We start from the raw sequence: 72,089 nt of genomic DNA, 5'->3' as shown, positions 1-72,089 counted from the left end.
AGAATATTTAACCCGGAGCGCAACCTGTCAAATTCGTTCTTGTGTTTATGTTGCAGGATCAGTTTAACATGGATAAATCCAAATTAAACTGGGGGCTAATGTCGGGGATATACCCCGCGGTATAAACCGCCGGATGTATGACCCGGCTGGAGTTTGGCGATTCACTGGCGACCCGCTTGGACCTGGCGGTTTACGATTCATTGGTAATCCGGCAGGCGGGTCAGAGGAGCGACAAGACCCGGTGGCCCAACGGGCGGTTCATGAAAGGCCGGTTTATGTTAATGGTGGGCCGGTTTAAGAGGAAAGCACAAGAATATTCTCCTACAAAGGAAGCAAGACTAGGACTCCACTTGTAATAGAGTAATCCTAATCCAACTAGGACTAGTCATGTAAACCGCCCCTTCAACATATATAAGGAGGGGCAGGGCTCCCCAAAGAGGGACAAGCAAGAAGAAACAATCTCTAGGGCTAGACACAATTAGAGGAGAGCCGGTTTACGGCGACTCCCTCATGAGCACAATGAGACCTAGCCTCAAATAGCATGTAGGGCTATTACCGGATGATGTTTCCCGGGGCCCGAAGCTGTCTAAACCCTTGTCTTGTGTTGCGTTTCTCGATTTCGCTCAACCCCTCTCAAGCTACCACATAGATGTGTTGGCCTCACGACTAAGTCCTCTCACTAGGACATCTGCCGTGACAAATCCATGACAGGGACCAAAAGGCATCCACGCGTCAGCAGCTGGCTGTGTTTTTTTTTGAAAGGGGCTGGTTTAGGGGTTTTGGGAGTTAATTTAGGTTGTTATTAGCTAGCTAATAGAGAGAAGTGTCCTCTCTTATATCTCCGTGCTTGGTTTACCAATGCTACTGCTATGCCTAAACATGGCTTAGATTGAAGTGAAGGCAACATGTGGTGCATGTCGAAAGTAATACTAATCCTAACTTTGATCAAGTTTGGATTGTACTACTTTCGACATGCAGCACATGCATGTTGCCTTCACTTCAATCCAATCCATGTTCATTTCACCCGCTGATATATAATAACTCTTCATGCTCGCATCATGAATCATCATATATAATAACAAGTCCTACTAATCACCATCATACAACTTCTACTCGTTATTAATAACAAGTCATACGATCATCATCCTCATAGTCATCGAACCAACCCTATTTAATTGTTCTTAGCACATGATCATCAGTATTAGGTAGGACCTAAATACCCTATTTAAGGTAAAATAGCATAAAACAATATAGACCCTGACTCTCCATTATGGAGAATGGAGATCATCATGTCTCCAATTCTTGCGCTTCGCTTCCTTTTGCTTCCAAAAACCTCCTTACGACTGTCCATACATTTTTTTCCATTTTTTTATTAGCATGTCTCCGCTTCTTTGAGAAATCCGGTGTGGAAAGTTGAGATTCGTAGGATGACCTGGATATATGTTCAAAACACGAAGGCTGCCATTCTGATACATCAAATGAGGCACACAATCCTCTGGGATTCACTGTTGAAAAACATAGTAATTGTTGGGGAACGTAGCAATAATTCAAAATTTTCCTACGTGTCACCAAGATCAATCTAGGAGATGCTAGCAACGAGAGAGAGGGAGTGCATCTTCATACCCTTGAAGATCGCTAAGCGGAAGTGTTACAAGAACGCGGTTGATGGAGTCGTACTCGCGGCGATTCAAATCGCGGAAGATCCGATCTAGCGCCGAACGGACGGCGCCTCCGCGTTCAACACACGTACAGCCCGGGGACGTCTCCTCCTTCTTGATCCAGCAAGGGGAGAGGAGAAGTTGAGGGAGAACTCCAGCAGCACGACGGCGTGGTGGCAATGGAGCTCGTGGTTCTCCGGTGGAGCTTCGCTAAGCACTACGGAGGAGGAGGAGTTGGAGGAGGAGAGGGCTGCACCAGGCCAGGGGTGCGGCTGCCCTCCCACCCCTCCACTATATATAGGGGCAAGGGAGAGGGGGGCCGGCCCCTTAGATCCCATCTGGTGGGAGGGGCGGCGGCCAGGGAGGGTGGCTTGCCCCCCAAGTCAAGGGGGGCGCCCCCTCCAGGGTTTCCCCCAACCCTAGGCGCATGGGCCCTAGGGGAAGGTTGGTGCCCAGCCCACTTAGGGGCTGGTTCCCTTCCACCTACAGCCCATAAGGCCCTCCGGGGCAGGTGGACCCTCCCGGTGGACCCCCGGAACCCCTTCGGTGGTCCCGGTACAATTCCGGTATACCCCCGAATATTCCCGGTGACCGTATGGTGACTTCCCATATATAAATCTTTACCTCCGGACCATTCCGGAACTCCTCGTGACGTCCGGGATCTCATCCGGGACTCCAAACAACCTTCGGTAACCACATACTATTTCCCATAACAACTCTAGCGTCACCGAACCTTAAGTGTGTAGACCCTACAGGTTCGGGAACCATGCAGACATGACCGAGACACCTCTCCGGCCAATAACCAATAGCGGGATCTGGATACCCATATTGGCTCCCACATGTTCCACGATGATCTCATCAGATGAACCACGATGTCGGGGATTCAATCAATCCCGTATACAATTCCCTTTGTCTATCGGCATGTTACTTGCCCGAGATTCGATCGTCGGTATCCCAATACCTCGTTCAATCTTGTTACCGGCAAGTCTCTTTACTCGTTCCGTAACGCATGATCCCGTGGCTAACTCCTTAGTCACATTGAGCTCATTATGACGATGCATTACCGAGTGGGCCCAGAGATACCTCTCCGTCATACGGAGTGACAAATCCCAGTCTCGATTCGTGCCAACCCAACAGACACTTTCGGAGATACCTGTAGTGCACCTTTATAGCCACCCAGTTACGTTTTGACATTTGGTACACCCAAAGCATTCTTACGGTATCCGGGAGTTGCACAATCTCATGGTCTAAGGAAACGATACTTGACATTAGAAAAGCTCTTAGCAAACGAACTACACGATCTTGTGCTATGCTTAGGATTGGGTCTTGTCCATCACATCATTCTCCTAATGATGTGATCCCGTTATCAATGACATCCAATGTCCATGGTCAGGAAACCATAACCATCTATTGATCAACGAGCTAGTCAACTAGAGGCTTACTAGGGACATGTTGTGGTCTATGTATTCACACATGTATTACGGTTTCCAGTTAATACAATTATAGCATGAACAATAGACAATTATCATGAACAAGGAAATACAATAATAACCATTTTATTATTGCCTCTAGGGCATATTTCCAACAGTCTCCCACTTGCACTAGAGTCAATAATCTAGTTCACATCACTATGTGATTGTAATGAATCCAACACCCATGGGGTTTGTTCATATCTCGCTTGTGAGAGAGGTTTTTTAGTCAACGGGTCTGAACCTTCCAGATCCGTGTGTGCTTTACAAATCTCTATGTCATCTTGTAGATGCAGCTACCACGCGCTACTTGGAGCTATTCCAAATAACTGCTCTACTATACGAATCCGGTTTACAACTCAGAGTCATCCGGATTAGTGTCAAAGTTTGCATCGACGTAACCCTTTACAATGAACTCTTTTACCACCTCCATAATCGAGAAAATTCCTTAGTCCACTAGTTACTAAGGATAAGTTCGACCGCTGTCATGTGATCCATTCCTGGATCACTCTTGTACACCTTGACTGACTCATGGCAAGGCACACTTCAGGTGCGGTACACAACATAGCATACTGTAGAGCCTACGTCTAAAGCATAGGGGACGACCTTCGTCCTTTCTCTCTCTTCTGCCGTGGTCAGGTCTTGAGTCTTACTCAATACTCACACCTTGTAACACAGCCAAGAACTCCCTCTTTGCTGATCTATTTTGAACTCCTCCAAAATCTTGTCACGGTATGTATTCATTTGAAAGTACTATTAAGCGTTTTTTATCTATCCTTATAGATCTTGATGCTCAATGTTCAAGTAGCTTAATCCAGGTTTTCCATTGAAAAACACTTTTCAAATAACCTTGTATGCTTTCCAGAAATTCTACATCATTTCTGATCAACAATATGTTAACAACATATACTCATCAAAAATTCTATAGTGCTCCCACTCACTTCTTTGGAAATACAAGTTTCTCATAAACCCAAAATCTTTGATCATCTCATCAAAGCGTACATTCCAACTCCGAGATGCTTACTCCAGTCCTTAGAAGGATTGCTGGATCTATGCATACTTGTTAGCATCTTTCAGGATTGACAAAACCTTCTGGTTGTATCACATACAACCTTTCCTCAAGAAAATCGTCGAGGAAACAATGTTTTTTTTGACATCCTATCTACAAGATTTCATAAATAATGCAGTAACTGCTAATATAATTCCAACAGACTCTTAGCATCGCTACGAGTGAGAAAATCTCATCGTAGTCAACTCCTTGAACTTGTCGGAAAACATCTTAACGACAAGTCGAGCTTTCTTAATGGTGACACTTACCATCATTGTCCGTCTTCCTTTTAAAATCCATCTGCCCCCAACAGCCTTACGACCATCAAGTAGTTCTTCCAAAGTCTATACTTTGTTTTATACATGGATCCTCTCTTGAATTTTATGGCCTTGAGCCATTCATCGGAATCCAGGCCCATCATCGCTTCTCCATAGCTCGTAGGTTCATTGTTGTCTAGCAACATGACTTCCAAGACAGGATTACGTACCACTCTGAAGTAGCATGCATCCTTGTCGTCCTACGAGGTTTGGTAGTGACTTGATCCGAAGTTTCATGATCACTATCATAAGCTTCCACTTCAATTGGTGTAGGTGCCACAGGAACAACTTCATGTGCCCTGCTACACACTAGTTGAAGTCATGGTTCAATAACCTCATCAAGTCTCCACCATCCTCCCACTCAATTCTTTTGAGAGAAACTTTTCCTCGAGAAAGGACCCGTTTCTAGAAACAATCGCTTTTGCTTCCAGATCTGAAATAGGAGGTATACCCAACTGTTTTGGGTATTCTATGAAGATGCATTTATCCGCTTTGGGTTCGAGCTTATCAGCCTGAAACTTTTTCACATAAGCGTCGCAGCCCCAAACTTTTAAGAAACGACAGCTTAGGTTTCTCTAAACCATAGTTCATACGGTGTCGTCTCAACGGAATTGCGTGGTGCCCTATTTAAAGTGAATGCGGTTGTCTCTAATGCCTAACCCATAAACGATAGTGTAATTCCATAAGAGACATCATGGTATGCACCATAACCAATAGGGTGCAGTTATGATGTTCGGACACACCATCACACTATGGTGTTCCAGGCGGTATTAGTCGTGAAACAATTTCCACAATTTCTTAATTGTGTGCCAAACTCGTAACTCAGATATTCATCTCTATGATCATATCATAGACATTTTATCCTCTTGTCACGACGATCTTCAACTTCACTCTGAAATTACTTGAACCTTTCAATAATTCAGACTTGTGTTTCATCAAGTAAATATACTCAGCATCTACTCAAATCATCTGTGAAGCAAGAACATAACGATATCCACTGCATGCCTCAGCACTCATTGGACTGCACACATCAAAATGTATTACTTCCAACAAGTTGCTTTCTTGTTCCATCTTACTGAAAACGAGGCCTTTCAGTCATCTTGCCCATGTGGTATGATTTGCATGTCTCAAGTGATTCAAAATCAAGTGAGTCCAAACGATCCATCTATATGGACTTTCTTCATGCATATATACTAATAGACATGGTTCGCATGTCTCAATCTTTTCAAAAACGAGTGAGTCCAAAGATCCATCAACATGGAGCTTCTTCATGCGTTTTATACCAATATGACTCAAGTGGCAGTGCCACAAGTATGTGGTACTATCATTACTATCTTATATCTTTTGGCATGAACATGTGTATCACTACGATCGAGATTCAATAAACCATTCATTTTAGGTGCAAGACCATTGAAGGTATTATTCAAATAGACAGAGTAACCATTATTCTCCTTAAATGAATAACCGTATTGCGATAAACATAATCCAATCATGTCTATGCTCAACGCAAACACCAAATAACAATTATTTAGGTTTAACACCAATCTCGATGGTAGAGGTAGCATGCGATGCTTGATCACATCAACCTTGGAAACACTTCCAACACATATCGTCATCTCACCTTTATGTGACACCCCAAAATTTTGACGTTGTTTTATTTGTTAAAATGTTGCCAGGAAATAAAACTTTTCCATTTGCCAAGATTTACCCTTGTGATTTTGGATTTTTGCCTCTAGTGGAAAACTTTCAAAAGGTATTGTTGGACTTGAATACTCTCTATAATAAAACAATTCTTTATCAGTGGATTTAAATTGCAAGATTTGTTTTTCTCAGAGCTTCATTCTTTTAAAATGATTTCTTTTGAATTTGGAGCCTGTTTTGCACTGTAACCATTTGATAAATGCATTTAAAATTTCCACCAAAATTTGGGGATGTCATGTGATGTTTCCACATCCCTTTTATGCAAAAATACCTTTTGGCCATTGGAGATTTTGAGCTCTACACCAACTTTTCCAGTCTGGTCCAGTAGGCACTTTTGCACTACAACCCATTTAAATATTTTTTCAAAAATTCTTCCAAGTGTTTGGAGATGTCAGTGGATGCATACAATTCAACTCTATGCAAAAACCCAGTGATGTTCTTTGAAAGATTTGAGTGAATCACCCTCTTTAGCGTTCTGGTCCAATTTGGTGATTTGTACTGCAACCTTATTTTATTTTGCTCTAGTGACCCTGAGCTTTTTCCTACTTGTAGCCCTCCCTTCAAAACCCTTAAGTCCAGAAGAGTGGACTCATTGGAGGTTCTTAAGTGCATGCAATAAACCCTTTTTCTTTCTGTCCAAAACTGGAGTTTTGCAAAACTTGCACTAACAAGTTTCTGGTTTTGCCCATATGATCTTGACATCATCTTCTGCACCTAAAGAGACCCTGATCTAGAGATTTTGGCCACTCCAAGAGTTGCCTAAGTGCACTTGGCATTCTGTCGAACAGCTGGTGTGCACAGTCTGTGTTGGCATGAGTTCTTTGTTTGCACTGTGAACTTGCTCCAATGACCCAGCAACCATGTCCACTGAGCTCCTAGCCACCCCTACCCCTGTCCTGTTCATTGCCAGCTCCACCCTCGCGCTCTAGACCGCCCCGGCATTTCGTCGAGCAGGTTCCGTGCGTGCTCTGGGCGCGCCCAGAGCGCACGTTTTGCACGCGCGCGCACTGAGCCACCGCGCCGCACTGCCGCACTCGACGCGACCCGTCCCTGGCCCCTGCTCCACCGCTGAACCGCGCACTAGCTCGCCCCCTCTCCACGCCATCTCTGGCGCCCTGCAGCGCCGCTGGCAGAGCCCTTGGCGGCACGCCGGCGTCGGCAGCGACCTCTGCCATGTTCGGCACCGCCCAAACCACACCAGCGCACCAGCTGCCCCTTTAAACAGCTCGGTCTTATCCCGAAGCTCGTCGGCACGCGCTCGTCGCCGCCACGTCGCCCTGCGGCTACAGCACGGCTGTCGCCGGCGATCTTATCTTCAGCCGCCGCGGTCCAACCTCGAGCGCCTATTTAAGGGACCCCCGAGCTCGTGCAAGACCTCAGGCGACCTCAGACTCTCCCCGTAGAGCTTCCCTAGCAGTGGATTGACCGGAGAAGGCCGTCTTCACCAACTCCGGCCAGTTCGGCCGCCGCCGAACTCCGATGAGATACGTCGCAGCCAGTCACCCCCTCGCCCAACCAGCGCCACCAGTAGCTTCCCCTTGTCCTTGCGGAGCTGCCCAACTACCCAACCTCGATCGGAGACCACCGGAGCCCAAAAACCACTTCACCACTGTAGCCCCCTCCGCCGCGGAGCTCGCCGCCGGCGACTCCTTCCACCTCCGACGACCCAGCGACCACCAAGGGGACCGCCTCGGTCTGGCCAGTCCATCCCTGCCCTCAGATGCCCGTGAAGAGCTGCCGTTCGTCGACGGCGCTCGCCGGAGCCCCGCTCCCGTCGAGCAGAGAAGAGGTGGGAGAGGGAGGAACGGTCAAACCTGACTAGTGGGCCCTCTGGACCCACTGTCAGTGACCCGCGCGCCGTCTTCTCTGTTTTAAGTGAAGGCGCATAAGTCCCGAGTACGTCTCCTCTGCTGCGAAAGCGTATTTCCCCTCGAAGCGTTTTCTTTTCTGGTTTTATTTAAAAAACAGAGATTTGACCAAACTTTGACTGGCTATAACTTTTAAAATGAAACTCCAAATGAGTTGATTCTTTTTCCTACCTCTCCCAAATTTCATCTAGTTTATTTTAAGATTTATTTCAAAAATATTTGAGACAACGTTTTGTACTATGTTTAAAATATTTGTTATTTGGACATTTTGCAAAATAGGGAAAATGGAGAGAAGAGAAAGCTTTCAAAAAGTGCATCCTTTGCATAATCTTGAAGGCAAGCATTTCTGAACTCTGGCATAATATTTTGTGTGGTGTTTTGACATGGTTACAGCACCATTTTGACTTGGAGCATACATTATTTTTATGTGACGATAAAAATCATCCGCATAAGTGCATAATGGAGATATTTTGCTATTAGTAATGGATATACTGGTGATGATGTTCACCCTCATGAGCTTCTCATGTATACCGGAAGGAAGCCGGGAAAGTCATGGTCTTGGGTAGACACGAGCTTGTCCCTAGTTCCTCGTTGAGACGAGTATGTCCGATATGGCATGGTGAGGCTTGATGAGTGGTGATTTATTCCATTAATGGTAATATTGTTGGAGGACACTTGGACCCCTGAGTCGGTCGTAGGTCGAGTCTTGATCAGTAGCTTCCCTATTTGTTGGTACCACCACTTGTCCCTGTCGCAGACGGGGTATGGTTCAGTAAGTTGTCAACCCCTTACCAAAGCACACACCGTACAGAGAGGCCATAGTGGAAGATACCGGAGGCCTCCGGTAGGCATGCCACTTGGTCCGGGGGCATGGGTGTTTCCGGTTGGGACCGAGAGGGGGCACCCCTTAGAGCGCGCGAATAGCAATTTGATCCCAAGGTTGTAGCCTCCCCACTTAGAGTTTTGCTTGGCAGGTGTCGTGGGTGATTCTAGACACCGGTAAGTTAAGCTGGTGTGTGCAGGTCAGGCGTGTTTTCAATTAAAAGGCCGTAGGCGGCATTAGTCCCGATGGACTAAATAAATCCGTTACTCATGGGAAAATAGTACTCCCTCTGCAGAGGATATATCCTGTTGGATAGCCATGTTCTTGAGTAAGGACCACAGTCTGAGACGAGTCTAGTAACGGTATTCGGATGGAGAACGATTCAACTAGAACTCAGTGACGGTTTTCGGATGGAGACACGGCTTGACTAGATCATAGTGACGGTATTCGGATGGACACGGCTAACTGGATCATAATAGCGGTTTTCGGATGGAGAAACGGCTGAACTATATATTGTTTATGATTGTGGCACATATGGATTATGATCTTTATTATTGTGGACTAACCATTTACATTATGTATTTTATTGAGTATCCCTGGGATGGTTCTACCTCCTGGATATTCACTGTGATTATTCTTTTATAAGCCCTTTATGTGGTGTCGCCCCGACGCCCGACTGCGGCATTATTATTCTTGCAGTTTTCCCTCTCGAGGAGTCATTCAGACCCTCGTTTGGCACCGGCATTATTATTCTTGCAGTTTCCTCTCGAGGAGTCATTCAGACCCTCGTTTGGCACCGGCATTATTACTGCAGCATCGTTAATTTATTTGTAACCTTTCGAGGAATCATTTTAGACACTCGCTCAGTGCATTTCTTTTACTTCCGTATTGCACGTCCATATTTTTTCTGCACGCGTGCATCACAGATTTTTGTTTACTTCATAGCAGACTTATCATCATAAGTGTTTCGGAGTATGATTATCTCCTGTTATATTATACCCGTGTTCTTAATGTTTGCGAGTACATTCAAACGTACTCACTGGCTTGTCCCTGGCTATTGTCTTGGCCAGATTCCTTGCTTGGAGATAAGCATCGAGGTGACGGCCCCGGTACTTGCGCGGCGACGATAGCAGCCTTGCGAAGATAGGAGTTATCCTGGTCAGCTATTCTTGTGGGAAATGGAGTCCCATAGACGCAGATGTATCCAACCGCTTCCGCCCTCAACCATTAGAAACCAAATGTTGTACTCCTAGGCCACAATGGTCTTGTACTACATATTTTTGTACCTTGCTTGGAATTCTTGTATCAAGTTGGTGTCTCATCAGCTAACAGTAATCCTAGGGCTGGTGAGCACACAGGCCGTTTTTCTGGGAATTTATTATCCCAAAAATCCGGTCGTGACAGACTTGGTATCAGAGCCAGGCTGACCATTGGCTAATCCTATCATAGCCAGGTCAATAAACCTAGGTTAACCAAACCACCAGACCTTAGCCAAAACCCGGTCAAGCTTCCCGCGTAAGATAGCTCGACAGTGACCCGACGCCTTTCGGCGGACGGTGCCCAACCTATCAGCCTAGCCCGTCGATCACGCGCCAGTGACCGACACCCAACCCGTCTCTATCGCAAGCGTGCGGAGGAAGACTCCGTCCCCTTTCCCTATAAAAAGGGCACGCTAGCCTCAACACAGCACAGCACAGCCTCTTTCCCCAAACCAAGCCACGATGCCTGGTCCCATCGTTCACAATGAGACCACAGCAACCAACCTGGGAGGTTTTGTGACCGTGCTCGCAAACCTCACCCGCCGTGCCTATGCGTTAGAAGAGCCTCCTGAGTATGTTGTGTACCAGGGACCCATGTACGGTGAGAGCCGTCAGTACTGGGCTACTGTGCACATCTACGGTAGGGGTCTGTCGCCAGAACGCCCCTACAGGTTCACTGGAAGGACAACTTCCTTTGAGCCACAAGCCATCCAACTGGCAGCCCGAGAAGCTCTAGTTCAACTCCGGCACTTGTCGCCCAGAGTTAACTGTCGCTCATTCTACTACTACCCCAGTCGTGACGGGTATGGTAGGCCGCCCCAGGTTGCCAACGGAGACCACGAGACAGATCCTGCGCTGTTACATCTGGTGCGCTATGTAAGCGCACTAGAGCAACTGTTCGATCAGGTCACCCTTGATCTGATCGCAGCTCGTGGAGAACTGGTTCGCCGAGCCCCGGCGAGAAGAGAAGCGGAGCCCGACGCCGACAACCCAGTCGTGCTGTTCGGACACCCGATCGATCCCTTCAGGTCTGCGCCAGCCATCAACCAGAGTGCTTTGGTGACCCCAGAAGCGCTTCGTCGCCTTTTGGGAACCCATTCCAACGGGATTGTGGCCAACAACCCCCGCGATGGTCATCACCACTACCCTGACCCTGCAGCCCCTCAACCTCAACCAGCAAATCCCGACGGCGAAACCCGTGGAGAAACCTCGGCATCCGCCAGGCCAGCCCACCTAGACATTAACGAAGTAGACTAAGTCGCTCGAGTTGTATCAAGCCTTAGTTTTCCTACGCTTTGTAATGGTGCGATCTTGTATCGCTTTTGTTACCTGTTGTCTGCTTGAGCGCCCTTAGTTAGGAGTAGTAGCTATGCATATGTACGTTAGCGTACAGTTGCATTTTTTATTTCGGGCGCAGCTACCAAGACCAACCCCGACGGCACCCACAACATTTATGTGATATATATATATCTGTGGCTTTGACCCGAGAACAGGATCGGCAACCAGTTACCCTTCACCCCGGTAGATAACCCAACCCCGGTGCTATATAAAGGCCACCTCGTGACCTTGCCGAGTACTCCCCACCTTGTGCACTACTCTCTCAGCCATTCCTTTGCCATGCCGACCCCCAGTATTTATCTGAGAACCCCAGACGCAGCTCCGGGTAGTTTTGTTAAATTATTGTGGGACTTTACCTGCAGTACTATGAGTGCCACCCGTCCATCCCAGTACGAGTTGCTCAAATCGAGGATCACCCCATCCACCTCAAAATATTGGGCAGTGGTGCACATCCCTCCCGCCTACCCAAACCAAGACCCAACGGAAGTTTCCTTCGTGGGAAAATCCATGCCGACTCCGCATATGGCCATAGAAGCTGTTGCGTACGAGGCGCTCACTCGTCTTCGATTCGCGGTACCCTATGCCAGCGAGCGAGGATATTATTATTTTCCGAGTCGTGCAGCACCCGGAGAAGTTGCAGCTTCTCCCGGTGGACGAATTGAGAGAGATCCAGTACTGGCCAACCTTGCCCAGTACGTTATTGCCCAGGAGCGTTTGACTCAGCGGGTAATGGGTTATCTCCAGAGCCTCGCTGATTTAAATCCTCGGATCGCTATTGGCAGACCACTGAGGCCTGACCAGGAGAGGCGCATTCATCGACTGGTCAACCCGCTTCCCCCGATAGAAGAGGAGTGTGCCCCAGTACCAGAGGCGTTTTCTCAGGACCCTGTCTTTTTGCCGTTTTCCTTGTAAACGCCTCCGCTGTATTTATTATCCCAGTACTTGTATTTATGTGTTGCAGCATGTTCGTGGTTCCCAAATTTTGTGCGACGGATCCGATTTTTTTAGTTTCAGTTATGTGAGCAGTTTTACTGCTGTTAGTTTTGTTTTAATTATTTTTCTCTCGCAACATGTTTTTGAGGAGATTTTTTTTTCGAGTCACTGCTGCGTATATATTTTCACGACATAGATTTTTATTCGCGCAGCACCGTAACAACAGACTCACGGCAACAACCACTCGACCTCGGGCACTATTACAAATCCTTGAGCACATTGTTGCGCCTAACTAACCACACTCGAGGACACCACAGTCTCAGTAAGAGGGATTTGTGAGTGATCATTCAGGCACGAGTTGCCCCAGCACACCGACAGCAGTTAGCCCTCGAGGCCGCGCCTAATCCACGTGATCGCCGCCGCCGCGAAGAGCTAACACTCGAGCGGCAGCATCACGACGATCATCTAGGATCATCGCGCACAGGAGCACGGAGGACCCCAGCAGCACCGCCAAACCTCCACACACCAGGACCACATACCAGTCCGGCATCGCCTCCGCCATTAGAGCCTCGTCTCAAGCTCCTGCTAACAGCAATGGAGGAGAAGGAAGGAGAAGTGGAAGCGAGGCCAGGTGTGAGGAAGAAGAGAGGAGCACCGCGATCATTTATAGCTCGAGATCGGCGTACGGTGGGCGAGGTCCACCAGCGCCACTCGTCGCTCGACCGCCGGTGTTCGGAGGCGAGTCCGCGAGCAGTGCCGACAGCACACTGGCCCGCGAGGTGAGTGCACGCTGCACCGGCAGCTGGCACGCCGCGCACTACCACGGTACGGCCTCGATGCCCTACGAGCTAGGCATCACCGGTGGAGGAAGCGCGGGAGAGCGCGCGAGAGAGAAGAGAGAGCCAGAGGTAGGAGAAGAGGCCGACAGTGGGCCCTGGGTCCACTTGTCAGCCAAAGAGAGCACTGTACTCTCGGGTGCGACCAGCGTATTTTAGTAATTTAGAATTTATTCTAAATTACTGTATCTGTGTAGAAATATCTCGTTTTCCCTAACCGTGGATTTTGCCACACTATGCCAGTCTACCACACTGTGGTTTACACCACTTATTGCCCTCTCACTATAGCCGCTTTGTTTTTGTGCAGTTGAATGATTTCTTTTGACAAAAAAACAGTTTTTGTTCAAAACAGCTTTTAACAAAACTCGAGGACGAGATTTTTCTTAAGGGGGGTAGTGTTGTGACACCCCAAAATTTTGACCTTGTTTTATTTGTTAAAATGTTGCCAGGAAATAAAACTTTTCCATTTGCCAAGATTTACCCTTGTGATTTTGGATTTTTGCCTCTAGTGGAAAACTTTCAAAAGGTATTGTTGGACTTGAATACTCTCTATAATAAAACAATTCTTTATCAGTGGATTTAAATTGCAAGATTTGTTTTTCTCAGAGCTTCATTCTTTTAAAATGATTTCTTTTGAATTTGGAGCCTGTTTTGCACTGTAACCATTTGATAAATGCATTTAAAATTTCCACCAAAATTTGGGGATGTCATGTGATGTTTCCACATCACTTTTATGCAAAAATACCTTTTGGCCATTGGAGATTTTGAGCTCTACACCAACTTTTCCAGTCTTGTCCAGTAGGCACTTTTGCACTACAACCCATTTAAATATTTTTTCAAAAATTCTTCCAAGTGTTTGGAGATGTCAGTGGATGCATACAATTCAACTCTATGCAAAAACCCAGTGATGTTCTTTGAAAGATTTGAGTGAATCGCCCTCTTTTGCATTCTGGTCCAATTTGGTGATTTGTACTGCAACCTTATTTTATTTTGCTCTAGTGACCCTGAGCTTTTTCCTACTTGTAGCCCTCCCTTCAAAACCCTTAAGTCCAGAAGAGTGGACTCATTGGAGGTTTTTAAGTGCATGCAATAAACCCTTTTTCTTTCTGTCCAAAACTGGAGTTTTGCAAAACTTGCACTAACAAGTTTCTGGTTTTGCCCATATGATCTTGACATCATCTTCTGCACCTAAAGATACCCTGATCTGGAGATTTTGGCCACTCCAAGAGTTGCCTAAGTGCACTTGGCATTCTGTCGAACAGTTGGTGTGCACAGTCTGTGTTGGCATGAGTTCTTTGTTTGCACTGTGAACTTGCTCCGAGGACCCAGCAACCATGTCCACTGAGCTCCTAGCCGCCCCTACCCCTGTCCTGTTCATTGCCAGCTCCACCCTCGCGCTCTAGACCGCCCCGGATTTCGTCGAGCAGGTTCCGTGCGTGCTCTGGGCGCGCCCAGAGCGCACGTTTTGCACGCGCGCGCACTGAGCCGTCGCGCCGCACTGCCGCACTCGACGCGACCCGTCCCTAGCCCCTGCTCCACCGCTGAACCGCGCACTAGCTCGCCCCCTCTCCACGCCATCTCTGGCGCCCTGCAGCGCCACTGGCAGAGCCCTTGGCGGCACGCCGGCGTCGGCAGCGACCTCTGCCAGGTTCGGCACCGCCCAAACCACACCAGCGCACCAGCTGCCCCTTTAAATAGCTCGGTCTTATCCCGAAGCTCGTCGGCACGCGCTCGTCGCCGCCACGTCGCCCTGCGGCTACAGCACGGCTGTCGCCGGCGATCTTATCTTCAGCCGCCGCGGTCCAACCTCGAGCGCCTATTTAAGGGACCCCCGAGCTCGTGCAAGACCTCAGGCGACCTCAGACTCTCCCCGTAGAGCTTCCCTAGCAGTGGATTGACCGGAGAAGGCCGTCTTCACCAACTCCGGCCAGTTCGGCCGCCGCCGAACTCCGGTGAGATACGTCACAGCCAGTCACCCCCTCGCCCAACCAGCGCCACCAGTAGCTTCCCCTTGTCCTTGCGGACCTGCCCAACTACCCAACCTCGATCGGAGACCACCGGAGCCCAAAAACCACTTCACCACCGTAGCCCCCTCCGCCGCGGAGCTCGCCGCCGGCGACTCCTTCCACCTCCGACGACCCAGCGACCACCAAGGGGACCGCCTCGGTCTGGCCAGTCCATCCCTGCCCTCAGATGCCCGTGAAGAGCTGCCGTTCGTCGACGGCGCTCGCCGGAGCCCCGCTCCCGTCGGGCAGAGAAGAGGAGGGAGAGGGAGGAACGGTCAAACCTGACCAGTGGGCCCTCTGGACCCACTGTCAGTGACCCGCGCGCCGTCTTCTCTGTTTTAAGTGAAGGCGCATAAGTCCCGAGTACGTCTCCTCTGCTGTGAAAACGTATTTCCCCTCGAAGCGTTTTCTTTTCTGGTTTCATTTAAAAAACAGAGATTTGACCAAACTTTGACTGGCTATAACTTTTAAAATGAAACTCCAAATGAGTTGATTCTTTTTCCTACCTCTCCCAAATTTCATCTAGTTTATTTTAAGATTTATTTCAAAAATATTTGTGACAACTTTTTGTACTGTGTTTAAAATATTTGTTATTTGGACATTTTGCAAAATAGGGAAAATGGAGAGAAGAGAAAGCTTTCAAAAAGTGCATCCTTTGCATAATCTTGAAGGCAAGCATTTCTGAACTCTGGCATAATATTTTGTGTGGTGTTTTGACATGGTTACAGCACCATTTTGACTTGGAGCATACATTATTTTTATGTGACGATAAAAATCATCCGCATAAGTGCATAATGGAGATATTTTGCTATTAGTAATGGATATACTGGTGATGATGTTCACCCTCATGAGCTTCTCATGTATACCGGAAGGAAGCCGGGAAAGTCGTGGTCTTGGGTAGACACGAGCTTGTCCCTAGTTCCTCGTTGAGACGAGTATGTCCGATATGGCATGGTGAGGCTTGATGAGTGGTGATTTATTCCATTAATGGTAATATTGTTGGAGGACACTTGGACCCCTGAGTCGGTCGTAGGTCGAGTCTTGATCAGTAGCTTCCCTATTTGTTGGTACCACCACTTGTCCCTGTCGCAGACGGGGTATGGTTCAGTAAGTTGTCAACCCCTTACCAAAGCACACACCGTACAGAGAGGCCATAGTGGAAGATACCGGAGGCCTCCGGTAGGCATGCCACTTGGTCCGGGGGCATGGGTGTTTCCGGTTGGGACCGAGAGGGGGGCACCCCTTAGAGCGCGTGAATAGCAATTTGATCCCATGCTACGTCGAGGTTGTAGCCTCCCCACTTAGAGTTTTGCTTGGCAGGTGTCGTGGGTGATTCTAGACACCGGTAAGTTAAGCTGGTGTGTGCAGGTCAGGCGTGTTTTCAATTAAAAGGCCGTAGGCGGCATTAGTCCCGATGGACTAAATAAATCCGTTACTCGTGGGAAAATAGTACTCCCTCTGCAGAGGATATATCCTGTTGGATAGCCATGTTCTTGAGTAAGGACCACAGTCTGAGACGAGTCTAGTAACGGTATTCGGATGGAGAACGATTCAACTAGAACTCAGTGACGGTTTTCGGATGGAGACACGGCTTGACTAGATCATAGTGACGGTATTCAGATGGAGACACGGCTAACTGGATCATAATAGCGGTTTTCGGATGGAGAAACGGCTGAACTATATATTGTTTATGATTGTGGTACATATGGATTATGATCTTTATTATTGTGGACTAACCATTTACATTATGTATTTTATTGAGTATCCCTGGGATGGTTCTACCTCCTGGATATTCACTGTGATTATTCTTTTATAAGCCCTTTATGTGGTGTCGCCCCGACGCCCGACTGCGGCATTATTATTCTTGCAGTTTTCCCTCTCGAGGAGTCATTCAGACCCTCGTTTGGCACCGGCATTATTATTCTTGCAGTTTCCTCTCGAGGAGTCATTCAGACCCTCGTTTGGCACCGGCATTATTACTGCAGCATCGTTAATTTATTTGTAACCTTTCGAGGAATCATTTTAGACACTCGCTCAGTGCATTTCTTTTACTTCTGTATTGCACGTCCATATTTTTTTCTGCACGCGTGCATCACGGATTTTTGTTTACTTCATAGCAGACTTATCATCATAAGTGTTTCGGAGTATGATTATCTCCTGTTATATTATACCCGTGTTCTTAATGTTTGCGAGTACATTCAAACGTACTCACTGGCTTGTCCCTGGCTATTGTCTTGGCCAGATTCCTTGCTTGGAGATAAGCATCGAGGTGACGGCCCCGGTACTTGCGCAGCGACGATAGCAGCCTTGCGAAGATAGGAGTTATCCTGGTCAGCTGTTCTTGTGGGAAATGGAGTCCCATAGACGCAGATGTATCCAACCGCTTCCGCCCTCAACCATTAGAAACCAAATGTTGTACTCCTAGGCCACAATGGTCTTGTACTACATATTTTTGTACCTTGCTTGGAATTCTTGTATCAAGTTGGTGTCTCATCAGCTAACAGTAATCCTGGGGCTGGTGAGCACACAGGCCGTTTTTCTGGGAAATTATTATCCCAAAAATCCGGTCGGGACACTTTAGCTAGTCTCCGTTTATTCCGTAGCCTTTTATTTCGAGTTACCAACACTTAGCAACCGAACCGGTATCTAATACCCTGGTGCTACTAGGAGTACTAGTAAAGTACACATTAATATAATGTATATCCAATATACTTCTGTCGACCTTGCCTACCTTCTCATCTACCAAGTATCTAGGATAGTTCTGCTTCAGTGACCGTTCCCCTCATTACAGAAGCACTTAGTCTCGGGTTTGGGTTCAACCTTGGGTTTCTTCACTAGAGCAGCAACTGATTTGCCGTTTCATGAAGTATCCCTTCTTTTCCTTGCCCTTCTTGAAACTAGTGGTTTTACTAACCATCAACAATTGATGCTCCTACTTGATTTCTACTTTCGTGGTGTCAAACATCGCGAATAGCTCAAGGATCATCATATCTATCCCTGATTTGTTATAGTTCCTCATGAAGCTCTAGTAGCTTGGTGGCAGTGACTTTGGAGAACCATCACTATCTCATCTGGAAGATTAACTTCCACTCGATTCAAGCGATTGTAGTACTCAGACAATCTGAGCACATGCTCAACGGTTGAGCTTTTCTCCCTTAGTTTGCAGGCTTAAGAATCTTGTCAGAGGTCTCATACCTCTTGACGTGGGCACTAGTCTGAAATCCCAATTTCAGTCTTTGGAACATCTCATATGTTATGCGACGTTTTAAAAACGTCTTTGGTGCCACAATTTTAAACCGTTAGCATCACACACTGAACTATCACGTAGTCATCAAAACGTGTATGTCAGATGTTCGCAACATCCACAAACGACGCTCGAGGTTCAGCACACCGAGCGGTGCATTAAGGACATAAGCCTTCTGTGCAGCAATGAGGACAATCCTCTGTTTACGGACCCAGTCCGCATAATTGCTACTATCAACTTTCAACTAAATTTTCTCTAGGAACATATCTTAAACAGTAGAACTAAAGCATAAGTTACGACATAATTTGCAAAGACCTTTTGACTATGTTCGTGATAATTAAGTTCATCTAATTATTTAATGAACTACCACTCAGATAGACATCCCTCTAGTCATCTAAGTGATACATGATCCGAGTCAACTAGGCCGTGTCCGATCATCACATGAGACGGACTAGTCATCATCGGTGAACATCTCCATGTTGATCGTATCTACTATACGACTCATGTTCGACCTTTCGGTCTCTTGTGCTCCGAGGCCATGTCTGTACATGCTAGGCTCGTCAAGTCAACCTAAGTGTTTCGCATGTGTAAATCTGGCTTACACCCGTTGTATGCGAATGTTAGAATCTATCACACCCGATCATCACGTGGTGCTTCGAAACAACGAACCTTCGCAATGGTGCACAGTTAGGGGGAACACGTCTCTTGAAATTTTAGTGAGGGATCATCTTATTTATGCTACCGTCGTTCTAAGCAAATAAGATGTAAACATGACAAACATCACATGCAAATCATAAAGTGACATGATATGGCCAATATCATCTTGCGCCTTTGATCTCCATCTTCGAGGCGCGGCATGATCACCTTCGTCACCGGCATGACACCATGATCTCCATCATCATGATCTCCATCATCGTGTCTTCATGAAGTTGTCTCGCCAACTATTACTTCTACTACTATGGCTAACGGTTAGCAATAAAGTAAAGTAATTACATGGCGTTTTCATTGGCACGCAGGTCATACAATAAATTAAGACAACTCATATGGCTCCTGCCGGTTGTCATTCTCATCGACATGCAAGTCGTGATTCCTATTACAAGAACATGATCAATCTCATACATCACATATATATAATTCATCACATCCTTTTGGCCATATCACATCACATAGCATACCCTGCAAAAACAAGTTAGATGTCCTCTAATTGTTGTTGCATGTTTTACGTGGTTGCTATGGGTTCTAGCAAGAACGTTTCTTACCTACGCAAAAGCCACAACGGTGATATGCTAATTGCTATTTACCCTTCATAAGGACCCTCTTCATCGAATCCGATCCGACTAAAGTGGGAGAGACAGACACCCGCTAGCCACCTTATGCATCAAGTGCATGTCAGTCAGTGGAACCTGTCTCACGTAAGAGTACGTGTAAGGTCGGTCCGGGCCGCTTCACCCCACAATTCCGCCCACAACTACTTTGTGTTCGATAAGACTAGTAACGGTAAGCAAATTGAACAAATCATCGCCCACAACTACTTTGTGTTCTACTCGTGCATAGAATCTACGCATAAATCTGGCTCTGATACCACTGTTGGGGAACGTAGCAATAATTCAAAATTTTCCTACGTGTCACCAAGATCAATCTAGGAGATGCTAGCAACGAGAGAGAGGGAGTGCATCTTCATACCCTTGAAGATCGCTAAGCGGAAGCGTTACAAGAACGCGGTTGATGGAGTCGTACTCGCGGCGATTCAAATCGCGGAAGATCCGATCTAGCGCCGAACGGACGGCGCCTCCGCGTTCAACACACGTACAGCCCGGGGACGTCTCCTCCTTCTTGATCCAGCAAGGGGAGAGGAGAAGTTGAGAGAGAACTCCAGCAGCACGACGGCGTGGTGGCAATGGAGCTCGTGGTTCTCCGGCACAGCTTCGCTAAGCACTACGGAGGAGGAGGAGGAGTTGGAGGAGGAGAGGGCTGCGCCAGGCCAGGGGTGCTGCTGCCCTCCCACCCCTCCACTATATATAGGGGCAAGGGAGAGGGGGGCGGCCCCTTAGATCCCATCTGGTGGCAGGGGCGGCGGCCAGGGAGGGTGGCTTGCCCCCCAAGTCAAGGGGGGCGCCCCCTCTAGGGTTTCCCCCAACCCTAGGCGCATGGGCCCTAGGGGAAGGTTGGTGCCCATCCCACTTAGGGGCTGGTTCCCTTCCACCTACAGCCCATAAGGCCCTCCGGGGCAGGTGGACCCTCCCGGTGGTCCCGGTACAATACCGGTATACCCCCGAATATTTCCGGTGACCGTATGGTGACTTCCCATATATAAATCTTTACCTCCGGACCATTCCGGAACTCCTCGTGACGTCCGGGATCTCATCCGGGACTCCGAACAACCTTCGGTAACCACATACTATTTCCCATAATAACTCTAGCGTCACCGAACCTTAAGTGTGTAAACCCTACGGGTTCGGGAACCATGCAGACATGACCGAGACACCTCTCCGGCCAATAACCAATAGCGGGATCTGGATACCCATATTGGCTCCCACATGTTCCACGATGATCTCATCGGATGAACCACGATGTCGGGGATTCAATCAATCCCGTATACAATTCCCTTTGTCTATCGGTATGTTACTTGCCCGAGATTCGATCGTCGATATCCCAATACCTCGTTCAATCTCGTTACCGGCAAGTCTCTTTACTCGTTCCGTAATGTATGATCTCGTGACTAACTACTTAGTCACATTGAGCTCATTATGATGATGCATTACCGAGTGGGCCCAGAGATACCTCTCCGTCATATGGAGTGACAAATCCCAGTCTTGATTCGTGCCAACCCAACAGACACTTTCGGAGATACCTGTAGTGCACCTTTATAGCCACCCAGTTACGTTGTGACGTTTGGTACACCCAAAGCATTCCTACGGTATCCGGGAGTTGCACAATCTCATGGTCTAAGGAAACGATACTTGACATTAGAAAAGCTCTTAGCAAATGAACTACACGATCTTGTGCTATGCTTAGGATTGGGTCTTGTCCATCACATCATTCTCCTAATGATGTGATCCCGTTATCAATGACATCCAATGTCCATGGTCAGGAAACCATAACCATCTATTGATCAACGAGCTAGTCAACTAGAGGCTTACTAGGGACATGTTGTGGTCTATGTATTCACACATGTATTACGGTTTCCAGTTAATACAATTATAGCATGAACAATAGACAATTATCATGAACAAGGAAATACAATAATAACCATTTTATTATTGCCTCTAGGGCATATTTCCAACAGTAATAACTTCATAGTTAGCAATGATGTACTAGTTTTAGAAGTCTGCAAAAGATGCACGGATGTCGTAATAGTAAAATTCTCACCAGGATATCTCCATGGTAGTTACCGTAGTTCAACACGTGCACTAGTGGCACGTATTGACCATAATGTTGTGGAGTTTGATTGTAGATATTGTAATTCTCAATATCAGTACAAAATCCGACCAGATGATTTTTCTCCTGATAAGTTAATTCGGAGCCATCGGTGTAGTGGGTTTTGTCTACTGTGTTCTGCACATTGTTTGAACAATCAAAATAAGCTGTCAATGGAAATAAGCTGTCAACTATTTTGAAATAAACAATATAAATTAGCTAATAATTATGTTTGAGAAACTCACATAGCGGTAGAATTGGAGGCGTATCAACAAGGACCCAAATGTCCATATTGTCTTGCTCGATTTCAGGATCACCAAGATCCATGGTGACAAGCATACCCTCATCAAAACCATACATCTTGCAAAGTGCTTCCCATATTTTGCAACCAAAATGGGTTACGCTCTCAGAATTGTACAGCTTTACTTCAAAATCCACACCATGATGGGTCCTTAGGTGAATTTTCTTTGTTTTGAAACTTTCATGGTCTTCCAAACCCATCCTCTCCAAGACATAGCGTCTTGCATGGCATGGGATAAGCTAGTCGAATTGTAAAAGATGAAAAGTACACGTTGAAATATTTGAAGTCGTGCTTAATTATGAAAAAATAACACTTGTCGTCGTTGCATACCGTTTCAACATCGAAGGTCTCCTCCAGCTTAATGCTGAAGCGCCGATCTTCGTCCAGGTGAGGCCTGTCGCACTGACCTCGGTCGTCGTGGCACCAGTCGCACTCCCCCGGGAGACTTTCGCCGTCCGAGTACGACATTTCATATGTTCATAATTCAAATATTAAACATCTACAATTAAATATATGTACTAAAAAACCTAAGTTAGATCATTATTATTCATCACGGGAACGAAGGAGAAGCTACCCCCACGACAACAGTCGGGATTCTTCGTCCTTTCATATATGGTGGAGACTCGACAGACTTAAAGTCAACCCGAGGACTCATATTATAGGACTCATATTGACATGGAGATTTGGCTGGTCTCACCTCGAGGTCGGAGGGGGTCGGTGACGGGGACGACGGCGGGGATGATGGAGGGGGGCTCCTAGATTTCTGCGAAAACAAAAACCCTATAAGCTATCAACTAATCATATGCATACGCCTTGCATAGTGCTCTCTAATTTTAGCATTCAAAGTAGGCGTAGTTTTCCAATTTGAGCATTCAATAAGCAAAATCAAATCGCAAAATAAAGTAGTATTTAAATTAGGATGCATTCAATTATAAGCAAAACTACATCATCTCTTGCGTCCGTACATCGTCGAATATTATCACTAATACACCTCGAATACTATCATACATATAGCATCGCTAGTACAGCTAGAACCGTAGCGCCCGACGGGTATCGGTGCGGGCGGTGGACACCCAAAGAGAAGGAACCATCACAGGATCATAGCTCCAATGAGATCCCTGAAGAAGCTGCCAGGTATTGTCGAACCTGCCCTCCAACGCAACCATGTAGCGACGGACGTGCTCGTCCTCCTCGCTGACACGGTGATGTACCACCTCCGCGGTGTCCGAAAGCCTCGGCACCGTCACTGGCCCACGCGACCGCCACCAAACAAGGATCGGGTCAACGACGGGCTGGCTCCTCACCAACCTACGCCCCCCGGAAGGTAGCACCTCCCAATACCAGCCCGGCGGAGCCCAGTCCCGGACATGGCCCCTCTGATCAAGCCGGCCTCCTCCACCGAGTCGACGACGAGGATGCGGGATAGGCATCGTCGACGTCGATGCGGGAATAATTGCTTGAACTAAAAAAATAAACTAGTTCTATTAATTTTCTTGCTAAAAATAAACTACTTCTATAGTAAAATAAAGTAGTTTTATTAAATCAACTAGTTCAACTACTAATTAATTAAGCACTTACTATAAATAAAATAAAGTAGTACTTACTAAAAATAAACTACTTCTATATATAGTAAAATAAAGTAGTTTTATTAAATCAACTAGTTCAACTAAAAATAAACTACCCTTAAATGCACTAATTGTAGAACTAATAACCTAAAATGCACTAAATCAACTAACCTTAAATGTAACTTTTGCAACACAATTTTTCCTCTCCTCTTCTAACCATAAACATTGAACAAAAATAAAACTATACAGCCTAAAAATGCTATGAACAAAAAAACTATGAACAAAAAAAATATGAACACATACACATACATCCATCCATATACATGCATATCCATCCATACATACATACATATACATACATACATACAAAAAACAGGGGCGGCGGCGCGGCGCAGGGGGGGCGGCGGCAGCCGCGGCAGCGCACGGATCGGGATGGGAAGGGGCTCACTGGGGGCTTGAGGCAGGACGGCGACGAGGCAGGGGACGAGGACGACGACGAGGCCGGCGACAATGAGGGCGACGAGGACGGTGGGCTCGTGGGGGAGGGGTTACGCACGCGGCGAGGGCTCGGGGAGGAGCGGCTGGGGGCAGTGACGGCGACGGCGAGGACGACGTTGACGGCGGGTCAGGGGCGCGGCGACGGCGTCGGGGCAGGGGCTCGGGGCGGCGACGGCGACGACGACGAGGAACGGCCTGGCGGCGTTGGGGGGAATGGGAGCAGTTGGCGAAATTTTCACAAGTGCTACCTTATATAGCAAAACCAATGGTACCGGTTCGTGGCACCAACCGGTACCATTGCCCACCTATGGTCCCGGTTCGTGCCACCAACCGGGTCCAAAGGTCTCTTTTCGGCAGCCCAAAGGGCGGGAAACACAGGCCTATGGTCCCGGTTGGTGGCACGAACCGGGACCATAGGTTGGCATTGGTACCGGTTGGTGCCACGAACCGGTACGAATGCCCGCCTATGGTCCCGGTTGATGCCATGAACCGGGACCATAGGCCTTGTGCTGGCACGGTGCGGTGGGAAGTTTAGTCCCACCTCGCTAGTTGAGAGGGGCTCGGGGTGGTTTATAAGCTTTGCTACCGCCACCCTCTCGAGTTCCTCACTATTGCAGGCTTACGGGCCTAATCTCTACTTTGCCATGCCTGTTGGGCCTATTGGGCCTTCTGCGGGCCTGATTCCTGGCCCATTGTAGGGTTTCTAGTCGTATTCAGGCCGTGGAGATCCAGTAGGTGGCATTTTTTTTCTTTTTTTTTTTTATTTTTTTCTACTTAAAACGAAATATTTATAGTTTTTTAGTGATTTCTTTTTGCTTTTAGGTCACAAAAATTATAAACTTTCTGTTAGTGCCATTAGTTTTAAAATTTGAAATTTTTTAAAATGTATGTGAATCACTAGTTTTATGAATAAATTTACTATAAAAATAGATTTTTGAGTGATTCTTTTCCTGCTATTTAATATTACTGTGTTTTATCCTTATACTCAATTTGGTAATTTTAGGTTATTTTAAATATCTGTTTTAATCAAAACCAGATTTTGTTAAAAAAATTTGCTATTAAATTCTTTTTGCTATTAATGTGTTGAAAAAAATACTTTGTTAATATAAGTTGTATAAATTTTATATAATTTTAGTTTCAAAAATACTAGAGGTTTTATAAAAGGTTTTTAGTTGGTTCCTTTTGCTATTATAGTTTTATAAAAGCTTTTTAGTTGATTCTTTTTGCTATTGAAGAATATTATAGTCTTATTTTAGTTCATCATAACAGAATATTTTAATTGATTTTAGTTTTTTAGTTGATCATAACAAATATTATAGTTTTATGCATTTTATTATTTTTCATGCATTTACTAATTTTTTGAGCTATAAGAACCGGAAATTGAAAAGCATTTCAAATGAACTCCGAAAAGGTTGAAAATTGGCATGCTATCATCATTTCACCCACATAGCATGTGCAAGAAAGTTGAGAGGGTTACAGCAAAAACTAGATGCACTTCTTGTACAAAACGGACAATCTCTTTCGAAGTATCAGGGTTTCGGACGAAAGCTCATCTGTTACAAAGGGATTTCCTTTTTTGAACTTATTTGAACTCCAGACTTCTTGTGTGTTCAAAATGCACCATTCAAAGCAACATCATCAATTTTCAACCCTTTCCGACTTCATTTGTTATTTTTCATGCATTTACTGCTTTTTTGAGCTATAAGACCCGGAAATTGAAAAGCATTTCAAATGAACTCCGAAAAGGTTGAAAATTGGCATGGTATCATCATTTCACACGGAAACTCATCTGTTACAACATGCATTTCATTTCTTCACATGTAACTGCAGTGATATTCTAGATCAAAGGCATCATCATAATAGTTGTAGAGAGAAAGTATTCACTTTTTCTTCGCTTGTGTCGTTTGCTTATTGCGCCGTAACCATGGATAATCTTCATCGTTTATTAGGATGCTTGGGTCAACCTTGACTTTGAAGGGAGGAATTTCAGGAAACTTTTCATAATCTTCAGACATGTCTGTCTTGCCCTCCACTCCCACGATGTCCCTTTTTCCTGAAAGAACTATGTGGCGCTTTGGCTCATCGTATGATGTATTCGCTTCCTTATATTTTCTTTTTCTCGGTTTGGTAGACATGTCCTTCACATAGATAACCTGTGTCACATCATTGGCTAGGACGAATGGTTCGTCAGTGTACCCAAGATTATTCAGATCCACTGTTGGCATTCCGTACTGTGGGTCTACCTGTACCCCGCCTCCTGACAGATTGGCCCATTTGCACTTAAACAAAGGGAACTTAAAATCATGTCTGTAGTCAAGTTCCCATATGTTCACTATGTAACCATAATATGTGTCCTTTCCCCTCTCGGTTGCTGCATCAAAGCGGACACCGCTGTTTTGGTTGGTGCTCTTTTGATCTTGGGCGATCGTGTAAAATGTATTCCCATTTATCTCGTATCCATTGTAAGTCAATACAGTCGAAGATGGTCCCCTGGACAACGAGTACAGCTCATCACAAACAGTGTTGTCACCTCTGAGACGTGTTTCCAACCAACTGCTGAAAGTCCTGATGTGTTCACATGTAATCCAGTCGTCGCACTGCTCCGGGTGTTTGGAGCGCAGACTGATCTTGTGTTCATCGACATACGGGGTCACCAAGGTAGAGTTCTGTAGAACTGTGTAGTGTGCTTGAGACCAAGAATATCCGTCCCTGCATATTATTGAGTCCCCTCCAAGCATGCCTTCTCTAGTCAGTCACCCCTCATACCGCGATTTAGGGAGACCTATCTTCTTAAGACCAGGAATGAAGTCAACACAAAACCCAATGACATCCTCTGTTTGATGGCCCATGGAGATGCTTCCTTCTGGCCTAGCGCGGTTACGGACATATTTCTTTAGGACTCCCATGAACCTCTCAAAGGGGTACATATTGTGTAGAAATACGGGGCCGAGAATGACAATCTCGTCAACTAGATGAACTAGGACGTGCGTCATGATATTGAAGAAGGATGGTGGGAACACCAGCTCGAAACTGACAAGACATTGCGCCACATCACTCCTTAGCCTTGGTATGATTTCTGGATCGATCACCTTCTGAGAGATTGCATTGAGGAATGCACATAGCTTCACAATGGCTAATCGGACGTTTTCCGGTAGAAGCCCCCTCAATGCAACCGGAAGCAGTTGCGTCATAATCACGTGGCAGTCATGAGACTTTAGGTTCTGGAAATTTTTCTCTGACATATTTATTATTCCCTTTATATTCGACGAGAAGCCAGTCAGGACCTTCATACTAAGTAGGCATTCAAAGAAGATTTCCTTCTCTTCTTTGGTAAGAGCATAGCTGGTGGGACCTTCATACTGCTTTGGAGGCATGCCGTCTTTTTCGTGCAAACGTTGCAGGTCCTCCCGTGCCTCAGCTGTATCTTTTGTCTTCCCATACACGCCCAAGAAGCCTAGCAGGTTCACGCAAAGGTTCTTCATCACGTGCATCATTTCGATCAAAGAGCGGACCTCTAGGTCTTTCCAGTAGGGTAGGTCCCAAAATATAGATTTCTTCTTCCACATGGGTGCGCGTCCCTCAGCGTCATTGGGAACAGCTAGTCCGTCGGGACCCTTTCTAAAGATTACGTGTAAATCATTGACCATAGCAAGTACGTGATCACCGGTACGCATGGCGGGCTTCTTCCGGTGATGTGCCTTGCCTTTGAAATGCTTGCCTCTCTTTCGACGTTGATGGTTGGTTGGAAGAAATCGACGATGGCCCAGGTACACATTCTTCCTGCATTTGTCCAGGTATATACTTTCGGTGTCAGCTAAACAGTGCGTGCATGTGTGGTATCCCTTGTTTGTCTGTCCTGAAAGGTTACTGAGAGCGGGCCAATCATTGATGGTTACAAACAGCAACACATGCAGGTTAAATTCCTCCTGTCTGTGCTCATCCCACGCACGTACACCATTTCCATTCCACAGCTGTAAAAGTTCTTCAACTAATGGCCTTAGGTACACATCAATGTCGTTGTCGGGTTGCTTAGGGCCTTGGATGAGAATTGGCATCATAATGAACTTCCGCTTCATGCACATCCAAGGAGGAAGGTTATACATACATAGAGTCACGGGCCAGGTGCTGTGATTGCTGCTCTGCTCCCCGAAAGGATTAATGCCATCCGCGCTTAAAGCAAACCATACGTTCCTTGGGTCACCTGCAAACTCAGCCCAGTACTTTCTCTCGATTTTTCTCCACTGCGACCCGTCAGCGGGTGCTCTCAACTTCCCGTCTTTCTTACGGTCCTCACTGTGCCATCGCATCAACTTGGCATGCTCTTTGTTTCTGAACAGTCGTTTCAACCGTGGTATTATAGGAGCATACCACATCACCTTCGCAGGAACCCTCTTCCTGCGGGGCTCGCCGTCAACATCACCAGGGTCATCTCGTCTGATCTTATACCGCAATGCACCGCTTACCGGCCATGCGTTCAAATCCTTGTACGCACCGCGGTAGAGAATGCAGTCATTAGGGCATGCATGTATCTTCTGCACCTCCAATCCTAGAGGGCATACGACCTTCTTTGCTGCGTACGTACTGTCGGGCAATTCGTTATCCTTTGGAAGCTTCTTCTTCAATATTTTCAGTAGCTTCTCAAATCCTTTGTCAGGCACAGCATTCTCTGCCTTCCACTGCAGCAATTCCAGTACGGTACTGAGCTTTGTGTTGCCATCTTCGCAATTGGGGTACAACCCTTTTTTGTGATCCTCTAACATGCGATCGAACTTCAGCTTCTCCTTTGGACTTTCGCATTGCGTCCTTGCATCGACAATGACACGGCGGAGATCATCATCATCGGGCACATCGTCTGGTTCCTCTTGATCTTCAGCAGCTTCCCCCGTTGCAGCATCATCGGGCACATCGTCTGGTTCCTCTTGATCTTCAGCAGCTCCCCCCGTTGCAGCATCACCATATTCAGGGGGCACATAGTTGTCATCGTCCTCTTCTTCTTCGCCGTCTTCCATCATAACCCCTATTTCTCCGTGCCTCGTCCAAACATTATAGTGTGGCATGAAACCCTTGTAAAGCAGGTGGGTGTGCAGGATTTTCCGGTCAGAGTAAGACTTCGTATTCCCACATTTAGGGCATGGACAACACATAAAACCATTCTGCTTGTTTGCCTCAGCCACTTCGAGAAATTCATGCACGCCCTTAATGTACTTGGAGGTGTGTTTGTCACCGTACATCCATTGCCGGTTCATCTGCGTGCATTATATATAATTATGTGTGTCAAAAGTAAGAAAATCAGACAAGTATCTATCTAAAGTAAGAAAATCAGAAAGAAGATAAGAACAAGAGGCTCACAACGATGGTGCCGGCGACGAGATCGGCGCAGGCGATCGACGGCGGTGAAAACGGGGACGGGGCGTGACGGACCGCTAAATCTAGACAAATCTCGGGAAAAATGGAGCTCCGAGGTCGAGCTTCGAGAGGAGAAAGCTTAACTAGTGTCGCTCGGGCATTTCATCAAACACCTCATGTGCATAGGAGGTGGGCTAGAGCACCCAAATGCCCTCCCCTCGCCGGCCAGAAAAATAGAGCACTGTGGAGTGCTCTGCCGCGGCGACGGGTATATATAGGCAACTAATTTGTCCCGGTTCGTGGCACGAACCGGTACTAAAGCCCCACCTTCTGTCCCGGTTCTAGGCACGAACCGGTACCAATGGCTGTGGGCCAGGAGCGCGGCCCATTGGTCCCGGTTCATGCCTAGAACCGGTACAAATGGATCCAGACGAACCGGGACCAATGCCCACGAGGCCCCGGCCGGCCCCCTGGGCTCATGAACCGGGACTAATGCCCCCCATGGGTCCCGGTTCGTGAAGAACCGGGACTAATGGGTTGGCCAGGCCCGAACCAAAGCCCTGTTTTCTACTAGTGTCCGTTGCTTGAAAATGAAAAAAAATACATAGGTTTTCACAACCTACCGCCATAGACCCTGGCGGTAGGGTCTAGTAGTCATCGCAACTAGATGTGCCGCTTCGGCAACGTTTGCCGGTAGTAGTGGAGGAGAGGAGGGTTGCACCTTGCACATTGTTAGAAGGGAGGGAGAGGATTGTTGCGGAATATGATGGATGTATTATTGAGCCTCGAGGGCGAGTATATATTGAGTACAAGGCTTGGAGGGCAAGACGCCTCTCCTAGAGACAAGGTAGGAGATGGATTACAAATCCTAGACTACCAAACATATGTAACCCAAATATATCTCTAACATCCCCCGCAGTCGTAGCGGTAGCGTGGCGAACAACAGGAGCGACGCGGACGGTCAGACTGGAGAGAATAGCAGCCGACAGACTGACATCCCCCCGCAGTCCTATCGGGAGCATCGTGGACGGTGTCGCGTCGCGGACGCGTTGACTGTAGAGGAAGCCGACGTGTTGCTCAAGCGGATGATAACCCTTTGTGCCAATGTCGATGTAGCCGAGAGCGTAGGGTGGTGTAGCCGTGGTCGAGGTAGCCGTGCGAAGAACGCCGTGGTCGATGTCGAGACGGGGTAGCCGGTGTCGAGGGAGTCGCCGTGGAGCCGCAGGCGCAAGGAGGCGCCGAGTTAGTCATGGGCGCAGTGGTGTCGAAGAAGTGATGCGCCAGGAAGGAGAATTGTGTTGACGACGCGTCGCGCCGGGTTTGCCAACCCCGGGGACACATCGTAGACGAAGGCACGCGTCGGTGTTGCCAGCACCGGGCATGCGTAGACGGTCGAAGACGAAGTTGACGAAGCGGAGGCGGCTGACGTGGATCGATGGGCGGGCCGGCGCGCGAGCGTCGGCCAAGCGTCGGCTATGATTGGCCGACGCATGGCGCGAGGCCGCCGGGTCGCGGCGATGCAGGTGTCCCGGTCGGAACAGGGCAGTGACAACCGGCGCAGGGCGACGGGCGGACCGACGCGCGGACGGCGGCTGGCCCGAACGGGCGGCCTCGGCACGTGTGGCCACCGGGTCGGAGGAGAGGCCGGCTGGTCGCGCCGGGTCGGAGTAGAGGCGCACGGGGATCGACGGCGGCGGCGGGCGACGCAAACCGATCAAGAATAGATCGGAAAACCAAAAAGAAAAACGCCGATCAAAAAACGACCGGCGAGAGAGCGAAAAAACCCGGAGCAAGGGCTCGGGAAAAAGACTCTCTAGGGCAGCTGGCCAACACGGCCGGCGGACGAACCCTAGGTACGGGCGGCGCGGCCCCCGACGGCGGTCATGGAGGTCGACCGCCCCGGGGACGGCGCGCAGGTGCGGAAGCGGCGGCGGCTAGGGTTTAGGATCGACTTGCGATAGATACCATGTTAGAAGGGAGAGAGAGGATTGTTGCGGAATATGATGGATGTATTATTGAGCCTCGAGGGCGAGTATATATTGAGTACAAGGCTTGGAGGGCAAGACGCCTCTCCTAAAAATAAGGTAGGAGATGGATTAAAAATCCTAAACTACCAAACATATATAACCCAAATATATCTCTAACACATACTCTCAATGCGACTGAGCCAATGCTCTGTGCATCGCGCCAGATCCGGCGAACCTCGCTGCTACCAACCTGCACCAACCCGCACACCGTTGAATTTGGTCTGCACATAGGAATGCTAAAACCGAGCCGCTGACCACCACCGATGAGACATTCACCACCGGCTCTAGGAGGGGACACATGCCAAGGTCGATCTCCGGCTCGGATCCTCCTTAGTGCCACCTCTGAGTGATCGCGCTGCAATTGTATCGCCACCTCTGGGCCGATGCTGGATCTGTGCATAGTTGTGCTCGTCAGGGTTGCCAACATGCTTCTTGTGCACGCAACCCCATCGAGTCGATCACCCCTGGTGAACAGTCATACTGCAATGCCAAGAACCATGTGTTGGATCCATCGAATCCATGCACGCAAATGACCGTCACGTTGGATGCCTCCCGTGACGATGACCATCGAACTGCCACAACCTTGGAGGACCGAAGCGCCCTACTGGACGCACCCAGACCACCGATTCAGTGTCCAACTCTGCTGCAGCCAGAGAGGCGCCACCTTTACGGTGATGTCCAACGGCAACTGCGAATGGGGCGTGGTGGATCTCCGGCCATGACGACAATGTTGGCTTGGCCGATGTGGAGAGATTGTTGCTAGCGGATGGATGCACCACCGATGTGATGGCGTAGGGTCGGCCCTATTATTTTCGGAGAGGGGGGAGGGCTACCCATGGTCTCATAGCGGCTCTGTAAATGTATGATATAAAGTTCTGAGTACATATATGTTCTTTGATTGTTATTGAATTGAGTTAATTCCTATAGGGTTTTTTAAAAACATGATACAGACGCAGACACTCAAAGGCACATGCTGGTAAGAAGCCAGCGCCTATGTTGACTGGCAACATGATCTTCGTGCCAGAGATGATGGACAGCCAAATTGCAGTAGTGTACAAAAGTGAAAAACTTGAACCAGATGATTGTCATCGCCGCGCGTCAAGCACGGAAGGCAGGTATGGGTGCTACTACCCACTCCTTGAGTGAAGGATGAGCATGTGCCAAAGAATTTCCTAGACTTGTTTCTGTCTGTTTTCTCTAAGGTGGAGTGGAACCAGAGGAGAGAAGTCAGAGAACCTATGTGCATGGAAATCTGTGAGAAAATAGTGTGCCATAGCGTTCTGAGCATAAATTGATGTACAATGTCTCGTTAATAGCATGCTATGGCCTGATGCATGCGGTCATTTTATTAATTATTCACAAAGACCGTACAAAATAGTACATCACGCTATTTTGTTATAGCACGTTGTTTTTTTTTCATTGATGGAAATCCAAGGGAACCTATGCCGCCAAATAAAAATGCACATTTTGTCTATCCATCTTTCTGCATCCATAGGTTCTTGCCGTGCCAAATCTATATATATATAACCCTCTTTTGTTGTATAGTGCAACCCTACACTTCTGATACTTATGTCCGTTGGCTTTCCTTGGAGAAACACAAGTTGGAGATATGCTGCGTTCATGCCTGACGCCCGGCGTGCACAGTCGTGTTAAGCAAGCTCATCATTTTCATTCAGAGAAAAACGACAGTCATGTTAAGTTGCTAACGAGTAAGACTCACTGAGACGACACTACAGGGCTACCTCAGCTGAGAGTGGCCAGGGCCGAGAGGCTGGGGTGCAGGTGCAGCAAGAAGGCGTCTTCGGCGCAGGCTCCGGTGGTGGCCAAGGGCATGCCGCTGCTGGCCTCGGCGCTGGCGCTGGTGGACGAGCCGATGTCAAGTGAGGCCACCGGGCTGCGCAACGACCTGCTGGGGTGGGTCCTGCTGGTTGCCATCGGCCTCCTCTTGTGCTTCTACACCGTCTACTCCTCCACCTTTGACGACGACGACCTGTCCGGCGGCGGCGGCATCATGCTCTGAGCACCTCCATCATCTTCTTTTGCCTGCCTGATGCGTGAAAGCTTTGCGTAGTTACCTCGAATCTATCAAGCAACAAGCATGGATGAACACTGGGCTACTGATTACGGCAGGAAAACTGAAGCTAGCTATATGTGTATGATGAGTAAATTACACAAAACCACCACTTTGAAGGCTAAGTTTGCGAAAAACACTACAATACATTTTTTTTGCAGAAAACACCACGTCTACGGTAATCTTTTTGCAAAAATCACTGATCGGCGGATCTCGCGTTGTTATGTAAGATTATGACGGATAGGTCCCATATTTTCGCTGACGTGGCATAACATTTTACCCAAGACAGCGTTAGACGGGTAAAAAAGCTAAAACACCCGCAAGTTTTTTCCCATGTGCTGCCCAGGCCCTTGCCATGTCCTGCCACGCAGTCAGCCGCCTCGATGGCGCCAGTCACCACCATCCGCCAGCCGCCGCCGTGCTCACCTCCCTGCCCCGCCGTGCTCCAGGCTCTGCCAACCGCGCCCACCTCTGCTCAACCGCGCCACTGCCGCCATGCACCGTCCAGGAGGGTAAGGGCCCACCTCGAGCAGGCCCCGACGCTCCCCGCGCCCCTCGAAATGAGCTGCAGACGGCGGTGCGCGCACGCGCTCCAGGCGTCGCACCTCCGGCGAGGGATGCCGCGTTGTTCCGTCGCCCCGTTCTACCCCCAGCGCCGCCACATCCGGATCCGGCGAGGGAGGCCGCGCCACCGCCCCGATTTGGCCTCCGCGAAGAGACGCCCATCGACGGTTGCCGGATCCGGCGAGGTATGCCATGCCGCCGCCCCGATTGGCCTCCAGCGCGAGGAGGCGCCCAGCGCCGGCTGCCGGATCCGGCGAGGGATGCCGCCGCTGCCCCGATTTGGCCTCCTGCGCGAGGAGGTGCCCAGCGCAGGCTGTGTTGACCGCCCCAACCTGTGGCGAGGATCTGATTGCATTTTTTTCTTTTTGCTTTAGGGGTGTCTGTGTAAAATGTATGGACTAGTTTGTAAAATTAGATTAAAATTGACCTAGCATGAAATGTTACGCCACGTAGGCAAAAAGGGACCCCAACTGTCATAAGCGTGCTTAACCGAGCCAAATCCGCCGATCAGTGGTTTTTGCAAAAAAAATTACTGAAGACATGGTGTTTTCTGCACAAAAAAATGTATTGTAGTGTTTTTCGCAAATCTAGCTTTCAAAGTGGTGGTTTTATGCAATTTACTCGTGTATGATACTAATGTTAAATAGCTGCGGTCATTCTTTTCTTCTTCTTTTTTTGGTTTTAACTGCGGTCGTTATAGGCCTGCTCTTGTGTGTCGTCTGCTGTTACAAGGCTGGGGTCGTAATTCTAATTAATATAACTTGTGTTAAACCTCTTCCGGATGTGCATCCCTTTAATTTCCTTCATGCAGCGTTAATTACAATTGCAGACCTATAGAAGTTGGCTGTAAATTGGGTAATAAACAGGCCTTAAAAATAGAGTAAAATTCATTCACGGTACTTGAACTTGCGCCGCGAGCTTACTTTGATCACTGTACATAAAAAGTTGGTCAATACAGTCATTATGTACAAGTTGAGGTGATTATACGGTCACTCGCAGCGGTATAGCTCCGTATTTTATATAAGTTGACTTGTCAAAGATGCTATGTCACAAAAAAACTCTCTCCTCCCCATGCGGGTCCCACCTGCCAGTGATGGAGTAAAGAAACAAAGAAGAGCATAAAAATTCTGCCAGTCCGCAGATTCGATCCTCAGATCTCACTGAAGAGTTCCCTCGAACTAGCCACCTGACCACACACTGCTTAGTGTAATGTATCAATACGAACCTTTTTATACAGTAAGACCACACGCACGCACGCAACGGCGCATCAGCCAGCCACACTCAAACGCACAGCGCACACAGAGCCCCGCGTCGTTGCGCTTACGCCAGTAACGCCACGCACCGGACCCGCCATTCATGAATGGGACGGTGCCCGGCAAACATGGACGCATGCACACACTCGCTAGTAGCATAGCACACAGCATGCATGCATGAAATATCGAAGGCAGACGGGTCGTGCTCCGACAGCCGCGCGCGCACGGCTAGGAGAGCGACCAGTGTGGGTGTCGCTGTTGTCGTCCATGTGGCCATGTCACGCGTCGCCTCGTCTCGCAACTCCTGTGCATCGCCAGCACCAATCGGTATTGCAATGTGGCGACCGCTCGTGAGACCCTGTCCCAGATGGCCGACAGCACGGCGCACAGCCCTCCACTCGCGCTAGCCATGTCAGACGGCGGATGCTTGCTGTGCATGCGTACTGAGCCGTGTGTGTACGTGCATGTTGTGAATGGTGAGAAGTTCCACGAGCGTACCAACCGGCGGCAGGCTGCATGCAAACCAGACGCTGAAGGCCGGGAGATACATGGTCACGGTGACCGCGTGAAGGACATGGCACCAGGGCTCGGACCAAAAGAATGGCTTGGTGAAGCAAGACTCCACGAGCTGCATGGCGAGGCACTGCAGGGACTTGGGAGTGGAGACGGCTGCAATGCGTGCGTGCTGTATGCAACTGTGCGAGTGGATCCCACAAAAAAAAACTGTGCTAGTGGAGTGTGCATAGTATGCGTTGCGTGCATCTGTATATAAAAACGGTCGCTTGATGTACAAAAGAAATGTCGCGTGCTCAGTTGGCTACCGCGGGCTAGTTACCACGCGTACGTCTCCGGTTCGAATCTCCAATGGCCCATAATTTTTATCCTTCCTCCATTCACTGACAGGTGGGACCCACGTGTGGAGGAGAGCGAACGTTGCCACACAGCGTGTTTGACCGGTCAACTCAGATAAATACAAAGCTATACGACAAGTGAGTGACCGTATAATCACCTAAACTTGTACATAATGACCGTATTGATCAATTTTTTATGTACAGTGATCAAAGTGACCTTGCTCCACAAGTTTAGGTACCGTGAATGAATTTTACTCTTAAAAATATATTGCAGGTATAAATAATCATGTGCTGTCATCTATGCTTAGCATGCATGGTCCTGTTGCCTAACAAGGACGTTTGTTTCGCTTCCAACACAACAAGTGGGGTGGTGGCGCAGTTGGCTAGCGCGTAGGTCTCATAGCAAACATGCGAGTGATCCTGAGGTCGAGAGTTCGAGCCTCTCTCACCCCACAATATAAAAGACCATCGTAGTGATGAAACGCTCAATGGCAACTTGGGTCGCCATATACCTGATTCGTCAGGTGAACCGAGCACGTCTGAACCTTGGCATTCTTTTTTTGGTTTTTTTGAACCGGCACTCATCAGAAATGCACATAACCTGCTGCCTATTGGTGCAACTGAAAAACAGATTCTTGGTTCGGATCATGTGCGAATTGCTGAACCGACGACTAGAATTACCATGTTGCTACAATGCCACCGATCTTGTGTTTTTCTTGTATCTACCTATTGATTCAAGCATTGATCTGTCTACTGCTGCCTTACATTTGAACAAATCTGAAAGGGTATTTGCGTGTGAAAGCTTGAAGACTGTTAGCTTCTTCCCCTGGTTGTTGCTTATGCAAGGTTACAAGAGAATGTAACCAAGTAGCTGATCATTTAGGTTCATATGCAGGGTACGACTGGAGTTTGGCTAAGCATCACTCCAGACTCCAGTGCGTATCACTGAAGATGTTCAGTACATTTTAATGTGAGCCAGTGTCCTCTTTTATAATCCAAGAAAATGTTGATATCCAATGAAGGAAAAAATGTAGGCCCGGAGCCTGCTTCGTATTATTAACCTCCTATGGGTTACATCGTCCATTGCTACTTGTCGAGATCTTCCTGGTTCAGTATTTGGGTACACTTTAGCTCGATCTTCATGATTCAGTTGATCCTGCTCAATGATGCGATGTTGTGTGACAGCAGAAGTGTATGTTCTCTGAAGTGCTAACAAGTCCATGAATCTCGAATTCGTCATCCATGCTCAACAGATTGGCAGAATATGCATCATGCGTGTTTTGAAGTGCATGATCAGAAGAAGTTTTCTTCGATCAACAGGGGCCCCCGGCTCCATTTCATTGAAACGAAACCCAAACACACAGCAGTTGAGTAGATCGAAAAGTAGAAACAACACCAAAGTGGTGGTGGCGCAGTTGGCTAGCGCGTAGGTCTCATAGCAAACAGCGAGTGATCCTGAGGTCGAGAGTTCGAGCCTCTCTCACCCCATGGTTGTGATGAAAAGCTCTGTTGACAACCTGGGTCGTCACGTCCTACACCTGAATTATCAGGTGAAGTGAGCATGTCTGAACCTTGGTCTACTTTTTTTGTTGCTCTATTTGCCATAAGAGCGCCTTTATTTTCCACCATGAGCTAGCGATGTCATTGTACTTGTGTGATTCTTGTGGTATGCGACTTTTTCAAGCTGAACCACCTTCTCAAAGGCCGTGTTGCTGCCACGCCCTCTTTACAGCCCTGCAAGTAAACAATTCATGTTCGTTTCTTTGCAGAAGTGTTAATTCAAACGAACTGCCTATTAGAAGCTCGCTTTTCTCAAGATGGTGGCCGATGGAAGTGTGAGGGGGCGTCTCAGTGGGATGGACATCCAAGATTCCGTAATCGATACACTTGCTCTTCTCTGAATATCGACTGAATCATGAACATCTTCCCTCATGAGACCCCTTCCAAGACGTCCCCCAATCGCATGCATCTCAATGCAACTGACACCCCCCTAAACACATCAGAAATGAAGCAGCGAATGGTGTATTATGCATTAGCAGATTATGATAATAATCACCCTGTGGCGATTAATCTGGCTCCAAGGAATAGGGAGAGTCATGCACTAGCACACTTTCAACAAAGAAGATTGTATTCTGTCTAAGATAGGAAAAGGGTCATGCACCAGCACTAGTAGAGCGTGAAATCTCTTTACATTGGAACGATCAAGTTAACTCTTCATATGCAGGGTACGACTGGAGTTTGGCTAAGCATCACTCCAGACTCCAGTGCGTATCACTGAAGATGTTCAGTACATTTTAATGTGAGCCAGTGTCCTCTTTTATAATCCAAGAAAATGTTGATATCCAATGAAGGAAAAAATGTAGGCCCGGAGCCTGCTTCGTATTATTAACCTCCTATGGGTTACATCGTCCATTGCTACTTGTCGAGATCTTCCTGGTTCAGTATTTGGGTACACTTTAGCTCGATCTTCATGATTCAGTTGATCCTGCTCAATGATGCGATGTTGTGTGACAGCAGAAGTGTATGTTCTCTGAAGTGCTAACAAGTCCATGAATCTCGAATTCGTCATCCATGCTCAACAGATTGGCAGAATATGCATCATGCGTGTTTTGAAGTGCATGATCAGAAGAAGTTTTCTTCGATCAACAGGGGCCCCCGGCTCCATTTCATTGAAACGAAACCCAAACACACAGCAGTTGAGTAGATCGAAAAGTAGAAACAACACCAAAGTGGTGGTGGCGCAGTTGGCTAGCGCGTAGGTCTCATAGCAAACAGCGAGTGATCCTGAGGTCGAGAGTTCGAGCCTCTCTCACCCCATGGTTGTGATGAAAAGCTCTGTTGACAACCTGGGTCGTCACGTCCTACACCTGAATTATCAGGTGAAGTGAGCATGTCTGAACCTTGGTCTACTTTTTTTGTTGCTCTATTTGCCATAAGAGCGCCTTTATTTTCCACCATGAGCTAGCGATGTCATTGTACTTGTGTGATTCTTGTGGTATGCGACTTTTTCAAGCTGAACCACCTTCTCAAAGGCCGTGTTGCTGCCACGCCCTCTTTACAGCCCTGCAAGTAAACAATTCATGTTCGTTTCTTTGCAGAAGTGTTAATTCAAACGAACTGCCTATTAGAAGCTCGCTTTTCTCAAGATGGTGGCCGATGGAAGTGTGAGGGGGCGTCTCAGTGGGATGGACATCCAAGATTCCGTAATCGATACACTTGCTCTTCTCTGAATATCGACTGAATCATGAACATCTTCCCTCATGAGACCCCTTCCAAGACGTCCCCCAATCGCATGCATCTCAATGCAACTGACACCCCCCTAAACACATCAGAAATGAAGCAGCGAATGGTGTATTATGCATTAGCAGATTATGATAATAATCACCCTGTGGCGATTAATCTGGCTCCAAGGAATAGGGAGAGTCATGCACTAGCACACTTTCAACAAAGAAGATTGTATTCTGTCTAAGATAGGAAAAGGGTCATGCACCAGCACTAGTAGAGCGTGAAATCTCTTTACATTGGAACGATCAAGTTAACTCTTCATATGCAGGGTACGACTGGAGTTTGGCTAAGCATCACTCCAGACTCCAGTGCGTATCACTGAAGATGTTCAGTACATTTTAATGTGAGCCAGTGTCCTCTTTTATAATCCAAGAAAATGTTGATATCCAATGAAGGAAAAAATGTAGGCCCGGAGCCTGCTTCGTATTATTAACCTCCTATGGGTTACATCGTCCATTGCTACTTGTCGAGATCTTCCTGGTTCAGTATTTGGGTACACTTTAGCTCGATCTTCATGATTCAGTTGATCCTGCTCAATGATGCGATGTTGTGTGACAGCAGAAGTGTATGTTCTCTGAAGTGCTAACAAGTCCATGAATCTCGAATTCGTCATCCATGCTCAACAGATTGGCAGAATATGCATCATGCGTGTTTTGAAGTGCATGATCAGAAGAAGTTTTCTTCGATCAACAGGGGCCCCCGGCTCCATTTCATTGAAACGAAACCCAAACACACAGCAATTGAGTAGATCGAAAAGTAGAAACAACACCAAAGTGGTGGTGGCGCAGTTGGCTAGCGCGTAGGTCTCATAGCAAACAGCGAGTGATCCTGAGGTCGAGAGTTCGAGCCTCTCTCACCCCATGGTTGTGATGAAAAGCTCTGTTGACAACCTGGGTCGTCACGTCCTACACCTGAATTATCAGGTGAAGTGAGCATGTCTGAACCTTGGTCTACTTTTTTTGTTGCTCTATTTGCCATAAGAGCGCCTTTATTTTCCACCATGAGCTAGCGATGTCATTGTACTTGTGTGATTCTTGTGGTATGCGACTTTTTCAAGCTGAACCACCTTCTCAAAGGCCGTGTTGCTGCCACGCCCTCTTTACAGCCCTGCAAGTAAACAATTCATGTTCGTTTCTTTGCAGAAGTGTTAATTCAAACGAACTGCCTATTAGAAGCTCGCTTTTCTCAAGATGGTGGCCGATGGAAGTGTGAGGGGGCGTCTCAGTGGGATGGACATCCAAGATTCCGTAATCGATACACTTGCTCTTCTCTGAATATCGACTGAATCATGAACATCTTCCCTCATGAGACCCCTTCCAAGACGTCCCCCAATCGCATGCATCTCAATGCAACTGACACCCCCCTAAACACATCAGAAATGAAGCAGCGAATGGTGTATTATGCATTAGCAGATTATGATAATAATCACCCTGTGGCGATTAATCTGGCTCCAAGGAATAGGGAGAGTCATGCACTAGCACACTTTCAACAAAGAAGATTGTATTCTGTCTAAGATAGGAAAAGGGTCATGCACCAGCACTAGTAGAGCGTGAAATCTCTTTACATTGGAACGATCAAGTTAACTCTTCATATGCAGGGTACGACTGGAGTTTGGCTAAGCATCACTCCAGACTCCAGTGCGTATCACTGAAGATGTTCAGTACATTTTAATGTGAGCCAGTGTCCTCTTTTATAATCCAAGAAAATGTTGATATCCAATGAAGGAAAAAATGTAGGCCCGGAGCCTGCTTCGTATTATTAACCTCCTATGGGTTACATCGTCCATTGCTACTTGTCGAGATCTTCCTGGTTCAGTATTTGGGTACACTTTAGCTCGATCTTCATGATTCAGTTGATCCTGCTCAATGATGCGATGTTGTGTGACAGCAGAAGTGTATGTTCTCTGAAGTGCTAACAAGTCCATGAATCTCGAATTCGTCATCCATGCTCAACAGATTGGCAGAATATGCATCATGCGTGTTTTGAAGTGCATGATCAGAAGAAGTTTTCTTCGATCAACAGGGGCCCCCGGCTCCATTTCATTGAAACGAAACCCAAACACACAGCAGTTGAGTAGATCGAAAAGTAGAAACAACACCAAAGTGGTGGTGGCGCAGTTGGCTAGCGCGTAGGTCTCATAGCAAACAGCGAGTGATCCTGAGGTCGAGAGTTCGAGCCTCTCTCACCCCATGGTTGTGATGAAAAGCTCTGTTGACAACCTGGGTCGTCACGTCCTACACCTGAATTATCAGGTGAAGTGAGCATGTCTGAACCTTGGTCTACTTTTTTTGTTGCTCTATTTGCCATAAGAGCGCCTTTATTTTCCACCATGAGCTAGCGATGTCATTGTACTTGTGTGATTCTTGTGGTATGCGACTTTTTCAAGCTGAACCACCTTCTCAAAGGCCGTGTTGCTGCCACGCCCTCTTTACAGCCCTGCAAGTAAACAATTCATGTTCGTTTCTTTGCAGAAGTGTTAATTCAAACGAACTGCCTATTAGAAGCTCGCTTTTCTCAAGATGGTGGCCGATGGAAGTGTGAGGGGGCGTCTCAGTGGGATGGACATCCAAGATTCCGTAATCGATACACTTGCTCTTCTCTGAATATCGACTGAATCATGAACATCTTCCCTCATGAGACCCCTTCCAAGACGTCCCCCAATCGCATGCATCTCAATGCAACTGACACCCCCCTAAACACATCAGAAATGAAGCAGCGAATGGTGTATTATGCATTAGCAGATTATGATAATAATCACCCTGTGGCGATTAATCTGGCTCCAAGGAATAGGGAGAGTCATGCACTAGCACACTTTCAACAAAGAAGATTGTATTCTGTCTAAGATAGGAAAAGGGTCATGCACCAGCACTAGTAGAGCGTGAAATCTCTTTACATTGGAACGATCAAGTTAACTCTTCATCAACACAGGGGGTTTCAACCTCTTTTTGAAAGAAAAACACAAAAATGTTGTCTTATAATTTCTACATGACACGATATAAAGTATGCACTTGTATTCAGTGCCACCCTGGATTTTCCTGTTTACTACTAAACCCACTGACATGAGAAGCCTTCTTTGAGCTCTGTCACAGAGGCTGCAGCTTGCAAGCCGCAACGGAGTCGATTATCCAGGCGCTGCTAGCGGCTTCACCACCAGAGGCGAAGGCCAGAGCCTGGGCATCATCAGCCTGCCTGCGCCGATAATCGTCATTGCCGTCGAGGTTCGCCTTCCCCTGGTTCTCAAGGCTGTACACGACTATGAGGGGGGAGCTGTCGTCGAGCAGCTTCTGGTGGTCCCTTGAGACGGGCTTCCGGTGCAGAACGGTGCCACCTGCCGCGACCACCAGGTCCTGCAGGAAGCCTCTGTAGGCCACGGTGTAGTCTCCGTGGAGGTAGAACTGCATGCCATCAAACAGCCTGGGTTGCTGCAGAACAAATGGACAGTTAACTGACTGATGTAGCAGTACAATAACAGTATGGTGTATAGCAGTGTGAAATAAATAGTACCTTGTTGATCACTCTCTGTCTTCCTAACTTGGGACCCTCACGGACCCCATGAACATCCGTGGTGACTTCAAATTTCTGCTCGTCAACAGGTTCCATGCCATCCATGCAAGCCTTAACCCCTACAGCAGTATAAAACCAGCATTTAGCAACAAAGGGCATCAATTGATCAATATCAGTTCTGCTCAGATGGAACAGTGAGTCCGCTATGCACTTACAGTCGATGGAGACGATCCATTTGCCATTCAAGATTGCCATCAGAAACTTCAGTGTGCGTTTGCAAGCGCCAGAGGGGTCAGTTGATGCAATGACATGGGTAACGCTGGGGCTCCAGCTCTTGGAAATAGGCACACCAGCTAATTTTGCAAATTCTGTTACGACGCCCTGAGCAATTTGATCATTTCGTCTCAGTTAAAATTCATATGGAGCAAATATCATGGATTTGATAAGGAAAATAAGATGTATACCTTCTCAGCAGCAGAAAGAGCTGAACAGCAGAGAACCCACTTCTGTGGTGATCCTGATGGCCATTTCCAGTTATTACTGCAAGCTTGGCTAGATCTTACCTGAGATGGACTGAAAAAAACAGTTGCCCTCCAGTAAGTAATCATACATATAGACCATTACAAGACCGTTTAAACAGCAGGTTCTGGGGATACCATTTTGGTGCTGTTATCCTTTTGGGTTGCTTTTGTGGCTGAGAAACTTCATTTGGCAACTTGGAAGACTGATGCAAAGGGCATAGCATCACAAAGTTTTCCTGACGGTGAAAATAAATTAGAGCAATAAGGTGGCAATTTAGAACTTTGACAAATGGCAAAGAACTATTCTGATAAAGTTGAAATTGCTACTCCCTCTCTCTCAGTTTACAGGGCATGCACATACCCCTAGATCGTCAATTTGACCAACCTAATACAAGTCATATATTACAAAAAATATACCAATATAAACTTCAGATGTTCTATTTTCAAACGGTATAATTTTTGTGTTATATAGTTTATATTAGGGTGATAAAATTGGCAACCTAGGTATACACGTAGGACTTGTAAACTGAAACAGAGGGAGTAGATCAGAAAACAATATGAACTTACATTATCCCATCTGCATTCTGGGATCAATTTAGCACATGTGAAGTGGAAGCTTTTCCGACAACCCTTGTCAAAGCAACCAAGCGCCGCGCCTTTAACTCCACAGCAAGCGCATTTGATCCTTTTGCTTCTAGTTAACTCAGGCGTAAGATTAAACACTGAGTCATCTTCAAAGTAGACATCCGGAGCCCTATGGTAAAATAAAAAGGTATAATGAAAATTAGCTAGATATATCAACAAAAATATTCTACAATACAATCATGTGCTGGAAAGGACAACAAACCACTCCATGCAGTTCTTGTGAGAATGTACGACATTAGCCCCTCCACCAGACTCTGCAGGGACTTGTTTTCCATTATGGTAGTGAACCATCTCTCCAGACTCCTTCAAGAAAGTAGAGATATTTTCCATTCAGTACCAACGATTTGGGAACATCAGGATAAGGCATTTGAAAAATGATATGAACATACCTCTGTGATATCAGCAGAGTGGCAGAAAGCACAGAAAACCTTAGAGACAGTGTCATCACATTTCTTCAGGAAAGTATTACCAGTGCAAGCTTGGAGCTTTCCAAAGTTTTTCATTCCTGAACAATCTGTTTGTTTGATACCTTTTGCACATTTGTTCTTAACTGATGCATCCATTGGTGAAGGAGCTGCACGTATTGCCTCACTACTTTGGCATCTACCAAGTAAAATGCTTGATGTATTTGCATTGATGTTTGATTTCATGCTATCAAGCCCTATCTGACTATTCGTTCCTTCACTGAACTTGCCCTTTTTACTGCTCTTTTTACTTCTACCATCCAAAAGTTTGTGTTGGGTGCAACTTTTCATGAAGCTGCGTAGTGGCATTTCTGTTTCATTTCTAGAGACATCAGTAACTCCTATCTTTTCAGCATTGACACCGTCAGGCATTTTTCTAACTCGCTTACTTCTTGGCTCAGAGTTACTCTCTGTAGTCTCAACTGTACTCTTCCCTTTTGTTCCCAGCTTCCTTGCACATTTCTTCTGTTGACCACTTTTCTCCTTTTTCTGAGATCTTTCTGAGAGGTGTCCATCATGTACTTCAATCTCCAAACTATTTTCTCGAAGGTAAAATGTCCCCATGGAGTTATCATCAGAACAGGGAAATAGATTGATGTTTTTACCAGCCTTGTTTCTTCTACTTGAAGTATTCTTCTCTATAGTACTGCTGTTTTTCTCGCATGACTTTGCAGCAAGACTTTTACTGATATTTGAATCTTGTTGGTTGGCATCAGCTTCTTTTGTGATGACCTCGAGCAACTTTATCTTCCTGCTGTTCCCACCTATTGCCTTCTTCCCCTTCTGCTTCATTTCTTTATTAGCATTGACAGGCTGAGCTGCATTATTTGTATGACCTGACTCATCGAATGAACCACCAAGCTGTATATCTTCCTCGTCATCTTTCTCTGCTATGTGATCTAATATATCCTCAAATTTACCCTGAACAGTCCAAACAGTTAAGTAAAATACATGCTAAACATAAAGTAGATGCAAATCAGATTATAAAGAAGAAACAGGACGAAATGTACAGTGTGTCTGGCCACATGTAGTTTACCTGCTTTTTTCGTGGAGTAGAACGCAGCTCTGGAGAGCAAGGCCTCTGGGACCATTCAAAGATTTCACTATCAAAGGCATCTGGAACAACAGCTTTGCTCTGCAACTCAAATAGCTAACCGTAAGCACAATTTATGAAAAGCTAGTAGGCACAAAATTTGAACAGGAAAAAAACATAAATGTTCAGAAAACATACATTTGGAGTCGTATTAGGAGGGGTTCCAGCATCAGAATCTTTGATGTCACTAAAACAAGGTGCATTGTGACGCAAGGGCGTGGCCAATGAGGGTGGTTCACTTAACGTTTCAAGAGTGCCGCCTTCTGCATCATCTCCTTCCCTTAACCAAAAAAAGGGTGACAATGAGAAACCTCCCGGTTTATCAGAGGCTGATGCTTTATCTTTGCCTTCTTGAACATCACCATTCAATTTATCTTTTGTCTCTTCAGATTTCATAATCTTCTGAGGTCTCATTGGCGTCTCAGATTCAGGGAATGGTGTCACATGTATTCTCTTGTTCGCAGAGAAAGAAGGCTTTTTAGTAGGACCAGATGCAGAAGACAGAGTAGGCTTTGTTTTCTTCGCTTTCCTCTCGGATGATATCTTCTTCTTTTGCACTGTTGATTTTGGCAACGGTTTAGACTTTTTCCCACTGTTGGCATGCTTTGATCCATCTTCAAGATCAAGAATAAGACAGTAAGCACAAGACTGAAGACTAATTGTCCTAAAAAAATCTGTAAAAGTTTATTTCAGTTTTATAGAGGCAAACAGACAACCATCCACCAGACAGCATGCCAAAATGGATACAACAACGAATGTGGTGCAGACCCCGGCAGATGCAAAACAACCACATAATTAAATCGGCCTTCAAGATTAATTTCACAATTGACCACCTTGCACATATGCTAGCGAACAAAAGATGAGTTGATGCTATGCCAGAAAATTACCTGCAACCTGTGCCGCAGGAGTCACCTGTGTTGAGACAACATTACTTCCTGATGCAGCCTCCATGCTTTTCAAAATGCCGACCAAATTGTCCATGTGTGGTGCTGGCCGTATTTCTACAAGCAAAACCAGGATTTATAATGTGAGTTCTGTGTTAGATTAAGATCAAGCCATCACGTCAGAACTTGCAGAGTTACAGTAAACACCGGCTCATCAAAATCAGTTCTGTGGAGTTTTAATAGTGCTATGGTTCCGGTTTTCGCATATAGTTAGATAAATATTTAGTTGTTTCGTAAAGCAGACATATCATGCATATTAACACTATCCAATCCTTAGAAGGTGGAGCATTTTTGTGCGGACGGGAAAACAATTCCGTATTTTGCAGCCCAACATATTCTACACAATACATATATTAACTTTAGCAGGCTAAGAAGGCCCAGATAACAACAGCTACGCCCACTAACCTCTTCGGCGGAACGGCACCTTGCACACGGGGCAGGTGGAGGAGGATTTCATCGACTCCGTGAGGCAATGGCTGCGACAAGGTTGGGAGCGCACACATGAGCCCAGATCGGATAGTTTCACAGGGATATTGCAACGGAGGGGAACGGGCAGAAGGGACTCACTTGCAGAAGATGTGGTTGCAGGTGACGGACACCGCCGATCTGAGCAGGCTCAGGCTGCCAGGGTCAAATTGACGAACAACAGCCAGTCAGAATCAACAGCAAAAAAAGGGGATAAATCGGAGAACTGATGCCCACAGATCCAAGAACTGGCCACGAGGGCGCGGACGAGACGAGGGGAAAGAAAAGGGCCGGCGGGGCGGCGAGCGGGCGTACCAGATGGGGCACTTGAGCTCCCGTCCCATCCTCTCGAGGCTGCCCATGTCCGCCATTCCGATCGCTGGGTCTCCGGAGTCTCTGCGGGTGTGGGGATCTCCAGATTTTGTGAGGTGTGGGGGGTGGGGTTTCGGGGGCGGGGGATTTATGTTGGCGGGAGTTTTCCCTCCAAGGTTTTCATTTCATTTCAATTTGGTTTGGTGCGCTGCGCTGCGTTCCCTTCCTTTCCTTCCTCGGGAAGGAGGCGCCTTCGTGTCACGTGGCTGTCGCTAGTGGCGCCGTGGCGGTAACCGGGTTTGCTTTTTTCTCTCTCTCTCTCTTTTTTGCAACATAGGCTTTGGTATGGGTGGCCCGGCCCGATTGCCCGAGCCCGACAGGCTTGGGCTCCAGTTTTCTGTCTAAGGGCCCGGCCTAAAAGCCGAATGTACCTAAACGATAGTGTCCCAAAAATGATGGTTTTGTATAGGAATATGCCCAAATGAATTGAAATGTGTGTGAAATCCTGGAATGTGGATGAAATGTTTCAAATGTGTGTTGAATGTGGATGCGGTTAATTGGAATACAGCTGAAATAGGTGAAACGTTATGGAATGTACCGAAATATTATTGAATTAAGTAACTCAAATCAGGTTGGATGTTGCCGTCGAAACGATAATGACTTGTGCATGAAACATCTTTGGAGATGCAATGGAACCATATTGTTTTATGTGAAATGTATTTAAAAACTTTTTTGACTCATCATCAATAATCGATGTTGGCCGGCGGACCGCCGAGCAAAAGGACGTTGCCTTACCCCGACTGCTTGCCCCTTGCGCGACCAAAATGAGGAGTCAATTCAGCACATCATCGTGTCATGTGCCTTTTCCTGGCGGGTCTGGTCTCGCATTATTCAAATACTAGGCCTGATTGTTATTGTTCCACAACCCACCACTGGTTCTCTGGTTGAGGGGATCAAGCTCTCGATGAAGTTCCTAGAGAACCTCGAAAAGGACTTAACTCGGGAAAGATCTGGAGCTGATAATATATAAAACCTTATGGTCAGGAAAGATAGAAGACCACTGAGGGCATTGCCACCGCTCCATCAAGTTGTACTTTCACATTTTTATTACCTTCTTGCTTATTATTATGAGTCCAAGGAACTCCATGAAAATCCAAATCAAATAAATTGCATTCAGAGAAAACCTCACAAAAATTAGCCATAATTTTGTGTGATCGCTTATTCCGAAAAAGGTGCTCATTCTGTCACATTGCCACCGCTCCATCAAGCTGTACTTTCACATTTTTTATTACCTTCCTGCTCATTATTATAAGTCCAAGGAACTCCATGAAAATCCAAATCAAATAAATTGCATTAAGAGAAAACCTCACGAAAATTAGCCATAATTTTGTGTGATCGCTTGTTCCGAGAAAGGTGCTCATTCTGTCAAAATCAATCAACAACAAAAAAGGGGGATAAATCGGAGAGCTAATGTCCGCAAATCCAGGTAATGGCCACGAGGACGCGATGAAACGAGGGGAAAGAAAAAGGGGCGGCGGGGCGGCGAGCGGTCGTACTAGATGGGGCACTTGAGCTCCCGTCCCATCCTCTCGAGGCTGCCCATGTCCGCCATTCCGATCGCTGGGTCTCCGAAGTATCTGCCGGTGCGGGGATTTTCCGGATTTTGTGAGGTGTGGGGGGAGGGGTTTCGGGGGCGGGGGTTTTATTTATGTTGGCGGGAGTTTTTCCCTCCAAGGTTTTCATTTCAATTTGGTTTGGTGCGCTGCGCTGCGTTCCCTTCCTTTCCTTCCTCGGGAAGGAGGTGAGCCCGCCGACCGACCAATGCGCCTTCGTGTCACGTGGCCGTCGCTAGTGCCGCCGTGGCAGTAACCGGGTTTGCTTCTTTTTTCTTTTTCTTTTTTTCTTTTTCTTTTTTTCTTTTGCAACATGGGCTTTGGTATGGGTGGTCCGGATCACGGCCCGAGCCCGGCAAGCTTGGGGCTCCAATTTTTCTGCCCGAGGGCCTGGCCTAAAACCCAAATGTACCTAAAGGATAGTGTCCCAACAATGATGGCTTTATATAGGGAAATGCCCAAATGAATTGAAATGTGTGTGAAATCCTGGAACGTGGATGAAATTGTTTCAAATGTGTGTGTGTTGAATGTGGATGCGGTTAATTGGAATGCAACTGAATTAGGAGAAACGTTACGGAATGTACTGAAATATTATTGAACTAAATAATTCAAATAAGGCTGGATGTTGTCGTCGAAACGATAATGAATTGTGTATGAAACATATTTGAAGATGCAATGGAACCATATTGTTTTCTGTGAAATGTATTTAAAAACATTTTTGACTCGTCATCAATAGTCGATGTTGGACGGCGGACCGCCCGACCAAAAGGTGGTTGCCACAACCCGACTGCTTGCCCCTTTGTACGACCAAAACTAGGAGTCAATTCAGCACGTCATCGTGTTATGTGCCTTTCCTTGGCGGGTCTGGTCCCGCATTCTTTAAATATTGGGCAGATTGCTATTGTTTCACAACCCACCACTGGTTCTCTGGTTGATGGTGTCAAGCTCTCAATCAAGTTCCCAAAAAACCTCCAAGAGTGCTTAACTCGAGGAAGATCAAGAGCTAATAATATGTAAAACCTTGCGGTCAGGAAAGATAGAAGACCACTGAAGGCATGCCACCGTTCGATCAAACTGTACTTTCACATTTTTATTACCTTCCTGGTTATTATTATAAGTCCAAGAAACTTAATGAAAACTCAAATCAAATAAATTGCATTTAGAGAAAACCTCACGAAAATCAGCCATAAATTTGTGTGTACGCTTGTTCCGAGAAAGGTGCTCATTCTGCCACATTACCTCATTAAAATCACCAACCATAAAACCACATCCCAGACTCAAAGCCGTTTAATTCACCTTAACAAAACCCACATCACACACCATTGGCTCGCCTTTGGTTCCCCATAGGCACTTTTTTTTCTCCATTTAGTTCCAACGCGATTGCAAATGTACATGACAATGAAGTGTTCTCCATATTTTTTTTCAACTCCAAAATGTAAAGATCATCCCAAAAGACCGCTAGTCCACCTCCTTTGCCACGCATAGACACGGTAAAAACATTTTTCATACCCATGTGGTAACAAACTCTCAACATATTCCTATTTTGCCTTGTTTCGGAAAGAAAGATAACGTTGGGTCGATGTGTCTTTGTGAGGCATATAAGTTCTTGTACTGTCTGAGGTCGACCCAAACCTCAGCAATTCCAACAAATCATTTTCATGTCTGTTGACGGTACATTGATTTCTGACTGTACATTGAGAAATACATCTGACACGTGTTAGATTTCTGGAATATATCTGAAATTATTGTAATATGACTAAAATAATATATAGTAACGTGAATATTTTGGATATGAAATAATCAATTTTTAATCAATGAAATATGGCTAAAATATTGTTACTTCTGAATCTTCTTTTAGCTCTTTTGAAATTTCATTGAAAATAAAGAATTGAGAAAAATAAAACTATCTAAGGAAAAATATTATAATAAATATTTCGAAATTTCCAGACAAAATAGAAAGTGACATTGTTTAAAATTCATCCCAAATAAATTGTAATTCAGCAAATGAAGTTGTCTGGAAATGATAGAGAAAAGCTGATCAATATATGAACACCACAATAGGAAAAAAAAAACTTATGAAAATGCTGCAAAAAAATACTATTGAAAAACACATGATTGATCCATGTCTGCTTCACTTAGAAATGATTCTCCAGGCCATTGATACACCTTCACATCCAAATCCAATATTAATCCATGGATAGAACAATACACCCTAATCTCACCGGTTCCTCTTATTTTCCCAAGAGGAAAGCCAACGCGTAAGAACGAATCACGTGGTACGCAGTGCGCGGCGGTGAGCGCCATTTCTCGTGCACGCTGGTCTCCATGCGACGGGCATCCTCAATCGTACGCCCCTTCGAACGAGCAGCCGGAGCGACGCCGGCGCCCGCCGGGGTCAGCACCGAGTCGGCTTGCTCCTGCACGACGCTCCACGCCTCCCGGACGTGCCGCTCCTCTGTCAGCGAGTTCCCGATGGCGCACCGCAGCACGTACATGCCGCCCACCACCGCGCAGCTCATGTACGCGCGCCCCGTCTCGTTTACCGCCTCCAGCAGCCTCCTGTTGAGCTCGTTCGTCGTGGCCTCGGCCGTGCCGTCGTCGGCGGGGAGGAGGCGGAAGCACACGAGTCCGAACCGCGCCGGCACGGGCACCTCGAACCGCGGGTCGGCGCGCACCATGGCCTCGAAGGCCACGGCCATGCGCACGTGGGCGCGCACGAAGCCACGGAGGCCCTCCACGCCGTGGCAGCGGAGCACGAGCCACAGCTTCAGCGCGCGGAACCGGCGGCTCAGCGCCACCTGCCAGTCCTTGTAGTCCACGACGGCGGAAGCCGCCGCGTCCTTGAGGATCACGTCATCGTCGGTGCCGAGCGCCGCCACGAGCGCCGGGGGACGCCGCACCCACAGCGCGCAGCAGTCCATGTTGGCCAGGAGCCACTTGTGCGGGTTCGTGCTGAACGAGTCCACGGCCTCAGCGCCCGCGGCGATGTGGCTGAACTCCGGGCAAATGCACGCTGCGCCGGCGTAGGCCGCGTCCACGTGCACCCACACGCCGTGCCCCGCCACTGCGGCGCACAGCTCGCGGAGAGGGTCGACCGCCGCCGTCGGAGTGGTCCCCACAGTCGCGCACAGGAAGAGAGGGACTCTCCCAGCTGCCTCGTCGGCGCGCACGGCGGCCTGCAGTGCCGCCGGCGACAGCGTGAAGCCGCTCTCGCGGCACGTCGGTATCACCCGGCAGTTCGCCCGGCGAATGCCGGCGACGTGCGCGGCCTTCTTGAACGAGAAGTGGGTCTGGTCGGAGCAGTAGACGACGAGGTCGCCCATCCTCTCCTCGCCTCCAACTTCCGCGAGCTTCCGGTCCCTCGCGGCGACGATGGTGCAGAGCATGGCCTCGCACGACGTCCCCAGCAGCGTGCCGCCTCCGCCACCGCAGAAGAGCAGCTGCTCCGGGAGGTGTAGCGCCTTACCCAGCCAATCTGTAACAACGGTCTCGAGCTCGGTGGCCGCCGGCGAGGCGGCCCAGGTGAAAGGGTTGATGTTGAGGCCCGCGGCGAGGGCCTCGCCGAGCGCGCCCACGTTGCTGGCCGTCGCCGCGAAGTGCGCGAAATGACGGGGGCTCTGCCAGTGGGTGACGCCGGGAAGGATGAGGTCCCGGACGTCGCGCAGCGCCGAGGCGAGCGCGTCGGGCTCCGGCCACGACGGCGCGGTGTCGGGAAGCTGCCGGGCTAGGAACCCGGGAGCGACGGCCGGGCGGACGGGGTACTCGTCAATGTGGTCGTAGTAGTCTGCGATGAAGTCGATAACTTGACGTCCCTGACGCCGGAACTCGCGGCCGTCTAGCGGAAGGGGTCCAACTCCGAGCGTAGGCGTAGCAGCCGCAGCCGGGGAAGAACCGGTGTCCCGGGCGGTGTAGTTGGCGTGGTTGAAGCTTGCCATGGCAGGGGGCAGGAGCTAGAGCTTGATCGAGTGGAGTGCCTACACTGGGTTATGAGCCTGTGACTCTGCAGAAGAAGGCGTGGAGTGTGGCTCATTTAAAGGCAGGCGTGCATCGCTGCATGCATTTTTTCTTTCTTCTGATGATAAGTGTCACATCATATTTTTTCTAAAATAATAAATACCACACGTGTCACACGCAGCACTCGGGCCATGACGTTTTTTAAACTAAAATTGTCGTTCAAAAGAAAAAATAAACCAAAACTTGCCATTTGAAAAGAAAGTTATCATGCTTAACAACTAAACTTGCCATCCTCACGTCACTAAACTTATACGATCAAAAACTTTCAAAGTTGCCATGCGTTCATGTCACACGTGTGCCACTTATCAGGATCTTATTTTTCAAGGACTTTGCTACACCTACATTTTAATAATCTCATATACTAGTACATAGTACTATACTCAGGATCCTATTATTATTAATGAGGAGTTGATAGGGAAAGTACCCTTCTGAGTTCAAGCTCAAATTAGTCCGGATGAACAGTAAAAAATCTGAATTTTTTCTGATAAACTTTGACAAATGTTTTAAGTGTTTGCAAATTTTCATCATGAGATCATATTCATGGAAGCCATGGCAATTAAAATAAAACCATTGCTCCAAAATGTGATATCTGATGATGGAGCCGGGCTGTTGGTGTGGACGATGGAGCGACGGAGCATCAGCTTCATCTACTCCTCGAACTTCGTGTCGGTGCTGGCGTAGACCTGGCCCGACACCGCTGGTGCGGGCTGCGGTGTCGGCGACTGCTAGTCCTCCTCGTCACCGGAGGAGATGACGATCTCCGCCGGTGTCGAGTCGCCGCCACCCGACGAGGATGACAACCCCAGAGTTAGAGGGTGGCGTCTCCACGAGCCACCAGATCCCGCCTCAGAACCGCCTGCCGGCGCCGACGCCCAGGACTTGCCCATCGCCAGAGATGTGGAGGAGGGGGTGCGGCGAGGAGGAGAAGGAGGATGCGATGTGGAAGGCGCAGGAGCGCGACTTAAATATCCGCGGCCAGGCCATGCGAAGCGCCGGTTAGCCGCTTTAATGCGGCGCAGCGCTAGAGTTTGTTCCTCGGGAACCTGCGTCCACAGTGAAGCGGCGGCTGCCGAGAGGTCGCGTCTGTCAGCGCCGCCCTCCCTCCCTCCGGTCACATCACGGCATCAATGCCGACCTCCGCGTGGTCTGGGCCGGCATGAATTCGGCGCGGTAAGCGGCGCGTGCATCGGAAGGAAAGTGCGGGAGGGGCGGGTGACGGATTTTTGCTGGGCCAGAGCGGTCAGGAGCAGACTTGGGAGCGGTTCGGACTCCCGCAAACCTCCCCACTTTTGTCTCCGGTTGCGGAAGAAATCGCGTCCGGACCGCCCCACGGACCGATACAGGTCGGCGTTGGATGGTTCCGCGGTCCGGACGGTTGCGAGAGGTTTACGGGTCTGCCTTAGAGATGCCCTTAGCAGTTGATGATTGGCAAAATTTCGTGTTTTGACCCTTTTCTGAAACCTATTCGAGATCTGAGCCTAGCTTGATTTTTTTTAGATATGACCCTTTTGCTACCGCCAGGGTCCATGGCGGTAGGGTCTAACAGCCTACCGCCAAGGACCTTGGCGGTAGGAAACAACCCTACCGCCAAACAGGCTGGCGGTAGCCTATACAACCCTACCGCCAAGGTGCTCGGCGGTAGGCACGAGCACACACTGTGTTCACTACTTAGGAGAAAAATGTGGTAAGGCATGCAACCCTACCGCCAGGGACCTTGGCGGTAGGCTGTTATACCCTACCGCCATGGGGCCTGGCGGTAGCAAAAGGGTCAGATCTCGAAAAAATTTCAAACTAGGGTCAGATCTCGAATAGGTTTTAGAAAACACTACTAGGAAAAGGCTAATTAGTGGCGCACCTGTTTTGGCCATTAATGGCGCACTATAGGTGCGCCACTATTATCACGCCATTAGTAACAAATAGTAATGGCGCACCTCTGGTGCGCCATTAGTGGTGCGCCATTACTATGCCTATCTGGTGCGCCATTACTATCTGACTTAGTAATGGCGCACCACATAGAAGTGTGTCATTACTAACAAATTTTTTTCAAATTTTTTTTCAGATTTTTTTTTCATTTTTTTCTTAATCTCGGGTCACTATGGCTTAATCTCGGGTCAATATGCTTAATCTCAAGTCAAATCGCACTCCGTGGTCAAACTTTCCGGAAGGTCACCCATCCTCACACTACAAAAAAAGACACATCCGTGACATTTAGGGCCGAACGAATTTTTTTTCTGTCATACATGTGACACTTCTATGACGATAATTGTGACAAAACCCGGTATCATCATAGATGTGGTGGGCTCCTACTTCTATGACAAAAAATCATGACAGAAAATGGGCTTTTCGTCCTGGGCGGGCCGGAGACGCAGCTGCATGACATTCTTTGGGCCGTCCATGACGGAAAAAACTGTGGTAGAAGCGAGGGGGAGGAAAATTTCGGGGAGTTCCCGATTACGGTGGGAGGTCGGGGGCCGAGCGATGCGCGTTTCTCTCGTACACGTACGCGCGTGTGTGCGAGGCGTTGGCTCTAACTGAACCCGAGCGAGGCATTGGGCTCTAACTGAACCTGAGCGATTGCACTGCAGGCTACGCGTTACTGAACCCGAGCGATCGATCGATGGCTGTTAACTGAACCCGATCGAGCGATTCCTTTGCTACTGCTGCTAACTGAAGCCGATCGATTGGATGAACAGTGAGCGTTGCGGGAGGGGGGGGTTGGATGAACAGTGAGCGGTGGCGTTGCCTCTGGATGAACAGGACCCCGTGGTGTGGTGGAGGGCTGGATGAACAGTAGACGGTGGAGGGGTGCCCGTGGAGGGGTGGTTGAACAGGACCCCGTGGTGTGGAGGGCTGGATGAACAGTAGACGGTGGAGGGGTGCCCGTGGAGGGGTGGTTGAACAGTAGCCGGTGGAGTAGCGCGCGGTGGAGGCTGGATGAACAGGAGCCCATGGAGGCTGGAGGAGGTCGACGGTAGCCCGTGGAGGCTGGAGGAGGTCGACGGTGGATATGAACAGTATCCTGTGGAGTCCCGTTTTGCGGTACGCTACACCCCTCCCGATGAACAGGACCCCCGTTTCGACCGTAAGAGGTCCGTTTCGTCCGTTTTGCGGTACGCCACACCCCTCCCGATCAACAGGACCCCCGTTTCGACCGTAGGAGGTCCGTTTCGTCCGTTTTGCGGTACGCCACACCCCTCCCGATCAACAGGACCCCCGTTTCGACCGTAGGAGGTCCGTTTCCTCCGTTTTGCGGTACGCCAGACCCTCCCGATCAACAGGACCCCATTCCGAACGTAGGAGGTCCGTTTCCTCCATTTTGCGGTACGCCACACCCCTCCCGATCAACAGGACCCCGTTTCGAACGTAGGAGGTCTGTTTCCTCCGTTTTGCGGTACGCTAGGCCTCGTTTCCATCGCCTGTTCTGTCCAAGCCCTCCCGATGACACGACCACGCATTCCGTTCCGACCCAGCCGGTTGGCTCCCACGCGTTCCGTTGCCTCCCGATGAACACGACGCATTCTGTTGCCTCCCCATGAACACGACGCATTCCGTTGCCTCCCCATGAACACGACGACGACGCTGTTTCTCCGTTCTGACCCAGCCATGTACACGAGCCCTGGCCGTACGTATGCGGGAGTAGGCGTTCGAGACCCCGCCCGTATGTACACATATGTGGCCGTATTTTCTTTCTTGCACCCTGGCCGCTGTACGTACGTGTACATGCTACGTGCGCGCCTCTACTACGACACGTACGCGCCTCTACTACGACACGTGCGCGCCTCTACATCCACCAGTATATATGTACGTACACGTTCGCGACCAGAAGGACAATGCTACGTACGCTTCGACCAGGTGGGTCCCGACTGTCAAGCACTTCCTTGCCTGCGAAGATGTAGCTGGTGGGTCCCAGCAGTCAGGGGGCAAATCGTTTTTTTGCCCGGACGCACTTCCTTGCGTGCGAAGATGTAGCTGGTGGGTCCCAGCAGTCAGGGGGAAACGTTTTTTCGCGAAATACAGTGGCCCGTCCGGTGGGTCCCAGCTGTCAGGTGGAGGAATCATTATTTTCCATGTAATAAGGAGGCACTTCCTTGCTGCGGCCGTGGACCCAGCTGTCAGCCTCTCCATGTACAGTCCACGTCCGATGTAAGTCGTTCCTTGACCACGTTGACCACGCCGCGCTGAGAGCACCAGGGCGGTGGACGACGGCGAGGCCTAGGAAGGTGACGACGGGGAGCCGGGGAAGACGCGGCAGTGGAAGCCTACGCGGAGAGGAGTACGAGGGTTCACTGATTCGGCTGCGGTGTGAGGCTGCCGTCGCCGCAGGGCCTGGCCAGCGGTGGGAATAGTAGGGGGCGGTGAGGCCTCCGCGGCAGCACAGCCGGCCACGGGAGGCAGGAGCATGCGGCACGACCGGCGCTGCTTTGGGTGGCTGGAGCAAGAAGACCAGAGGTTGAAGAAGCACTACGGCCGTTGGATGGACATCGTACGATCACTGGAGCTAGAATCGTTCATATTGACTAAAGTTGACAAAGCCCCCCGTCCCAGTCAACTTAGTAGGCCCACAAGTCAGCCTCCCACCATGGTGGGTCCCAGCTAGCAGGGGGAGTATTCATTTTTTTGTGCGTAATAAGGAGGCACTTCCGGTGGGTCCGAGCTGACAGCGGGGGGACCGTTTTTTTTCACGAAATACGCTGGCCCGTCCGGTGGGTCCCAGCAGTCAGGGGGGAAACGTTTTTTTCGCGAAATAAGGTGGCCCGTCTGGTGGGTCCCTGCTGACAGGTGGAGGAATAATTATTTTGCGCGTAATAAGGAGGCACTTCCTTGCGGCCGCCTGGACCCAGCTGTCAGCCTCTCCACGTACAGTACTCTTCCGATGGAAGTCGGTCGTTGACCATGTTGACCACGCCGCGCCGAGAGCACCAGGGCGGTGGTCTGGACGACGGCGAGGCCTAGGAAGGGGACGACGCAGAGCCGGGGAAGACGCAGCAGTGGAAGCCCGCGCGGAGAGGCGTACGAGGGTTCACTGGTTCGGCTGCGGTGTGAGGCTGCCGTCGCCGCAGAATAATAGGGGGTGTGGGTGAGTAGAGGGATGGCCTGGCCAGCGGTGGGAGTAGTACAGGGCGGTGAGGCCTCCGCGCCATCACAGCCGGCCACGGGAGGCAGGAGCACGCGACACGACCGGCGCTGCTTTGGGCGGCTGGAGCAAGAAGACCAGAGGTTGAAGAAGCACTACGGCCGTTGGATGGACATCGTACGATCACTGCAGCTAGAATCGTTTATATTGACTAAGTTGACAAAGCCCTTGGTACGTGTCAACTTAGTAGGCCCACAGCTCGGATTTGGCAGAGAACATATAGCCCATTTACGATTTGTAAGAATGTACAGCCCATTTTTTAATTCTAATGGAATTTACTACAGCCCATTTACAGTTTGTTAAAAGTACAGCCCAACTTCTAGCTAGGACAACGATTAATAATTTCAAACAACCGCTCAAAACAGAATTCAAAAAAAATTCCCACATTTTGATGGGATCCGAAATATTTTTATCCGAAATTTCTAGTCAGGTTAAATATAATTTCAAAATAAAGTTGTATTACGTTAAAATCCAACGAAATATTGCGCGCGCAACAAGTAATGAAATTAAAATTTTCAAATTCCAAAAACAATATATTTTTCAAACTAATTACGTGTTTGGTGCATAGTAACTGTCCAGTTATTATAATTACATCCCATTTATTATTTCTTAAAGTCCATTTCCTTGTTAAGCCTAATGCATACCTCCTAGGAAAGTTTGCAGCCCAGCGGGGCGGAGAATAACAAGTTGACCCGGATATTGTTTACAACTGTCGGCCCAGTTGCACTGCTGATGTTGAAAAAAAGCCTGTGTAGTACAGTACAACCTAACATGGTTACTCATCCCACATTCAGCGATGCCGGAAAGGCCCAAACAAGGCTTCTGTACAACTTTTTGAAGTCACTGAGCTCAATTAATAACTTAAGAAAAAAGTTAGATTATAGTGGAACCTAATTAAAAGCTGTCACGAGCAAATAAATAATTCAACGGGTCCCACTTGTGCGTGTGCGCGTGTGTGTGTGAGAGAGAGAGAGAGATAGAGAGAGAGACCCATTGGTCGATGCTCGTAAATACATCTTTCAGCCATATGCATTGCTGATGCTCAGTAAAAACTTATATAGTTGACACAATCATATAGAACATCATAGCACACTGAACTTGCATACAAAAATTTCACGCAGGCGACACAATCAGGATGGAAGCAGTGGATCGCTACGGGAAGGGCTATGTTGAAACCAACGAAGTCGTACATAACGGTTCATCGTCTTTATCAATGACGGGGAAATATCTTGAATGTTGTGCAAAGAAAACAGACAGACAACACAATAAGTTCTGCTAGCACATTAAGTTGACGTACAACCCTTTCTAAAAAAAGTTCAGGTACAAAATTAGAACAGGTCACAATCAAATGTACTGGCATATCAGTGCTTCACACCCATAGCTCGGATTTAACTAGTATCTGACAAGATTCAGTTGTTACCTCAAATTAGAGCACATCCAGGCAGCCAGCCCTGCCTCTTCTCCCAAAGAAGCAGTGGCCTCCGCCGCGCGATGGAGTAGGCCCTGTGCCATCCATCGTTCCGAGCAACACGGGGAAAGTCTGACGTTGACTCCTGTAATGGACGTCGTCGACGGACCCTGGCACCAGCGGCGGCGGCAGGACTTCGATTGATGGATTGACCACTTCTTCGACATGCACGAACACTCGATACAGGTACATCCCTAACGTGGTCCGCGGCGGCCTTGGTGGCGACGAATAGTACAACCCCGGTTCCTGCACCGGTATCTCAACACCAATCACCTTCGGTATGGTGGACGGCTTCTTCATCCATGCCATAACCGTCAGAGCCCAGCTGTGTGGAGGAACAAACATACTTACGAGCTCACCTCCAAGGTCGTTGATAAGCTCGTTCATGGACTCGTTGTTCCAAGCACGTCGAGGCATGCCGTGGAAGGTAAGCTTTGTTAAAACTCAAGCTCAGAGGGCACCAAGCCCCATCCTGGGTGCCACCGATCAAAGCTCACCAGCGCGCCATCGCAGAACAAACGCCGGGAAGATTCGAACACACGACTACAGTCGAAAGTTGTCTGGAACCTGACGAAGAAATCAGCCGGTGGCGGACAGACTTCGACGAGCAAGTCACTTATTTGGATGCCGTGCGCAATGCCAAGAGCGTTGACAAGGTCGTCCGGCGAGATGGGAGGCCGGTCGCCGTTGATGGTTACCATCAGCACTTTGCCGGCAAACTGGTCGTCAAGCGCCGCCATGCCACTGTTGAGCGACAGCACGCAGCGACCGAAGGCAGGACGGACCTCAGGATCTCCGGCTCGGAGATCCGTGTTGACCGGCGACATGATAGTGCGCTTGAGTACAGGGAGTACAGGAGGGGGATTTGGGGGAACTGGAGTAGGAATCGAGATTCCAGAGGTGGGGGAGGGGCGGGAGACTGGGGATGAAAAGGTAGCATGAATTTCGAGCACGCGCCAATATGCTCTCGGCGCGCAAGCGCACGAAAACACCGGTGGCGCCCACATGTCGGCCTAAGAGTCCTTATTCTTTCTTTTTTGGAGAGCCCGGCCTTTTTTTCAAGATCTTTTGAGAGCCCGGCCTGAGAGTCATAATTGACCTGTTTGGCATTGCGTTACTACTCGGCCCATATTCAAGGACACCTCACTGGCCCAAACAAGTGTACATCATCGAAAAGACACTGAGCTCAAATTATATAACTTGAAAAAAGGAGATATAGTCTGAACACTGGAGAATGGTGATGCCCTCATTTAGCCCACCAGTAGTTCGAGACAATAAACAGTTCGAAACAACGATATATACAACATCCAAACACCGACTAGTGACTACTACTGACATAAACAGCAAGACATGATAGTTCATAAGAAGTCTTGCTACGCCACCAAAACGCACCCATCTGCAGCGCTCAGACTCTCGTGATCCAGACGAGAATGACATTCTAAACAGAAGCAACTATTACATAGTAAGTGTGACATAGACGAGGATGACCAAATGACAAGGAATATGCATAACAAAAGAAAGAACTACCCATCCAGAACCAACAGCAAAGACAACAAAGTCATTCGAAGAGATGATCCAACAACATCATAATTTGCAGCCCCGCTTCAACGACCAGTGATCCGGAGACACCAGTACTCCACCCTTCCGATGCAACAACCCAATTACCTATCAACCTGAAGGCTTGAACCACATCACTGCCTGTCGTAATTGAGACATCCAAGGATCAAAGTTAATCCGGATGCCTTTGTCATTCTCACCTTCTTTTGGCTGCAGGTTGTATCGTTGACAATCAGGGGAGTTTGCTCCCGAACTCCTAGGGCTCGCCGTGTAGACACAGTTTTCCATAGCAAACAGAGCCTCTCTGCCATCAAGGTCCTTGCCAACGGTGATCTCCTGGTTAATCGGATAATTGAGTCCGAGAAACAGAGAGTGTGAACCAAGGCTGTTTACCCGCTTCCAACTAAAAAATCCTAAAGGCCCCAACAAGCTGGTATCCTGCTCATAGACGTAACAGCCACTGTCCGGATACTCACGTATTACACGGTGCTTGTACACAGTGGGGTTTTTGCAATATAACTTTTCCGGCTCGTGTGTCCGAATGATCATCAGTCTTTTGCCGTCGTCTGATCGAGCGAGGAACCAGTTGTGCTTCCCTGTTTTTGGCAAAGGTGGTGTGATTACGAAGGGCAGTAACTGTAGGGACACTGCATCATATCAAAAAGGACAGGCATTGTTAATGTAAGATCAACATTGTTCAGAGCATGAGTAGGATAATGCAAGAAACAGCATTGATATGTTCCTGTTGGAACTGGGAGGAAAATACAGGGAAATGTATACTGGGTTCAAAAATATAGAAGTGCCATGCATGGTTATACTCATGTTATCTCACAATCGATTCTTCACAGGAAACTACCATGTCATGCATGTTATGTACTCCCTCCATTCCCAAATATTTGTCTTTCTAGGCATTTCAAATAGACACAACATACGGATGTATGTAGACATATTTTAGAGTGTAGATTCACTCATTTTGCTCCGTATGTAGTCACTTGTTAAAATCTCTAGAAAGACAAATATTTGGGAACGGAGGGAGTAATCATGTTCTGTCCTCACAAACAAATTCTTCAAGGTAACTAACAGACCATGCATTGTTATATACTCGTGTTCTGTGGGCAAAATTTTTGTGAGGATATTATTTTAGCCATTGATTGCTGAAGGGCGAATATAGGTATGTACACATGGTAAGCATTGCAGGATTTCACTACTTCCAAATATAGAGTTCTCCATATGCACATTTACTTCCCTAATGTATGGTTAGATGAAACCAACAGTGTGGTGCATGTTTCTACATCATGAAAATGAGGAAACTAACATGGCCATTGATACACACTCATATTTAGTAGTAATATATAGATTACTGTAAAATAAGGATAATATCCATATATTCCTAACCGTTTGATTATTCAGGGTACAAATTGGCTGTAATGACATGGTCACAATCGCATGAATTAACTCATTCCAAATATAGCTGATTTACGGCGTCTCTAATACATTGCCATAGTTCTACTCAAATTCTGCCCAAACAGGGATATGCCAATCATCACAAAAAGTTCAAACAGTGTCATGGCGTCATCATTAACATGAGACGGAAACAACTTACACGCGCCGTCCCAGCAATACGTGGTGCCATCTGCTTTGTCGATCGCGTAGATGATGCCATTGTGTTCAATAGCATCACAGAAGTGTGTATCAGCTTTGACGATGATCCACTGCGAGCCGAGTTGTCTCCAGCTAAAGAAGGCACCGGCGTAAAGATAGGCGAGTCCGCGGTCGAACAAGGCAATTAGCTTGAAGTCTGCGTAATTCGCATGTCGTGTGGGCACTTGGCAGATTACAATCTTCTGCAAAACAAGGTCCGTCCAACTGACGTAGTAATCTAGATGACTTGGACCGCGATGGTAATACTCTATATAATCCAACGGAGGAAGGATAATCTCATGGGAGGTCTGGAAGTTCACGAGCACCAACTTTTTACCGTCTTCTCTGAAGGCAGCCATCCAGTGGGAGTTCATGCCGACCCAGTACATACCTGCCAAGAAGTTTCGGGCGATGGTGATCGGATCGATGTCGAGGGAAATGATGTACGGCGACCCACTACATACCTGCAAAGAAGTTTCGGCTAATGGAGATCGGATTGAAGTCAAGGGGCATCATGCACGCCTCCGTATCATGGTGAGCCAATCTCGCAAGACCAGATAGCAGCAAGCAGGGTGTCTTGAAAAGCTTAGGCCTCGCTTCGACGATGGCCGTGTGCATGTCCCTCGAGCATGCAGCCAGCCGCAGGGCGCTCAACATATCCATACACGAACAACAGAGGTCGAGGATGTCACCGGGGAGATTGCTCCAATCGCGGCTCATATGGATGCTGCGCGGTTCGCGTTCGGCCATGGTGGAGTTTGGAAGGGGGCTTGATTTACGGGGGAGAAGGATGTCGGTGCTGGAGCGGCTAGCGAGGGAATAGTGGTACTTGGGGAGGCGAGTGAGGCAACGGTACACGGGGGCACAGTGAGATGGAGACGGAGAAGGAGATGGAGATGGAGTGGTGCTATGGGAGCGGAGAGGGAGACGAGGCGAGGCGCCAATGTGCTGTACGGTGGCGGTGACAGACTGCACAGTGCACAGGTGAGGCTGACTTTGGTAACCCGAACACGCCGCCTGGACTAGTGTCAGGCGCAGGGTGTTGTCACTTCACTGTGAGGACCGGATGAATAGTATTTTGACCATCAAGTGTACCACAGTTGTACTACTACTACTGCTACTAGTAGGAACATGAGTACTCCAGTATTGTATAGCGGAAATAGGTCTCCCGTGCTAGCATGCCTGTTCACTTCATCGTTCAGGTATCATCCATATTGCGAGCAGAACCAAATTCTCGTGCATGCCCAATCAACGCCCTGCCGCGATGCATGTAGTGGTCATTCTGGTGCATCAAGGACGACATGCAGATCGTTCCACACTTGAGAAGAGGAAAAATGGAAAGGTAGAACGCGGCAGCAGAGGAAGAGAACGCTGGCTGACGAGGCTGGGAGGGGATCGAGCAGGAAGTTAATGCTCCACGCCTAAAGGTTTTGGGAAAACCTGATTTTCATAAGGTGACTTATACTCACCTAAACGGAGGGAGTATTCCTTAACCAGAGAATGTTGTGTCTCCCACTCACGCGCTAAAAAAAACTACGACACATTTTTTATCTATTTGCATAGGTCCCACCTATCAGGAAGGATGGGCACGTACACGAACAGGCACGACTCATCAGTCTACCCGCATAGCCTTTTCGTTTAGTCTACCTAGCCGTCTAATCAACTGCCTGCACGCCACTTCTCCCATTTACTTCTCCATCGGGAACCGATTCTCCTCGGCTTCTTCACCTCCCCTTCGTCTTCATTTGCATCCAAACCCCACTGCGTTCACATTGTTTTAACCTCTTTAAATAATCATCTACTACTTCAGTTAGACTAGCCATCTAATCCTAATTCTCCAAACCATAGCCCTCCGTTCCAGCGGTTCCAAATGGCGAAAGAGATCGAGATGCAGGTTTTTAGCGTCCAACATGTCCTCGTCGAAGGCTCGATGTGCATAGTTGCCACCGTCACCGTCCACCCAAGGGTTGTTCGGCAGTGGATCAACAATGTATCCAACTCCCTCGAAAAGGTAGAGACGAGGGTCATCGGTCTCGATGCAGAGTACACGGAGCGTGCCCCTGGGAAGATCCAGCGCGCCGCCGTCCTTCAGCTGTGCCTCGAAGATGATGTTTTGGTGTACCACATCATACACTCGCCCTCCATACCAGGTGAGCTTCATGATTTCTTGTCTCGGGAGGACGTATACTTCTGTGGGGCAGCCATCGAAGGGGACAAACAGAAGCTGGAGCCGTACAACCTTGATTTGAAAAGCATGGCTGACCTACAAACCAGAATCAAAATTCCTGTAGAAGATTGTGATAAACAGACACCATCCCTATTCGACGTAGCAAATTTTGTGCTCGGTACAAATCTTCAGAAGGGTGACGAGACGGTGGCATTAAGGTCGTCTGAATGGGAGAATTATCCCTTGACGTACGAGCGGATAAAATATGCTGCCCTCGATGCCCGTGTGAGTTTTGAGATAGCTGCAAGGTCCAAATAGCTTGTTGCGAAGCCGTCTCCCACAGAGAATGAGAACATGAAGAAGAAGAAGAAAAGGCTGCACCAGCAGGAGGGCATTATGGATGGATGAACTATTTCATCTCTTGTAAAAAAAATTATTCCCTCTCGGTGTATATTGATATAGATGGACTATTTCGATGGTGTGCATGTCTTTGGAACAGAGTAGTAGCGTGGGTCCGCTTGACTATAAGGAACTATTTATCCGCATATATAGCTTTCTCTGCTACTCCTTCCAGTGATCGGTATGCAGTGCATGTGTCCGTAGACATGACAGCTTGTCCATGGAAGTTCAACTACGGCGACCATCACGTTTCATCTCGCGATTCCCACGACGCCTCTCCAACCCACGGCACCACGCCCCCCGACGTGCGCCTCACCCCTCTCGGCCGCACCGCCCCTCTGCCTTTGTGTGCATGACATGTGGGCCACCTAAAATGCGGCGAGCATCAAGTTTCTACCACAGCCACCCGCGATTCCCACGACGCCGCTCGAACCCATGAAACCACACATCCCCCGACCTGCGGCTCACCCCTCTTGGCCCCACTGCCCCTCTGCCTACGGGAGCATTACATGTGGACCAGTCACCTATTGGGTCCACATGTTATTGACTCAAAGGTAGGTGTAGTAAGGCGCTGAAGCTCAGTCCCGACGGCCCTGAGAGGGAAATGTAACTCCTGCGCCAGGGCTTGTGGTGCTCCCGCAGCACGAACTCATGCCAAACTCGAGATTTGTTTCTTTACTATACATGCATGCAACGATTTAATGGACATTGTAATCTCAACATGTGATGGGGAGCTCTAAATTTGAATTTGAAACTTATAAAACGAAAAGATTCAAAACAAATAAACTGGGAGAGAGGGAGTATATCGTAGGATGTGTCCCGTACAAAATAAGTCCCCTGGTTTGTCACCGCGAAGATGCGGTTAGAAAGGAGCACAGCGTCTTCCTACTCGTACGGCAACAAATTGGCCGCAGACAGCATGGTCCGCCTTTGACCGCCATGTGCAAGGTTCGTGCTATCTTATTCAATCTCACCGTGGTTCCATCGTACCAATTCATGCGGTGGCCCGTTGCATGGCTGATCCCAATGTTGGACAAAGGTTCTACGGGAACGGTGTGACCGTTGTAAATGTTGTGCAAATTGATGTTGGTACCCTCCCGTACATATGCAAGCCAATCTCCACTCGCACCGAGCCTAACCTGTGAAACAATGGGCAGGGGGAGAATTAGGAAATGGGCACGGAAGTAGTCTTTAGAATGCATTTACTACGTGATCAAACTCATCTTACCTGCTCATCGGAGGAAATCCGAGTGCCCCTCAACGTCGACATCTCAAGGGGCGTCAACTTGCAACTACGGCCACGCCGTGCTGGAGAGACCCCCAAGGAAACATCCTCGTGCGTTCCACGGAACATCAAGATGCATTTGTATGAGTAGTTTATCTTGTGAGAGAAAAGGATGAACGAGGGAAGGCCTCTAGAGATAGAGATGGACACTACTACTACCAATGTGTTGGCCCGTGCATTGCAATGGATCCAAAGTAGTAGAATAATACTTGTTCACGTGCTTGAAATATAAACACTCTAGTTTTGATATACATGTGTCAGCAGACATGACAGCTTGTCCATGGAAGTTGAACCACGGCGACCATCACGTTTCTTGTTTCTACCACTGCCACACCCACACGCGATTCCCACGGCGCCGCTCCAACCCACGGCACGACGTACCCCGACGTGGACATGGATCCTCTGACGTGGCTATCACTGCCTTGCCCTGCCTTTCCTTCGCTGACAGGTGGGACCCACGCTTATGGGTCCCACTCAGTGACAGAATGGTAGGATTGTTCGCGTCAGGGGATCCTCATCCCCCTGACGTGCCCCTCATCCCTCTTGGCCCCACCGCTCCTTTGCCTTTGTGTGCATGACATGCGGGTCAGCTGAACTGCGGCGACCATCAACTTTCTACCACATACACACCCGATTGGACGCGGTTTGCCTGCTCCACTGCTGTGCTCCGATCCGTACTACCGCACCATCGAATTTTCATCCAGCGGCTGTGACACATTTCATCCCGGGCATCAATCCTCAGCTGGAGTACTTATGTACTACAGGTAGTACCCGCCAGTGTGGCCATCTACGTCTCGTAACGCCCCGACGCCCAACTGTGGTACCCTCGCCACGGCCACGCCACCACTGGCCGGTTCATCTCGAACAAGTGAGTCGCGAACCACGCCACCACCATGAGAATGACATGTGGGCCAGCCGCATTTAAGGTCCGCATGTCATTGACTCATAGGCCGGGCACTAAGCCACTGAAGTTCGGTCCCGTGGGCCCCGAGAGGGAAATGTAACTCCTGTGGCAGGCCTTGTGGTGCTCCCGCAGTACGAGCTCGTGCCAAAACTGGAATTTGTTTCTTACTACTACCAACTAGTACTAGTAAGGTACACGTGCATTGCACGCATGAGATTCTGGTGGTTTGTGCATTATGCTTCTACATGTGGAGCTTTCTGGATTCTAACATGTGGCAAAATCTGGTGGAATGTAAGGTTAGGCAAGTTTGATTAACTTAGGTGAGTGTTTGGTTCAAGCCACACCTTAGGCAAGCCACACTAAGGCCCCACATGACATACACACACAAAATGTGGCAAGATTCCCTTAGGCTTGCCAACTTGTGGCTCTCATTTTGAAGAACTAATAACTTTGCCTAAGCTTAGTTGTGGCAAAGTTAGTCATGAATTAAGTTCAACCATGGAGTCTTCTAGATTATACATGTGGCAGAATCTGGTGGATGATATCCAACGGCTAGTAGTGCTCGGATTTGCCATCTTTGTACCGTCGGATTGGCTTCATCCAACGACCAACTTTCAAAGTTTTTCACACACTATATAGGGGGTATAGATATAGATGTGCCGGTCCGTTGCAATGGATCCAAAGTATATCTATTTAGTGGAGTACACTCTAAACACATTATCTATTTATTTTTCTCTAACCTTCCGTAGCCATGCAACCAAGCCACATAAGCTTCATGGGTGCCCCCCACATCATATTATTCATACTACGTTGATTGAAAAAAAGATAAATCACCCAAAACAAGATCTTCCCGTTTTTTGTTTCTATGATGTTGTGTCGTGCACGTACCTACTAGTTGTATAGTGGTAGTACTAGTAATATAGTATTAGGAGTACAAACTTGGTACTAGTAGGAGTAGTACTAGTACGGAATGCTCCTACTCTATCAAGGAGCCCCGTCTGACACCAAATTTCTTGGCTTCCGTGCTACAGCTAGATCTTCCCCTCGTTTCTGTTTTCCAACCCGGTGGCGGGCGGGGTGTCGGTTTCCTCAACGGCGGTCCCACATGGAAGTGAAAATGCTAGGCAACACGCCTTCCCTAAGCTATGTGTCGTGCCGGACGGGCCGTGTTGTACTCCCGATTCCCGGGCGTGTGGGGGTGCGACGCGAACGCGGCAGGCCTTTTCCTTTTACCAGCAATGTGCCCGTGCCTTGCGACGGATCCAAAGTAGTATAATAGTAGTATTTGTTCACAAACTTGAAAGAAATCACTATTGTTTTGATATACTCCTAATATATTACTCCCTCCATACCTAAATATTTGTCTTTTTTGAGATTTGAAATGGACTATCACATACGGATTATATAGACATATTCTAGTGTTTCTAGCAAGATGCCCGCGCGTTGCACGAAGTTGATGGAAAAGGTAAGCACAACTTATAAATTGACGGATGGAGTAGTAGTTACAGTGATGCATATAATTAAGCAAAGGGATCGCACATGTCGGTATTGACTGGAACGAGAATGTAACGGCACAATAAGAACTAAGGCCACGATGATGCGATCGCAGTGGTGGTTACAGAAGGCAAGAAGAAAGATGGATCCACGAACGTACGACCTCCTCCTCCTCAACTTAGTGCGCCGGGCCACCGACCGGTGGCTAAGGAGCGGCGGCTTTTGGGGCGAGGTCGAGGTGCTTCTCAGCAAAGGCATCCAAGGCTTCCAGCCGGTTGAGGAAGGCCAACGTCGTAGCATCCTCACTGGCCTTGTAGATACCTATGTACACGATTTGCTCGTACACGTGGATGTGTAGGTCGACGAATTCTTGCAGGGCGAGGCGCCTCGCGGCGAGCGCGACCTCCAGGTGGACATTCTTCATGGCGTCGGCGGGCAGTCGCAGGGCCACCAGTGCTTGAAAGAGGTTCTGGCCATGGAGGCCGATTAGGGTGGCAGGCAATGAGGAGCCCGGGCGCGCGGACTGGAGGAGTACGGCGATGTCGTCCGCGAGCTTCTTGAGGACGGTGAACTTGTTGCTGGTGGCAACGATCATCTGGTCCAACTGAGAGTCGTAGTTGGCGTCGACGGCGGCCATCCACCAGCCGGTCTCCAACACTGTCTGGAGACGATCCTCGGCGCCATGCCGCAGGCTGGCGTCGTGGACCATCTGGCGCAGCTGCTGGCCATTCACGCGCATCGCCGCCATGGGTCTGGAGTGAGCTCTTTTGTGCTTAGTGTAGGTGCTTAGGCAAATGCTTAGGTGCGTACGATGTGGTAGATGCATTGGAATGGAGGGGCGCCTTTATATGAGGGCAAACTGCGTTGCATTCACATCGTGCAGCCTCTTTTCCAGGACCTCCTCCCATTACTTCCCTCATGCATTAATTGAAGGAGGATGCATTGGCCGTTCAATATATCGGGAACCGCTACTCCCTCCCTCGTCTGCATTAAAGCCGTATAGGGAACTGCGCCGCCCGCTGTCAAATCGAATACTCCCTCCGTCTAGGTGAGTATTAAGTCATCTTACGAAAACCAAATAGTAAACACATAGGCGTGGTGCATTAACTCTCACGTTGTTTCTTATTTTTTGACATAAATAGAGGAATCAATCAAGAAGAGATGTGGGGCTTGTATGCTTTTAATGACTTGAGACTATCAAACATGACATGCAGTGGTTAGTTCGTTGCACAAGAACAAATACAACCCACGTCAGCACACACGCATCTTATATAGCATCACATCCAGTGGCTATAAAATATGAATGAGACCAAATTATATCTCATCTAGATGAGTTCTAGCAAAACTGTATTAATAATACTTAGTACTCCCGCGCCATGTATCATATATTAGTATCATGTAGTACTTTATTTATTGCCATGTATGACACATAGTACTCAACTCTCTCTCTTTCTTCATTTAATTCTATGACACCTCATCAAAATTGCTAAGGCTAGTACCATTACAACCAGCCTTAGCAAATACTAAACATTAAGTTCTCTCGTTTTCCTCTCCACCTTGGTCACCTAGACAGAGGGAGTATACTGCGCGGGCTTTTCCTGCGCGGTAGGCGGGGCAGTTCCGCCTAGTCGGTTCGACAGAGACGCGAGAAGATGAGGGAGTAGGCTGCTGCAAACGTAGGGATGTGTGATTTGACAGCGAGTTACTGCTGGACAGGTGGGGCCCCGTGATTTGACTTGCCATTATCATTTTAACTGCGGCGCTACGGCCGGCGTGAGTCTCCCGATTCCTGACCACCTCCATACAGGTGCCTCTCCCAATGCTCCACCATGTAGTAGAGGCTGGCTCTTGCATGAGAGCCCACTTCTCCACTTTTTCCTTGCCTCTCTTTCCTCCACATATGCAAAAATGCCATGTAAAGCGCACTATTGTACTTACTTGCTCCTACAGCTGCTTAAGCTTGCCACATAGGCATAAAGTCTGATGTGGCAAGTTAATCAAGAAGAGAGAGACTAGTTTGGTGACCCAAGGTAGAAACGGTGCTAAGCGCGTGTACCTAGGTGAAAAGAAAATTTTGAGTCTATAGCAAATTAAATGAAGCAAACTTAGCAACACCATTTCATTGGAAGAGGTCACTCCTTGGCAAATGCAATAAATACTAGTACTCCCTGTGTCCCATAATATAAGAACGTTTTTGGCACTACACTAGTGTCAAAAACGTTCTTATATTATGGGACGGAGGGAGTACGAAGAAAGAGATAGAGAGAAGTAAAAAAATAAATACACTTATAGCCAACCTTATAGCCAAAACCTTGTTGTAGTATGAGTGACTAAGTGATGACTATGTATGACATGCCAACATTAGATAGCCTAACGCACCGTGTTAAATCTCCAAGGGCGCAACCGCACGAGCGACGCGACGGTCGTGGTAGGCGCGACCACGATACGGGCTGCTGGCAGCCCTTGGATCTAAGATCAAACATTCGCATGCTAAGTTGCTAAAAATTTGCAGAATAACCCTCCAGGATAGGATATTCACCCATAGGTCTAGAATCACGCCATGCAACCGTTCGATCTTAGATCCAAGGGCTCTCGGAAGCCCGTATCATGGGAGAATGGAAAGCCACTACCCTGCCGTTCGCACGCTGGCAGTTCGCTCCTACTCGTCCCCGCACGTCCTTCAATACTACGGCGGTTCGCTCCTAATCGTCCCGTCCATTCACATTACGACAGTTCCACTAATCCTAACCCTCCTCCCAAATCCATGGCGTCCCAAATCTCCCCGAT

The 72,089-nt window shown here is 48.1% G+C and overlaps 2 protein-coding genes and 1 non-coding gene across 3 annotated transcripts; 1 reads left to right on the top strand and 2 right to left on the bottom strand.

Moving 5' to 3' along the window:
- Positions 1-36,757: 36,757 nt before the first annotated feature.
- TRNAM-CAU (transfer RNA methionine (anticodon CAU)) lies at positions 36,758-36,846 on the top strand. The gene is given in 2 exon segments: positions 36,758-36,795; positions 36,811-36,846. It is a non-coding gene; the product is annotated as a tRNA-Met (tRNA).
- Positions 36,847-42,550: 5,704 nt separating this feature from the next.
- LOC109779560 (protein BREAST CANCER SUSCEPTIBILITY 1 homolog) lies at positions 42,551-47,762 on the bottom strand. Its single transcript, XM_020338182.3, has 14 exons — positions 47,630-47,762; positions 47,417-47,470; positions 47,255-47,325; positions 46,793-46,906; positions 46,044-46,519; positions 45,849-45,947; positions 44,738-45,733; positions 44,551-44,651; positions 44,271-44,457; positions 43,839-43,939; positions 43,647-43,755; positions 43,398-43,563; positions 43,183-43,301; positions 42,551-43,100 (listed from the first exon to the last, which is right to left on the bottom strand). Exons 1-14 carry the CDS (start codon positions 47,683-47,685, stop codon positions 42,762-42,764), a joined length of 2,988 nt encoding a protein of 995 aa, XP_020193771.1. The 5' UTR covers positions 47,686-47,762; the 3' UTR covers positions 42,551-42,761.
- A 3,577-nt stretch (positions 47,763-51,339) lies between these two features.
- LOC109779556 (tyrosine decarboxylase-like) lies at positions 51,340-53,255 on the bottom strand. Its single transcript, XM_020338178.4, has one exon. The coding sequence runs from the start codon at positions 53,172-53,174 to the stop codon at positions 51,471-51,473; it is 1,704 nt and encodes a 567-aa protein (XP_020193767.1). The 5' UTR covers positions 53,175-53,255; the 3' UTR covers positions 51,340-51,470.
- Positions 53,256-72,089: the final 18,834 nt, after the last annotated feature.

The sequence above is a fragment of the Aegilops tauschii genome, chromosome 1 (genome assembly GCF_002575655.3).
Source record: "Aegilops tauschii subsp. strangulata cultivar AL8/78 chromosome 1, Aet v6.0, whole genome shotgun sequence".
NCBI classification, from domain to species: Eukaryota; Viridiplantae; Streptophyta; class Magnoliopsida; order Poales; family Poaceae; genus Aegilops; species Aegilops tauschii.
Note: the sequence above shows the minus strand (reverse complement) of the source record. Positions and strands in the feature narration are given on the sequence as shown.

What these genes read in the sequence shown, in the direction of transcription:
- LOC109779556 (XM_020338178.4), bottom strand. Translation starts at nt 53,174, where the DNA reads ATGGCAAGCTTCAACCACGCCAACTACACCGCCCGGGACACCGGTTCT.
- LOC109779560 (XM_020338182.3), bottom strand. Translation starts at nt 47,685, where the DNA reads ATGGCGGACATGGGCAGCCTCGAGAGGATGGGACGGGAGCTCAAGTGC. An exon ending in TGCAACCACATCTTCTGCAA is followed by an intron (nt 47,326 to 47,416) that starts GTGAGTCCCTTC and finishes ACCTTGTCGCAG; the next exon opens with CCATTGCCTCACGGAGTCGA. An exon ending in CACAAGAACTGCATGGAGTG is followed by an intron (nt 44,458 to 44,550) that starts GTTTGTTGTCCT and finishes ATTTTACCATAG; the next exon opens with GGCTCCGGATGTCTACTTTG.